We start from the raw sequence: 72,089 nt of genomic DNA, 5'->3' as shown, positions 1-72,089 counted from the left end.
TCGAACCATCAACTCAAAGAATGATTTTTTTGCCCTTTTTTTTGTCAGAACAAATCTTCCGTTCAGTCCAAATGGTTGGACCGTTTAACCCAGGAACCAGACGCAGAACGGTTCCTTGTCCGATCTGTTTTTAAAAACCTTGGTTATAACAGTCACACCATTACACCAGACCATAAAATTTAAACAGAAGTGAACAACCCATGCGACACGCTGCCTCCTGGAAAAATTACCCGTGAATTCACATGTTGGATTTCCTAATCAAATACTAGCATTGTCTCTTATAATTGAATTCGGATTTGAATGCTTCTAAAATGCTTCTCACCTACTTCTAACAATTCAAGATAAAAGAGATGCTGAACAGGTGGCAGTTTGATCCGAACCCACATTTCAAATCGGATTTAGGGTTATTCTTTTTTCGGATTTTGGGAGGAGAAATTGGTCAATGGGATTTTGATTTCCACTTATCAAAAAATTCATGTTCTTTTTTTCAGCAATGTTTTTGAATCATCGTTGACTCGGACGGTCGGACTGTTCAGGCCAGAAACCGTCCAGGCAACTGGTTCCATTTTACCCCAAACCCAGTCCGACCCGGGGAACAGTTTGTGGTTTATTACTTCTGACAAATTAGAACAAGAATGAAAAGAAAAGAAGATCTCTCAGATATGAGATCTATTGGAGAGTGAGATCAGTTGAGGGATGTATGAGACATTGAAAGAGATTTGAGAGATCTCACATTTAGAGATCTGGGAGAGCAGTCTAGGCGATAGATCTGCGAGAGAGAGAGAGAGTGCAATCTGAGACAGAGAGAAATCTCATATCTACTTTCATCACCAGTTTGCCACCATTACCGCTGCTGTTGCCACTGTAGTTTGCCATCGTCGTCGTCGCCGCCGCTGCAGCCTACAAGTGACCTCCTCCTCCTCCTCCTCTTCTTCTTCTTCTTCTTCTCTCTCTATCTTCTTTCTCTTCTAAACTCTCTCAACCATGGACAGTTTCTCAAATCTCTCTCATTCTCAAACGGTCAAACCTTGTTTCTCTGATATTTATATGCATTTTACCCTAATATTCTAATCTAATGGATAAAATGACATACCACTTGTTAAAATATTTAAACCGTTTGAATCACTGACCTGGAAACCGATGGTCAGAATGGTTCCGTTTTCATGTTCGTTTTTAAAATCTTTCTTTTCAGATTTATATGGGGACCAGAAAAATTTTATTTTCTTACATACCTATCTCCTAAGAGGATAAATAATTTTTCCACCAAACAAAAAAGTTACCAATACTTGAATATAACAAAAATACTCTTTTTAATAATAAATTTTTATACCTAAAATAATCATTTCTTATTTATATGGAAAACACTTACCAAAAAATAAACGAAGGCCTTAACATTAATAATATTCCAGCAGCTCACTTGTTTTGCAGTTTGGATCAGGATTAGTGTTTCATATTTTTCAGGAACAATCCAATCCGACCCAGAAGTAGAATATTGTGGGGATTAATTAATAAGTAATAATTAATGAAATTAGTCTTGCTTAAAAGTTGAAATAACTGGTCGAGTTAGGTACAACGCACATTTCTCTTTGAGCGAGTCTTATCAATCTAGGCTCGCCTCCTTTCCTAGGTTAGGAAGATCAAAATCCATCTTCAAATAGGCATTACCTTAACGATTAACTGGGCCAAAAATCAATTTGAAGTCTTATCCAAATTGGACGATGGCCAAAACTTTTGTTTTTGACCTATATGAAAGCTCTTAAAAATGGACCATGAATCAGATGGTCCAAAGACGTCTGACCACCAAGATTTGCGGTGTAGATTTTCTTTTAATTTTAAATGGGACCCATCAAACTGTTGTTAATAGGGCCCCTGTTTTCCCACATTGAAAACGAAATCCTGAAAATATACTAGACATGATTTTGACACTGAAATTTGGTGGAAAGGGGCAATATGAAGCTAATTGTCAAAGAACGGGGCATCACTTGGTGATAGAGAGATAGAGAGATAGAGATAGCATTGAATTTTAGAGGGCAGAGTGTAGAATAATCGACACCATCCCACACAGCTACCTTCTGTGTTATGTCTGTGAGCTTAGCCAACTTTATTGATGTAATATGTTGCCTACCACAGGAGGGACGCGTTCTACCAGTCAATTTGTGTTTATTAGGGTGATGGGACAAATAATATGGGAAAATTTTGTATTTAGTTTGATCTGAAGGATACAAATTGATCTATATAACGCTTTGTGTGAATAAATTCGCTGAGAATACATTTAGTTCAATACAATGTGGGACAGAAGGGGTGAAGGGTAATAGCTGGTATAGTAGTGATAGTGATATCGGATGCTTAAAGGAATTGAGGAGAAGGATAAAGACACATCAACGTACAATTGGCAAAACTACGGGCAGAAGAGATGACGGTTCAAGGGAAGAATCTCGAGATGGAGATGCAACCATGTGCAGAAAGGGAGGCTGTCGTTCAACATTTGATGATGAAGGGCCAAAGGCAATCTGGAATGTTAAACATGCGACGAGTATTAACAAATTCAAATGTATGGATGGAGGGTTCAGGATTTGTCAGGCCATTAATCAATTCAATTGTAGTAAATCCGGTAAATCCGGGATTCGGGTGGTGCTCATAGTGACTCTGGATCTCCTGCCCACGCCTACTCACAATACACCACTCCCACGTGATTTGGGAATATCTCCCCCTACATAATACTATGTAGAGGATGAGATGTTCTTCATGTATGGCTGCAATAAACGTGGGCAGGAGATCCAGGCTCGCTCATAGGTGGCCTAATGTCTTCGGACAAAGTAAGCATACTTTATTGCGACCATGTCATGATAAGGCACTTCGAGGAAGTAGAGTCCTATACACATTACAAGACGTGCCTTGTCGAGGGAAGGGGGACCTTTGGAGAACCTTGACAAGCAATCTCATCCCGATAACTCCGCAGACCTCATTTGACTACAAGATGTTCGCCTACATAAAGGCATCTCCCCTTTGAGGTAAAGGTCTTTTGGCTCTCAACCCACTTCTCATGAAGGGATGGGATATCCATCATATGGATGGCTGAACCCTATAGGAAGGTTGGGCGAAATTTCAAAAATTTCTTACCCCTATACAGGAATCCTATTCTCAGTTTACAAAACTGCATTTTCAAAGTTTGTTATTGTAACCTAACCGGACCAAATCCGAAACCAAGATTAGGGAGGGATATACCTGATACAAAATTGAGTTGTCTTCTATGTTGTGTGTATTTCAGATCCACCCTACTCTCTATTTATAGCCTTAAAGAGATGACCTCCTAATCTGATTAGGAGTCTCTTAATCCAAATCTTTATTTGGATCTGGACTCTTTAAGTGATAAAGATAATCTCTTATCTTATCTATAGATAAAGATCAGCCATTCCTAATCAAATTAAGAGTTCCCTAATCCAAATCTTTATTTAGATCTGGACTCTTCAAGTGGATAGGAGTTATCCTCTTATCCACATCTGTTGATCCATACCCAGATTTGCCCCCTATTTAATTAATCCAATTAACCTAGTTTGAAATGGACTTTAGGCCAATTAAGCTTTCATGCTCATTTCCTTTTAATGCTAGCTAACTTGGCTCTCTTTGTATGGCGTGGGACCCTATCATTGATCTACACATCAGCCACATGGGTTCAGCCTATCGTCTATTACAAGGCTTGGCTGAATTCATTGCTGAATACAGTGAACCCCTGAATCTATCACTATGGTCTCTTAGTGGGCCCAACATTTATACTAAATAGTTCTTGGATCCAGCCACCTTATGAAAACCCAAGAACTGTGGGCAGATGTAAGATTAGCCCATCAGGTATTACCCAGGTTTTGACTTCGTCTAAGGATCTCACTGATTGGCACATCAAAGACAACCCAATTCAATACCTAGTGCAATATCATAATCGAGTCTAGGGGTTAGGTGTAACATTCTAGTTTTGCCCATCTGTCTCCAAGGTTCAGGGCAATATTGGAATTTGGTATGGTTCAGAGTTTCAAGAAAACCCATACTGCATGCATCTTAGGTCTCACCCTGGCAGCTGAGACAAGCCACCCCAACCAACTTGGTGGTACATTAGTGTCAGCCTTGGCAGGATAAATCTCCCCAGATCTATCCCACGGCTGTGAAGATTGGAAACTAACATGAGTCTCATATGTGTCTAGTTTAAGGTATTACATAGAAACATACCACAAGAACATAAATCAAATATGCACTTTATTCATTTACAATAAATGTCATAATATACATCATGCTGATTGTAGCTAAGGGCATACACTGTCTAATAGCTCAACCACAAGACCAGGTCAGCCTTATCCAGTTTAACGCTCTGCAACAGAAGTAACCTACCTAGATTGGCTCGCAAACGTGGTGATGGTGAATAAAGCCAATAGAAAGTGGAGAATTTGAATCGACTTCACTAACCTTAACCAAGATTGTCTAAAAGATAGATTTTCCCTACTGAAAATAGATCAACTCGTTGACATAACAACAAGGCATAAGCTCTGAATCTTCATGGATGCTTTCTCTGACAATAACAAAATCTAGATGCACCCTAACAACAAGGAGAAGACTCCCTTCACCACCAACTAAGGTCTCTATTGCTACAAAAGATGCCTTTTAGGCTCAAGAATTCTAGCACCACTTACCTAAGGCTAGTGAACCATATCTTCAGAGAACAACTCGACCAGAATGCAAAGGCGTTCGTCAATGACATGTTGGTGAAGAGAAAAAAAATGGAGCAACACTTGGCCAACCTAGAAGAGGTCTTCGGTCTCCTTAGGCAATACCGCTTTAAGCAAGTTCATGTCAAAGTCCACGGACTGCTACATCCCTTTCTTCAAAGCCCTCAAGCAAGTGAAAGATTTCTAGTGGACCGAGTAGTGCAAACAGTCCCTTTAGGAACTAAAATGGTAACTGAGCTCGCCACCCTTACTGATGGAGTCGAACCCTAGCAATCAGCTCCTGCTCAACCTCTTCGCCGAAGACAAGGTGGTCAACTCGGTCCTTGTAAAGGAGGAAGGCCAGACTCAGAAACCGATCTACTACACCAGTAAAGTCACCAGGGATGCAAAGACACGGTACTCAAATGTGGGAAAGGTCTCCTTGGCTCGTGTCACCTCGGCAAGGAAGCTCAAGCCCTATTTTCAAGCACACATTATCCGGTACTCAATGATCAATTTCTAAAGTAGATACTACAAAAGCTAGAGACATCAAATTGACTAATCAAATGGAGCATGGAGCTTAATGAGTTTGACATTGACTAAGCCCCTTGGCCCACTCTCAAGGCCTAAGCCTTGACCAACTTTTTGGTTGAATGCACCTTCTTAGTCCAAGACCCAACCAAGAGGCTCCCATCTTGGACACTCCACGTCAATAGTTCATCCAACCAACAAGGGAGCGGTGTTGGTTTTATACTCTTTGAACTAGATGACATCGCTCTCAAGCATGCACTTCGATTTAAGTTCCAGGCCACAAACCACAAAGTTGAGTATGAAGCCCTAATAGCTGGACTCCATCTTACACGGGAAGTCAGAGAAAAGTGAGTCAAAATCTTCAATGACTCTTAGCTAGTGGTGAACCAAGTGAACGGGCAATTCATGGCATGAGAACTTGCCATGGCGAGCTATTTACAAAAGGTACAGGAGCTCACTAAGCAGTTTGAGGACTTCACTATACAACAAATAATGAGAATCGAAAACGTCTGAGCCGATGCTCTATCTAAGCTTGCGAGCTCACTACGGACAGGCCTTAGAGGTATAGTTTAGATGGACACTCTAACTCACCCCAACATCTCTGAAGTGATCTTGATAGTTCTCTTGATGTAGTAGGAGCCATCCTAGATGGATCCCATTGTGCAATATCTATAGAATGACACCCTACCCAAAGACCAGATAGAGGTAAAGAAGCTCACTCACAAAGCGGCGTGGTACTGCCTCATCTGAGGTCAACTCTACCATAGATCACACGCTCTGTCGTACCTAAGGTGCCTCCCTTCGATCGAAGCTGACTATGTCCTTAAGGAAATACAAGAAGGCATCTAGGGAGATCACCTCGATGCTCCAACCTTAGTGTACAAAACCCTCTAACAGGGCTACTACGACGCCAAGGTCCATCGAAGAGAGTTCAAGACAAGGGGACTCGTCCTTTGCAAGGTCATCGTACCCGAACCTGGTGAAGGAAAGCTCATACCCAATTGGGAGGGACCATATATAGTGACCAGAGTTCTCGGACCGAGCTCCTACAAATTGGAAGACCTTAACTATAGGCTGGTACCAAGGAGCTAGAACATTGGGAACTTAAGAATGTATTACTAGTAGGCAGTGCCAATCTCTAATGGCAACCGATTAACCTCTAACGGTCGAGGTTAATCAATTGAGTAGGCACTATCACGCGCCCCACACACACAGGCTCGATTAACCTCTAACGGTCGAGGCTCAATAATCACCACAAATAGAGGCCTAGTCGACCTTTAAACAGACAAGGCCCAACGATTACAACACACACAAAGGGCTGGTCAACCAATGGTGGCTAAGGCCCGATGATCACATGGTAGACAAAGACCCTATTGACCATAAATGACTGTGGCCCAATAACCAACCTGCCCTGACTGGGTACAATGGGAATGACACCTTGCCACCTTTGGCTAGAGGGCGGCCATTGAACTCCATATACAGTTGACCCAGCTAGAGAGTGTGAGATCTATGAGACCAGACACCATCAAGTTCCCTACCAACATCAAGAGCTCAAAAGCACCTCAACCACTATGACCCAAAGTGGTCTAACAGTAGGATTTTTGCCAAGGATAGAAGCCCTAGACCACCAAAGGACCGAGGTGTACCTTTGCTCCGCAATCATAGTGCAATAAATAGACGTACAAACTAGAACCACAAAACTCATTCTTCATTAAAATTATGAATGTTTTAGTACAAGTATGAAAAGCTTGACATATCAAGCTATACATAGTAGCACACAAAAAAAGGGGCTAGGAAATGAACATTCATTCATCGACAAGACAATCTTCAACCCAGGATTAACTATTGGTGACCAAGGCAGATTCAACAGCCTCGATGCCTTGCTCCTAGGGTGATCCCTCGAGCTTGAAAGGGCCAAATTCTTGCTCCATGTTTACCACCTCGGGAAATAGGCACATCATCGACCTTTGGCGTAGAGCAAAACCTTCCTACTAGGAGTTAGTGGCATAGTCATCCAACTCGTTCTGATAGGGCACCGTGCTACCTTCACCTTGCCCTCTTCCAACACCTTCTTTAGCTACTCGCGACCCTCCTTGAGATTGTTGACCCAGCTCTGCAACTTCCAGATGGTCTCGTCCTTCTCATATGTCGCCTTCCTCAACTTAAACAATTTGACCTTTAGATGAACAATCTCGACCTCCCCTGCCTCGGACAAGAGACAAAGACCACACAGATAGTTGACTAGATTGTTGACCGAATGCACCAACTGTAGCAAAGCATGAGTTATCTAATACATAGGAAACCAAGAACAAGAAGGCCAAGGAGGAAATTACTACCATGATTTAAAGCATATTTAAGCTCTCCAAAAAGCTGCTGGTAAGGTTGTCGGCCTCCCATATGATCTTTGGGAGCATGATGCCTTGGGCCAACTGTTCGACCACCACCAGGATGGCACGTAAACACCGGCCTCCTTGCCACCCTCAGCCAAGACCTGCCCCAAAGCATCTTCCCTTGGAGTGGAAGACTGACAACCGTTCTTCTAGGGAGCCTCCTTTGAATCCACGATGACAACTTCCTTGGACAACCTCAACCTTTTTGATTATCAAGGGATAACCTCTACAAAACATCATTGGGAGTCTGTGACATCCGACATTGTAGTTGAGGCCCATGCCGCTTGAGCCATCCTTGTGGACAGAACCAGCATATGCCTAGCACAATCCTTGCCACCAACCATGTCTGAATTTGCACAGGACAACAATGTCAGTCAAGAAATAGAATAAGGAAATGGGAGTAGGTCACGAGTTGGTTACACAACAATCACACTACCCTTCTAATGGCTACTATTTCCTCCCTCGACAACTTGTATTCGATAGGAGCCTTGTACTTTGTTCGAGAGGCCACTAGCTTGGGAGAGAACAGCCAACCATCTTAGTGCTTGACAAAGCAAAAGCCCTCCTTCTAGTGCTTGGTCAAGGAGGGGGCTCCAATGATCACCTTGGTGTTCAGCTAGGAAAATAAATAATAATGACCCTACTAGTTCTTCTTCAGGTGTAGAAAGTACCTAAACATTAGCAGAGTGATTTGTATGTCCTAGAGGGTGTAGTAGTGGAGCATCCCAACTAGGTACCTAAACGAGTTTAGCATCAACTAGACAGGTTGGACGAGGTACCACCTCAGCACAGTTACAACACCTTGGTCTAAAGGGAACCTAAGACCGGTGATCAGGTTGTGCTCATACACACAGATCTCGCTAGGACGGGCCGAAGTGGCCCTTTCACCTTTCCCAAGGCACCTCAACTCAAACTCATCAGGAATGTTATATGCCTCATAAATGCAGACAATGTCGGCCAACAAAAGACTACAGGGAACCAAGGCGAAGCACTACCTGAACCTCCTCTCAAGGACTTGTTCTTCCTCTAACTCTATCTCAAGCTCAGCCTCATTGGCCTCTCTGATGTCGATCTCTCTACAGACCTCAGTTCCTATGACCTTGGTTGCACCCCTGGGAGTTATCTCATCCTCCTCATCGATCTTGGCCACATTGGCGTCAGTCTTGGGCACCCTAACCTCGAAAGCCTTAAGCCGAGCACTACGCTCACTCTCACCCCAGAAAAAAAAAAAAAAAAAAAAAAAAAAAAAAAAAAAGAAAAAAACCGCTAAATAGTAAGAAAGCAAAGAGGATGAGGTCAAAGACATCTTACCGAAGAAAGAAAGAGCTTGGGTCACCTGAAGCACCAATCATGGAATAATCCGAGACGTTAGCCAAACTCCAAGGTACACTCCCTTTCAAAATGACAAAGTAAGATGGCTCACCCCACTTCCTCCTTATATAGAGAAAGCCAATGGCCAAAGTTGAACGAAACAGATAGTCCAGATGCACCACCACACTTTGCACGCATGTAACCTCGAGAAGACAAAACAACGTGACCGTTAAACCCGTACTTGTGATAGTAAAAATCTTGAACCAGCTGGTTGACCCACCCGCGTTAACCCGTACATCAATGAATCATTGATGTACAAATTGTAAACATGGTATTTGGGAATTCGATTTTGTAAATACATTCTTGAAAATTTAAAAAATAAATTGAATAATTGGAGAGCTTTTGATCTTTCTCAAGCGGGTAAGTTGGTGGTATTGAATTTTGTGTTACAAGCTATTTCTAATTATCTGATGCCTATTGTTAAATTTTCTTTAAAGATTAACGAGGAAATTGATAAAAGTTCAATGAATTTTTTGGTGAAAGTTTGATAAGAATGAAATTGATAAATTGAATAAATTGGAACCAATATTGGATAAATTGGAACCATTATTGGATGATCAGTAACTAATCATCTCCCTGACTTGGGTGGAGGATCACTCCATTTTGGAGCTGCTTGTGCATGTTCCAGATGAGGAGTATTTGTTCCCATGCCAAACGTAACTGCAACAACAACATCACGGATAAATTAGGAATCACATAGAAATGGAGATAAATGATAAATTAGGAAGAAAAGTAACTACCAAGATCATGAAATGCATTTTTTTTTGTTACTAGTAGAAATCTATGGAAATAAAAAACCGTAGAAAAAGATGAGAAAAAGAAGAGGATTTGTGAAATGAGAAAGAATAGCGAAAAGAATGAGAGAGAAATCAATTCTGGCTGCCCCTTCTCATTATTATTTAAAGCAAAAAACATGTACAAAGGCAAGTACATCCTTATTTGGCAACTGAATACAAAAACTCAATAAAGAACTTGAAAAAGATATTCCAAAACACTTCAAAGGGTCTCAACAAGTATACTGCGGTCCTCACTACCTATCTAAACAAATAATCAACAAAATTAACTCATAAATCTACACAAAAATCCTAACACACCCCCTCAAGTTGGGAATAAATTTCAGACATTCCCAACTTGCATAGGTCAAGTTCAAGTTTATTCTTTGCAACTCCTTTGGTGAATACATTGGCCAATTGTAATTTAGAAGGAAACATGTGATAGGTAGACTTTTCCGACTGCCACCCTTTCTCTTATGAAGTGCCTGTCAACTTCAATGTGCTTTGTCCTATCCTGATCAAACTTAGTAAGGATATAACCCAAAGTAATTCTGAAACACAATGGGCCATAGATCTATATTCAACTTTTCCATGAAACTAAATTTCCTTCCACAAAAGTGCATATGATTTAAAGTTTTGGAAATGCTAAGTGTATTGGAAAGACAATTTTAAAAGACATATCAGAATACACCTTGGATACGCATGTGTATTGAAGAAAAATTAAAATGCACAGATACACATGTAAACACTATAAATACTTCAATAAATCATAAAAATACATCCATAACAATAAATATATGGCCTCAATGTGGTATACATATATTAAATTAATATATTTTAGTGGTTTTATAAAGAAATACATTGTAGTTAATTATAATTTCATTAAAAAAACCCTATGCGTAACTATAATTTATAAATTTTAATTCTTAAGTTTTAAGGATAGAAAAACCCAACTATCCTATCCAACCATAAAACATGCATTGACATAACTTCTAAGAGAAAATATTGTTAATATTTATTTATTATTTATTTAAATAATTACTATTTTATTTTTTATTAATAAACATTGTACAATATATTCAAAAAAATAATTACTAAAGAAATTTCAATTGCTCTTAGGATATGATAGATTATCCATAGATCTATGATATATTCAATCATTGTGATTAGATCATAAAATATAATTAATTATTATTTATTTTTTAATTCTAAAAAATATTAAAGAAGAAATTTCAATTGATCTATAGATATTATTGATAATCCATTGATCTTAAACATATTAAGTCTTTATCAGCAAATAAAAAATTACATTTTCTATTTTTTTGTTATTTTATATTTTTCCCAAATCTGTTCATAAAATTTCCATAAATGCACTCAAAATACAAAAAAATTGTGATTTTTTTAATATAAGAAATATAAATCAATATAAATTTAAACATTTTTAAGCATTCAAGAAAAAAAAGAAATCACAAAGTATTATGAAAAATTTAAAAACTATCTTCATAAATCATGAATGATTCACACTTGTTTCTTGCATTTTTTTTGTGTATCTAGCACTCTAGGAATGAGGTTTGAAGTTTTAGAATCATTTGGGGTGAAAAAAGGCTTTCTTTCCCCTTTTATGTTTTTTTTTTCATTTTTTGTCCGTATCTTTTCTATAGCATATCCATCGACTCTATCAATACACCACCAATATGATTTGATCTGGTTTCGAAACAATGGAAAAAAGATGAAATCATCGATTTCCCACTATCACGTATTGGGTTTTAAAAGATACAATACAATACACCCCATATCAAGCATATTGTGTTGAAATTTAAAACCTTGAAGGTGCATACCCATGATGTGGATCTCCTGTCATTTAGAAACCTCTACATGGATGTTTCTTTGGGTATGCAAGTATCCTATCAATGGATTTGTAGTGCTGAACTCGATGAGCAAGCACATATGACTCACAACATTTACAACATAGGAAATGTCTGGGAATGTCATACATGGATATAGTAGTAGACCCATAATCCTCTGATATGTTGCCACATTCTTAACCAACTCACCATCCAAAGCATTAATCTTGTTGTTCAGATCAATAGGTGTATCAGTTGGTTTAACTCCTACCTTCCTAGTTTCCTATAGTAGGTCTAATACATACTTCCTTTGAAATATAAATACCCCATGCTTGGATATTGCAACCTCAATCCCCAGAAAATGTTTCAGTTCATTTAGATCCATAATCTCAAATTCTTGATATAATGACTTCTTGAGTGCAAAAATCTCCCTTTAATCATTTAATGTAACAACTATGTTATCCACATATACAATCAGTATTGACACCAATGATTCTCTCCTCTTCAAAAAGATGGTGTGATCTTATCGGATCAATGTGTATAAAAAATGAATAAATTCTCCCCTAAACCTATCAAACCATGCTCTAAGTGACTATTTCAGACTATATAATGATTTCTTCATCCTACAGGCTTTTCCCTCACTAGCATTCTCATAGAAACCATCTAGAAAGTCCTCCTCCTACAAATCACTTGAAGGGATGAAAGATCCATCATATGGATGGCCGAACCCTGTAGTAAGTTTGGGCAAACTATCAAAAATTTCTCTCTCATCTGCGAATCGCATTTCTTATTTTAGAAAACTGCATTTTCAATGATCATTCTTGAAAAAAAACTGAACCAAATCTAAAACCAATAGAAAGTGAGGGATATACCTGATACGAAGTAGAAATAACTCCCAATGCAGGTGTTCACGCCCAAAGAGAAGACCAAAACCTGCTTCCATTGAAGATGACACAGTGTGTAGTGAAGCAAGATCAGTAGGATGGTTCTTCAAAAAGAACCTGAATTCTTCAGCAAAAATTGGGTAAGGGCTGGTGAGCACGACTTCAGATTGCTTCTTCTACCAAGTAGCAATATCAAGAATGCTTCTTGATTAGTTCCACAAGGCTAGAACTCTGTATATCGCTGTTGTGTTAAAACTGAGGAATTCGCCCCCTATTTAAAGACTTCTTCGAATTAGCCTCCTAATCCAATTAAGAGAGAGTTTCTTGATCCAAATCTGATATTTGGGTCTGGACTCCTAGATGGATAAGACTTATCTTATCCTTTAGCTAATCCTCATTAGATTATAAATCAGATCTTGCCCCTTTTTTAATTAACTAACTTAAGCCTAGTTCGAATTGGGTCGTAAGCCCATTAAGCTTATGTGCTCACTTACTCCTTAACCTGTTGCACATTTGGCTTTCTTTGTATGGTGTGGGACCCTAACATTGATCTACACATCAGCCACATGGGTTCAGCCCAGCCTTTGTTACAAGGCCTGCTTGAATTCACTGTACGAGACAATAAACCCCTAAGTCCATCACCATGGGCTCTTAATGGGCCCAACATTTACACTAAATAGTTCTTGGATCCAGCCACTTTTTGAAAACCCAAGAACTGTGGGCAGATGCAAGATTAGACCATTAGGTATTACCCTCAATGGTCTTACACTTAACCTCTCATCCCATAATGATCAAACACTGTCCGACAACAAAGGACCTCTCCCTTGGTTGCAAGGTACAGTGATGCACTATCTACTCACATGGATGCCGGGAATTAAAACATTTTGGAAACATTTTCAAACCATAATATATATATATATATGTATATCTTTCTATAAATATATTTTTCAAAACCAAATTTCAACGTTTGAAATCAACTATCGACAGTTTAGGTTTCTATCAGAGAGAGTGCATTCCTTGATCATTCACTTTGTCCAACAAGGGGGCTGATCCTGCTACTATGATCACCCACTCAGTTGAATTCTCAAACTGTCCCAACATACCCAGGTTTTGACCCCCTTTAAGGATCTCACTGATTGGCATATCAAAAACAGTCCAATCCGACACCTAGTGCAGTACCATAATCGAGTCTAGGGGTCAGGTGTAACATTCCAGTTTTGCCCATCTATCTCCAAGGTCCATAGCAATACTGGAATTTGGTCCAGTTCAAGGTTTCAGGAAAACTAACATTGTATGCACCTCAAGTCTCACCCTGGCAATTGAGACAAGCCACCCCAACCAACTTGGCGGTACATCAGTGTCAGCCCTGGCAAGTAGCCCTAGATCTATCCAACGACTGTGAAGATTCTATACTAACACGAGTCTCATAAGTATCCAGTTTAAGGGTATTACACAGAAAAACACCAAATGACATGAATAAATTATGCACTTTATTCATTTACAATAAATGACATAATGTACATCAATCTGATTGGAGCTAAGAGCATACACTATCTAACATCACCATATATACATCGAGCTGGAAGACTAACTATGAGTAAGTAGTTGTTAGATATAAGAGAATCTAAACTGAGTTCATCATAGCCACTAGTGAAAAAGTCTCCAAATAATCCATACCATGGGTCTAAGTATACTCTTTTGCAACCAACCTTTCCTTGTACCTCCCAATACTATCATCAGCCTTGTACTTCATAATGAACATACATTTACATCCAACTATCTCCTTTTTTATAGGAAGATCAATTATTTACCATGTCTAATTCTTGGTCAAAGCTTCTATCTCTTCTATCATAGCAGTTCACTACTCAAGTTTAGAGATGGCCTCACTAACATTCCTAAGTATAGACAAAATATAGAGAACAAAGGAAGGCACGATAGGAAGGTGAGAGAGTACTGTAGGAGAGATGGTATTGAATGTAATGGAATGTACACTTTTTCTTTCCCTTTCGAATGCAATGGGAAGATCAATCAGCTATAACATCAATGTTATATATAAAAACATCATCAATGGGATTAGAGGCAATAACATGTTCAAGGGAAATACCTAAAATTATATCAGCCAAACTTGAAATATCAGATGGACCAATGAAGAATCGTGCAAGTTCATCTACAAGAGCATGTGTAGAGTCAACCCTCTTGCGTTGGCATGGAAAGAAATATATGGCAAGTCATAGTGGGTTAAGCAATGGGACTGGAGCTGATGGTTGAGCAAAAGGTGGAACTCATGGACCAAATGGAGGAATAGGAAGAGGAGTGCTCCCCCCCCCCCCCCCCCCCACACACACAAAAAAAAAATCCCTTCCCCTAAGGAGAACTACTAGAGAAAAAGAATGTAGACTCAAAATAGATAACTTCAATAATGACAAACTTGCTCCCCCTACACTGGATCATAACAATAATACCCCTTCTGCTTTTGAGCATGTCCAATAACAAATGCAGTTTGTGGCATTAGAATCCAACTACCTATAATAACGACCAAGAATGTGAACAAAAAAGACACACCCAAAAACTCTTAAAGGTATATGAAAAATCTCCTCATCTGGAAATAAAAGGCTAAATGACACCTTGAACTCTAGGATGCATGAAGAAACATGGTTGATCAAATACATAATTGTGAGAACTACATCCCCCAAAACTGAATAGGAACTAAAAAACACACCATAAGACTTCTTACCGCCACCACAATGTGTATTTTTTTCTCTACTACATTTTGTTATGGTGTATAAGCATAACTATTCTAATGAATCACCCCATGCTCTAAAAAATACATAGCCAAATCCTTCTCAAAATATTCTTTGGCATTATTTGATCTTAAAATCCTAGTTTTCCCTCTAAATTGTGTGAGAACCATCTGGTAGAACTACAATACCAAAATGGGTATCTCACCACTAGATCTTATCAAATATATCCAAGAATACTGGGAATAATCATAAGCAAATAAAAGAAAATACGGTTAACCACCTATGGATGATATATGATAAGGTTTCCATTCATCAATGTGAATAATATCAAAAATGGAAGAACTTTTATTAATTAATTTAAAAAAATATCTACAATGCTTTCCTAGCTAATAGCTTACACACTCCAGATTAGATGACTAAATAGACTCAAACAATTTTGGAAACAAACATCTCAAAGAACTGAAAGAAAGATGACCTAACCAATTATGCCAGAGAATAATCTGACTCACTAACTCTGACCTACTACTACTATTGCTAATATGGTGGCTCTAATATCTTGGAAGCTCATCTAGAAGGTAGACTCACATCACTACCCCCAATCATCCTCTTTGACTCCAAATCCTACAAAACACAATTACTAGGAAAAAAAGTCACTGAGCAATTCAAATTCTTTGTTAGACTATTCACTGAATCATGCAAAATGCAATTACCAAGAACAAGTCACTGGGCAATTCAAATTCTTTGTTAGACTACTCACAAAAAGAAGGTTAATATGAAATCTACGAACACATAAGACAAAGGACAAAGTAATCCCATTAGTAACCCTAACTATCCCTTTTTCCAACAATGAGAATATGAGAACCATCTACTATAGAGAATTTATCTCTACCAGAACACAATTGATAAGAACTAAAAAGAGTAGACATATTGATCATGTGCTCAAATGCTCCTGAGTCTATAATCCATGGAGATCTCTCCTTATCTGAGGTGGAGGCATAATGTGCAACCGAACTACTTATATGAGCAAAAGAAATAGTGTGACTAACACCTGCACTCAGCTACCCACTTGAAGAACCAGAACCAATTAAATCCTATTACTCATAAATTATCCAAACTTTTTCAATTTTGACTGTTTCCATTGCAATGGAATCTAAATCGACTTCGGTAAGATGTCCTAAAGACTTTCTAGTAACTACTACATTTGCATTTTCCTTTTTTTTCTTGATCTAAGCTGGTATGAAATGTGGGCAAAGCTTCCAACAGGTGTCTTTGGTATGCTTAGACTTCTTGCAGTAGTCACACACCAAATACCTCCTGATCTCACTACTCCCCATCTCTATATGGCTTAAGTTTGACTATACTAACCATAATTGTTTGGTAAACTCCAAACTATTTCAACATGACATTCCTCCAACTCTCCTCTTCAAACACAAAGGCATATAAGCTTGAGAAATAATTGCACTTTCTCTAGAAAGGATGTGTTGCCTAGAAATATTAAATTCTAAGTTTAGTCCAACCAAGAAATCAAAGACCATATTCTTCTATACCAACTTCTAATAGGTTGTTGTATCCTTCATACTCTTCCAAACCATAATTTCTAAGTGATCTATCTCCTATCAAAGTGCTTTTAGCATGAGAAAATACATAGCAAGAGGCTTATTTCCATGTTTCATATTATTCACCTAATTCCTCAACTGATAGACCCTAGTTATTTTATGTTTGTAGGAATAAATCTTAGCCACTCCATCACAAATCTCCCATTAGTTGTATTTGCCCACAAAAAAATTATCAATATGTGGTAACACTGAATTATACAACCAAAACATCATCATGTAATTCTTCTATACCCACCAGGAGGAATCTATATCCGGTTTCTTCTCATCCCCGATAAGATATCTTAGTTTCCCACGAGCTCCAATAACCATCTTACTTGATTATGCCCACTCTAAATAGTTTGTACCATCTAACTTAATTGTGGTAATTCCCCAAGTTCAAAAGATTATTCAAAGCCTACTCCACCCAGTCCCATGTCATTGGTTGAACTCTACTTAGTGCTCCAACCCTCCACAGTTCTCATAATAGATTAGAAAAGCAACTGTAGGTGAGAAAGAATGAACTTATCATATTGAGAGGCCTCAACCACTTAAAAATCCCCTTTCACCAAGATTCATATATCCATGAGGACCAATAAAAATAAGATAAAAGGAAGCCACTCCCTCCTGAGACCTCAGAAATCACTAGAGCTTGTCTTGCATTACTAGTCCCAAAGTCAAAAAAGGAGGCTTGTGTCAAGTTTGCAACTGGCATTGAAACTTCTACCAAACTCTTACATGTGTCCTAAATTGTCATTTCACGCTTATGCTAAGGCTTTCTACAAAAGCGACATGCCACAACAATGCCCAGTTGTAGTGAGAAATAGGCAAAGGATTCTTGTATCATTTCAGACAAGGGTGAATAAAGTAGTCAAAAAATGTGAAATCAATTAGCTACTTAGAATTTTAAAGCATCAACGGGAAAAGTTATAGAATTAGTAGACATAATGAAGGTGCGAAAGATTAATATGTCATGCTTAGAAGAAACTAAATGGAAGAGAAAAGAACAAAGAAATTGATTGCTATAAACCATTGTACATGGGAGAAACAAATAATAGAAGTGAAGTAATAGCAACACTAGATAAGAACTTAAAAAAATGAAATTGTAAATGTTAAAAGAGGTGGGATAGAATAATAGAAAGGGGCTCTAATAGAACATAGAGTTGCTCGGACCCACAAGACCAAGCCAAGGCCCATAAGTCTTCTTAGGCCGAAGTCAAATGGAAACACAATGTCACTCAAAGCCCACAATGACCCATCTAATTTGTATATTCCCCTCAACCAATGAGTGTAGTTCAAGTCCCCCCCCCCTCTCTTTCTCTCTCTTAAGAGAGAACGGTTCCCTCAAAGAAACCCCTCAAGTGGCAGAATTCCATCAATAGGTATCAGAGTTCACAATCACCATGACCGCTACCAGATTTTCTACAATGGAAGAACACATGGAGAAGATCAAGGTAGAATTATATAGAGTAGCTGGAGATCTATGTATGATCAAGGAAGCTGTTTTTTTTTATCAATAACAAAACAAGAGAAAAGGGGAGAGGGATAAGCTCTCTTAACCCTCCCCAACAAGAAACACAAGCTTACAGTACAGGAGTTACCCCTTCCCATCCCTTGTTTAGTAAGAGCATTAGTAAAGAAGTTTGCACTTCTCTTCACCCACAAAAGTCTCACTTGCATACAATGTTGTAAAATGCAGAGAAATAAGCCTCTCATACACAAGGAGGTGTAAGCCTCCTTAAGAGGAAGAAGGAAGGGGGGATCTCATTTTTCTTTCTTTTTAATAAAAATATTTTATATTAAGAAGAATAAAGATGCATAACATTAATTGAAAGGGGGGGGGGGGGAGCAAGCCACTTTCTTTCCCCTTAACTTTTCTTCCCTTGTCTTTCATTTTCTCTTTTTTTCTTCTCTTTCTTTTTCTTTCCCATCCCTTTCTTTTCCTTTCCTTTCCTTTTTTTTTGTCTTTTTATATAAGATGTGCATGAGGCGCTTGAGGTGTTTGCCTCTAGTGTACTTCATGAAAAAAGCACATTAGGCATATGCCTCAGAGGTGTCAGTGCCTCTAGCATATGGCTCAGGGCGTTTTGGGAGTGCCTCGCCTAGAGGTGGACCTCCAAGCGTACACCTCCCACACCTTTTGAAACACTGCTTCCATATTCTAGGTGTGCCATTTAAACCTTCTTTTTTCATTTACATAAAGCCAAAACCCAGATTCATCTTTTCCTATAGCCAATGAATCACCAATATAGAATCGTCTTAAACAACCAGTCTACTAATATTTAGCTCTTTTCCCTTGGCAATCCTTCCATAACAACCATAATCTTAGCTCTAAGAGAGTCACCTGTGCCAATTGGTCCTGAGAATAATGCAACAACTTTTCCTTCTTCATCTCCGAAGACACCTCCAATACTTAAAGGACTCAGGTTACCTTCATTACTCCCATCAAAATTCAGCTTAATAAATCGATCAAATGGCGGGGACCAAAGAGGCCTATTTTAACCTTAGAAGGGGCTGAGTCAGCCACTCCCTTCCAATTGCAAAGAATCTATAGAAATATCCTCAAAAATTTTAAGGATTTCACCCATTGCAGCACTGATAATAATAACTTCAATTAATGGTCCTCTACTTCTCACTTTTTTAGAGAATATTCTTAGATTTCTTTCTTCCTATATTGTTTAACAGACATCACTAGTGCATCTCCACAGAATACAACCCCTCTTCTTTGGTCACCTTAGAGAAAAGGAAACAAACAAGCTTTTCCAGTAGAGAAGTCCACATGCAACCAAACAACAAAAGAAACCAAACCTAAATAGAAAGAACAAAAGGGGCAGGAGATTAATAAATGATAGCAAGTCTCACTCCTAGCCTTATAAAGAATGCAAGGAGGCATAGTTGGCCATAGTGTATTCCTTCCTTAACAGACAAAGAATGCAAGGCGGGCGCCTAGGCGTCGCCTAGGCGATGGAGTTTTTCAAGTAAAAATATGTATCCTAGGGTAATTCCCTAGGTTCCATAATCATATTTCCTTAATAATTATCCATAATTTTCTTGATAGAAGTATAAACTTCATGTTAAAGTATAGAAAGTCAACATATTCCAACATATTCATGAGAAGAAAAGAAGAAAGAAAATAAATTTTAAAAAATATATGGGCTGAACCCCTATTTTTGATATAAGAAAAGAAGAAAAGAAAAGGTAGAAGAAGAAAATCGATATATAGTATAGACACATTTTAAGTTCTTCCTTAGTTAATGGTTCAGGTTTTAAAGTCTTTCAGGGTTCAATTCAGCATTTAGCAATGTTTGTGTTGATTAAACCCTAATAAATATGAAAATAATAAAATGAAATTAGTATATAGACAAAAAAATGAATATTTCAGTTTAAAAATGTCTATTTTAAAATTATAGCTTCAAAAAATTAAGAATATAAGAGTTTTGCCTAATACACTATAGAAAACTGTTAGGCGATTAGGCGAGGCGAGCCTCCAAGGGCGCCTTGTTGCCTAGACGTCGCCTTAACAACTATGGCATTTTGGTGCATTTCTTTACTTCACCTTAGCTTAGGCCATAAGGAATTTCCTTGTTATGATCCACAATCTCATCAAATTTGGATTTCTTGTAAGGTCATTTTTCTTAAAAACTTGTCCTTTTTTGAGTGCATTGCAAAATTGCACGCTCCATCCCTATTTATCTTGCAAAACTCTGACCTTGCAAGTTCCTCTCTCAGAAGCCTCTTCTTCTCTACCATAGACACAAATTTCATGTATTTGATTGACACAAAATATGGAGACAAATTACAAATGAATTTGTCATAAAGAAAAATACAAGGGATTTAACTCTCTTCAATTCTACTCGATGATGCGACCAACCTTTGATTAACGGTCGGAAATGATTAAGATGAGGGCCATTGGTATGTTTATCGTACTTCTTGAAATGCCAACATCGATTTCTTTGATTTTGGGGTTTTTTGAAAAGTTGATGTAGATCTTTTCACTCTGGGTTTCATTTGGTTCTAAAGAAGTACAAGAAACATGCCAATGACCATTGTCTTCATCATTTTTTACTGTTAATCAGAGGTTGTTCACGTCAATGAGAAGAATCAAAGAGAGTTCAAATCCCTTGTATTTTTTTCATTACAAATTCATTTCATAATTTGTCTCCATATTTAGTGTTAATCAAATATACAATTTTTTTATCACGAGGATAATTGCACTATCGGCCTAATTATGGCATTTGTAGATATGTGAATTTCAATTGCTAATAAGTGGACTAACTTACATAGTAGCTCTTCCATGTTAATATTGACTTCCATGGGCCCAAGGCCCAAGTTTACATAAACATGACCCATGGCCCAAGGATCCAAGTGTACTAAGTCCAATTATGCCCATGTCCTATTGAAATAGGGTGGTCTCATTGGCATGACTACTAACTCCACATAATGGAGAACGTATGGGAGTTAACTCAAATCCACCACCCTACTTACATGAGATTGGTTACCAAGGTGGGCTGAGGTGGTAGCCCCAATCCTAGGCTATAAATAGCCTTGCCTAGGATGAAAGATTCACTTTACAAAAGCTCTCATTCTCTCACACCGAAACTTGAGAATTGCAAGGAACCACAAATTCTTGCAAACTCCAATTACATCAAGATCTAGAGAGAAGAAAGAAGAAAAAAAAAGCTTCTTACTTTTCTACTCCACACTAATTCAAGCACTCCCAAGAAGATCAATGCACTACAAAACAGCCCTCGTTTTCATCGAATTCGACCGTTAATTAGAGGTTTCCCACGTCATTGAGTAGAAACAAAAGTTTCATCCCTTTTATTTTCATTATTACAAGTTTATTTTTGTAATTTGTATCCATATTTTGTGCTAACTACACGAAATTTGGGTTGACAAATTACTAGAACGCCCACTAGAACACTCTCTTCTTCTCATCTTTCGAATCGACAACATTCATCCAATAGCTACCAAGAAGACTACAACTTCCTTAAATAAGTTCTCTAGCGCTTTTCGTTCTTCCTACGACCGACCTATCACAAGTGCCATGGCGAAATCCAACAAGGTTCAACTATCATCACCAATGGAGTTTCCACCCATGAAAATCACCAAAGTGACAAATCCAACCCTTTATAGTCCGATTTGAGCAAAAAGAAGAAATTTGTCCCAAATGACCAATCCAACACCAGGCCAAGAATGGGATCTTACTCCTCTCTATCATATAACCACTCCTACTCAGCCACTAGTAGGAATAATTCCATTAGATGGTTGAAGCCATTGACAAATTTTAGAACTCTAATGTTGAGAAAGATCTCCAAATTGCCAACCTAATGAACAAATTGGAGATATAGACCCACCAAGCATAATCCAACCAATGACCTCACCATCTTGGATTTTGTCCTCCAATGACTCCTAACCTCCAAGAGTAGCAAAAGCAACAGCAAAAGAAGCACGGTCATGCCACCGTGCAAAACGCGATGCAAGACAGCGCTAAAGTCTTTGTCACCTCTCTAACTATGATCAACTCTAGTGTAGGAAGAGTCCCACAAACAACTCTACTGTATGCTAAACCATACACTTGTCACATTGATGAGATGTGAATGTCAATCGGCTACCGACCTCCCAAGTTCCAACAATTTAACGAGAAGGGCAACCCGAAGTAGCACATAGCCCACTTCATCGAAACTTAAAACAATGCAAGAACTTATAGCCATCAAATGGTGAAGCAATTTGGTCGCTCCCTCTCAAGTCTACAATATTCGATTAGTACACTAACCTCAACTAGGTTCCATCGACAATTATGACCAACTTGAGAGAGTTCTTCACCTACTTCTACTGCACACACTAACTAGTCAGACATCCAGAACTACCTATTTCAAGGAAAAAGAAGGATTGACTTGCCATTGACTACATTGAGCGATGGAGAAATCTCGACCCTAAGGTTGTGTTTGGTTTGAAGGAAAAGGTAGGGAAAGGAAGGGAAAGGTGGGGAAACCTTTACAAACTTGTATAGGTTTCCTTGTCTTTCCCTTCCTTTCCCTACTGTTTCCTTCAAACCAAACATAGCCCAAATGTAAAGAGAAAATTAGTCAGTCCTCTGTTGTAGACACATGTCCATTAGGGGCTAATCAGCACCATCCAAAGACATACCTACCTCCTTCAACGAACTGGCTAATCAAGCTCATGACTTGGAGATCCAGATAGACAAACACAGAAATCCTCAACTAACTAATCCCCATGAAAAGAAGTCAGGTAAAAAGGAATTCAAGAAAGATCCAAAGGTTGTTGCCCACCACCTCTCTATTAGACACAGGGTACAACTAGTCAATCAAACACAACGTTAATTAGCTGAGCTCCCTTAGAGAGATAGATGAACTCCGTAAGGATGGCTATCTAGGAGATTACAGAAAAAGAAAATGCAAGGTTACGGTTGGCTAAGCTTGAGGCGTTAGATGAGAAATGGTTAAAAGCTCAACAAGGTATAGAGTGCTACCAAGTTCATCTTGCATGTGCATTCAACAAGAAGGTTCAACTTCGCACCTTTCAAAAAGGAGATCCAATCCTAGTTGTTCGACAACTTACCATTCTCTTGCACAATCTAGGGAGGAAATTTTACCTTAAATGGATGAGCCCCATGTGGTTGAAGTCTAAATTAATGGTTTGTATCTCCTTGTTACACTAGAGGGTCTTCGTCTTCAGCCCATTAATGGAAAGTACTTAAAGAGGTATTACCCTAATCTTTTACATTGTAAAGCTCCTACACACATGAGCCAAAATTGTGAACAGAAAAACAAGTCTTTTACATTGTAATGCTCTTGGCCCGCATGAGCCTAAATTGTGAATGGCAAAAGAAAACAAACAAACAAATAAACAAACAAGTCTTTTGCACTGTAATGCTCCTGGCTTGCGTGAGCTTAAACTGTTAATGACAAAACAAAACAAAAAAAAAAAGCCTTTTCATTGTAATGTCCTCGGCCTACATGAGCATAAATTGTAAACAACTTAAAATAAATGTCGAACATATTCCAAAGGCAAAAAAGGGAACTCCAACTTTATTGCTCAAGTATATCATTTACAATCCAAAAACGATTTTCTCTTAAACATTATATTTGCTTGGGACCTTGGTGAAATCAATCTGCTTTGGAGAGGGCCTTGAATGCATCCAGAAGTTCATCTCCCATCCTGTCTATGCCTTGCACTTCTTCTTTGCTTGTGACCTTTGCTTGCTTTAGTTCATCATATTGAAATTTTATAGTTGCAAATGCCACCTCTACCTCCTACTAGTCTTGGGCGAGAGTACTATCTCAAGACTATTAGACAGTGTATGCCCTTATCTTCAATCAGCATGACGTACATTATGACATTTATTGTAAATAAATAAAGTACATATTTGGTTCATGTTATTGTGGTGTGTTTCTGTGTAAACCCTTAAACGGGACACATATGAGACTCGTGTTAGTTTAGAATTTTCACAGCCGTTGGATGGATCTGAGGAGATTTATCTTGTCAAGGCTAATACTGATGTGCCACCAAGTTGGTTGGGTGGCTTGTCTCAGTTGCCAGAGTGAGACCTGAGGTACATGTAGTGTGGGTTTTCTTGAAACCCTAAACTAGACCAGAATTCCAGTATTGCCCTAGACCTCGGAGATAGATGGGAAAAACTAGAATGCTACACCTGACCCCAAGACTCAATTATGATATTGCACTAGGTGTCAGATTGGGATGTCTTTGATGTGCCAATCAGTGAGATCCTTAGAGGGGGTCAAAACCTGGGTATGTTGGGACAGTCCGAGAATTCATCTGAATGGGTAATCATAGTGATAGGATCAGCCCCTTTGTCGGACAAAGTGAATGATCGGGAAAATGCACTCTCTCTGATGGAAACCTAAACTGTCAGCAGTGGATTTCAAATGTGCATGAAATTTGGCTTTGCAAAATATATTTATATAGAGATATACTTATATATTATGTTTTCACAAATTGTTTGCGAAATATTTTAATTCTCAAGATCCATGTGAGTAGAGAGTTCAACACTGTACCTTGTTGCCGAGGGAGAGGTCCTCTCTTGTCGGGTAGTGTTTGATCATTAAGGGCTAAGAGGTTAAGTGTAAGACCATTGAGGGTTATACATGATGGGATAATCTTGCATATGCCCACAGTCCTTGGGCCTTCATAAGATGACTGGACCCAATGACCATTTAGTGTAAATGTTGGGCCCATTAAGAGCCCATGGTGATGGACTTAGGGGTTCACTGTGTTCAGAAATGAATTCGGCTAGGCCTTATAATAGAGGCTAGGCTGAACCCATGTGGCTGATGTGTAGATCAATGTTAGGGTCTCACGCCATACAAAGAGAACCAAGCTAGCCAACATTAAAAGGAAGTGAGCCTGAAAGCTTAATGGGCCTAAAATCCCATTTCAAACTGGGTTAATTGAATTAATTAAATAGGGGCGGATATGGGTTTGGATCAGTAGATAAGGATAAGAGGATAAGTCTTATCCACTTAAAGAGTCCAGATCCAAATAAAGATTTGGATCAAGAAACTCCTAATTTGATTAAGAATAAGTTGATCTTTAACTACAGATAAGATAAGGGATTATCCTTATCACTTAAAGATTTTATATCCAAAAAAAGATTTGGATCAGAAGACTCCTAATCAGATTAGGATGTTGTCTCTTTAAGGTTATAAAAAGAGAGCAGGGCGGACATGAAAAATAGACCAGACACAACACAGAGATAAGACAACTCAGTTAGACTGATCTTGCCTTCAGTTCTTTTTCTTCCTGCTCTTACTGCCCTACCCTGTTCGATCTCCAGTTCTTGGATTTGATCAAGATTTGATCTTGATATTGTTTCTTGCTAGAAGAAACAATTCTAAAACTGTGCTTACTACCCCATTCGATTCTTGCTAAAGAATCACAAGTTCTTGGTGAAGAACTACCTGTTGATCCTGTCTCATCCTAAGTTGTGTCATCTTCAGTGGAGGGAGGATTTGGTACCCTCTTTGGGCGTGAACACCTACGTTGGGAGGAGAATTCTTATGTGGATTCCATATCAGGTATATCCCTCCCTATTCTTGGTTTCATATTTGGTCCAGTTTGGTTACAAGAACAAACATTGAAAATGTAGTTTTCTAAATTGGGAATAAGATTCCCGGATGGGAATAAAGAAATTTTGAAATTTCGCCCAACCTTCCCGGCCATCCATAAGATGGATCTTCCATTCCCTTCAAAGACATCAAGGAAGAATGTCGCTTTACTTGCTCCTATCCTCTCACCCTAAAGTGCTTGTATCATTGTCTTGATTTGATGTTGCTCATCTTCAACAATGGCAATGTTTACTTTGACCTAATTCCTCTGATTACTAATGGAAGATGTATTCAACTTACCTGCAATCATCTTCATGGATAAAATTGATAATTCTTTCTTCTTTTGCCTTTTAGTCGAAACACTCATACTTCTATCTCTATGAGCAAGATACCCCTTTGCACATGATAACAATGAATCAACCTCTTGGATCAAGGGAAAAGTATCAAGGTGGAAGACATCTTCAAGCGCCTTTGTCACCAAAGGCAAATTGATTGTCTACAAACTCATGTAGTTGAAACCTTTTTGGGTCACAAGCTCCAACTTAGCTTTTAAGAAGCTTCTTACCCCTTCCATATTAAGCAAGTGTACACATGCCACATAATCTCCAATAGGACTAATGGACCTCTTGAAATAGGTCGAACACTCTTGCATTGCTTGATCTATTAAAGACCCTCTTGAACAAGGAGAGGGAGATTATGAGTGTTATAAGATGTGGCACTACAAGAATGGTTGGTTGGAATAGAATGTACTTCCTCGGTTTGATGTTTACCTTGTAGGTTAGATGATGCATGACCAAGTGCCTCATCATCAGAAAGAGAAAAGTCATCAATGTCATCTTAGTGCATCCACCATGTTTTCAATGACATTTGTTCCTATAGTGTCGTTATGAGGAATCTTTGTGAATGGCTTTAAATTATGATTTTCTGGCACAGGCAAAAAGTTGCAAGAAAGAGAGGCTATAATTGTAAGAAAACTAAGTCAATGAAAGCAAAATCAAAATATAAAGTGCGAATCTTACCACTAGCAATGGCACATGGTGATATAACTAAAAAATTAGGTAAAATAGGAAATGGTGGACTAATCACAAATGACTGATTAGTTATTGCGTCAATAGGCTCCATACACTTTTCATGGGATCTCCCTCAAAAATACTAGAAAGAGCACACTCCAATGACTTAACTCATTGACGAGATCATTCAACACTTGCATGAGTCTCCTTATCACAAGACTAGTAGAGGAAGATCTTTTCCACTTCCTAGATTTTGAGGCATCAACATCCATCACCAGACTTTGTTCAGATGTCCCTATAATTGGTACTTTTATAGGATCATCATCCAATTGAATTATTTCTCAAGATTATGAAGTTGGTGCCTTAGGACCATATATCTTCACCAACTTCCGACAATGTTACTTATTGTTAGGAGGGTGAGCAATTGTAAGGTCATTGCTTTTCCTTGCCCTAGGGTGTTTTTAGGCACATGTACAATTCTATTGTGTACTATTGTACAACTTAAATTGCTCAAATATAAGGTCTTCACAACAATTTTCTCTAAATTTTTTCCTACACCTTGCATCCACCATTTTCGATAAGTCGAGTCACATTGGTTATCAATATGTTGAAGAAGTTTTAGAATATGAAATGTAGCTCTGATATTCACTTGAGTAAGGGATAACTCTATAAAGCTAGGTGGGCAGGCCTTGTAAAACAAGTGCTATATTTGGTGGAAACACAATTCATTCTGAGTATCATGAGATCCATTTATCTCTATAGAACACAATGGGTTGGAGATTCACCACTTAACACATTTGTATGGCTTCATCAACATCAAACCCTCACATACCTTCAATGGTCTAAGGTCCCTAGGTCCAAAGTTTTGTAGACTTTTGGGTCCAAGGTCTCTTGGGTTTAGGGATTAATCTGCATAGAGTTTCTTGACTAAAGTCACAGCATGCGGAACTTCATCAACAATGGGCCCTCATAGACCTTCAAGAAAGTCACAGCATGCGGAACTTCATCAACAATGAGCCCTCACAGACCTTCACTAATCCGGGGTCCCTAGGTCTAGAGCATCATAAACCTTTGAGTCCGAAGTCCCTTGGATTTAGGGATTAGTCTACATAGAGCTTCTTCACCAAAGAGCACAACATGCAAAGCTTTATAGCAACAAGCCCTCATAGACCTTCATTGGTTTGGGGTCCCTAGGTCCAAAGCATTGTACACTTTCATGTCTAAAGTTTTTTGGATTTGGGGATTAGTCTACATAGAGTTTCTTGACCAAAGAGTCACAGCATGCAAAGCTTCATTAGTAGTAAGCGCTCGTAGACCTTCACTGGTCTAGGGTCCCTAGGTCTAGAGCTTCATAAATCTTCGAGTCCGATGTCTCTTGGGTTTAGGGATTAGCCTACATAGAGCTTCTTCACCAAAGAGAAACAACATGCAGACCTTCATCAATAGTAGGTCCTCGTAGACTTTCATTGGTCCAGTGTCCTTAAGTCCAAAGCTTTGTAGAACTTTGAGTCTGAGGTCTCTTGGATTTAGGGATTATTATACATAAAGCTTCACTAGCGAGTATGATGCACGGAGCTTCCTTCTTCACTCTAAGGTAAAATATATTTTTATGGTATTGACATTCCTATTTTGTTTATGTAGGTGATTCCTTTGGTTCACCTGGTCATGATGTCCCTTCATTATTTCCTATATCTTCTCTATCAAGGAATTTTCCTCAAGAAGGGTGGATGATGAAGCATGAGGGTCCCTCTTTAAAGGGACAATTCTTTCCTTTGCTTTCCTAATGTATTGGTAAAGAACTATGGATCGAGGAGTGCTCATCACATTGAGCTCATGCTTTCCGTTGATGAGTCCATGACAAGTCCTTATGGTCAAGATGGAGTTGAGCCAGAACCGCTTCTAAGTATGATAGAGGTCAGCTGGTACCCTGAGATCCATGAAATGCACCAAGGGGATCATATTATTATACCTAGGCAATCATGCTTAAGACATCCCTTCCACCATACCATTACTCATAATCGTCTATTTCCCTATATTGCAAAAAAAGATGCAACAAGGATCTGAGAAATAAGGAATCAACCTTAGCCCAAGTGGGGAGATTCAATATTTGAGCAGGTTCTAGGATTGGGGTCATAAAGTATACAACCATCTTCGAGTCATAGGGAGCAATGAAAGAACTAAATTGAACAATTTATGCAATCACTCATGTGTATAGTCAACTAGACAATATTTATAGAGCTCTATATCAGGTTTGGTGCCCTGACACAAACACCCTTGTGACTAGTCAAGCTAAGATCGGAATCTCTTTGGGACAATCGACAGATTTCAGGCCTTTCTATTGGTGGAGAATATTATGAAGTAATCCCCAAGTTAGAGGAGTTGATGTCTTCTAGTCTAGATAGTTTGCCTCGTTCTTGCCAATATCAGTTTAAAGCCTATGCTCAACTTGCCTCCAAAAAAGGATCTGGCCGAGTTACTCTTGTAGATTTGCCCGAGTTCTAGCACACGATGAATGAAAGGATTTCAAACCCTCACTTTCTCCAAGATTACAAAGAGGCTAAGAATGGATATGATTTTAACATGACCAAGGAACATTATGCTATTAGGAAAATTAATAAGCATGTGCATATAAAAGGAAAACAAGTCAGTTCCAAGAGGTGTGGAGAGGATCCACTTGTTAGGTTGGGCTTTCCTAAGGGTCAGGTGATTGAGAATGAAGACTGGATAGCAGCCTACTTAGCCTTGTGGTTATGTCGCTTTGTCTTGCCCTTAAAACGACCTCAGCGTTCTTCATCTTGGGACATTCAAGGTAGAATCATGAATGGCTCATGGCATTATTGGTTTCCCCTATATTAGCAAGCACTTACCGAGGCCTTTCACACACCTACTTATAAGTGAAAGGGTCTTCTACCCTTCTCGGGGCATCAACGCTTGCATTTCCTAGACATTACTTGTATGCATGGGCTGGACTATACTTTTCTAGAAGTGTCTTCGCTGATGTTTTGTTGACTTACAAGCAACCTCTTATTGATATGTTTCAAGGGCACTAGAATGCCTATTTCTATAAGGTAGAAAGCTAAGTCAGCTCAAAACCTCCTTCGTGGAGCCATGTTAGAGAAGGATTTTAATAGAAGACCCAAAAAACTTCATAGTGTTCAGAATCCTGTAAAATGTTTGGACAATGATTCCTACTCCACAGAATTTAGAGAATTTATGTTCAGCACTCGGCTAGGCTATGTATGTCACGTCAAGGGTCTCGGTGTTGCTTGGAGATGTATAGTCCACATAGGTTTGCTCACCAGCAAGGCTTCCATCAAAGGGTTCCAAAGACTCCAAAGCACTTGTTTTACAAGGACAATCACACTCAACTTTTATAGCATGTGGTTAAGCCTTACTCAAGTGAATATTGGCAAGGTTCAAAGTATCAATACGCCCCTATTTATCGGTAGATATGTATCGGTTGTAAAAAGCATGTGGTTTTAGATTTTTTTCAAAATTTGGTTTTTGGGGAGGTTTTTATGCATATTATTTATTTAAAAAAAAAAAGAGGGTTTCCAAAATACCTATAAACAGGTGTATCAGGACCCCAAAGATATGATACGATACACCCGTATCAAAATTTTGATCCATAATAACAGGGCTACATTTCAAATTCCAAAACTTCTTAGAAATATTGATAGACAATGTGACCCAAATTATCTAAAATGGTGGATACAAGGTGTAAGGAAAGTTTTATAGGAAATTGTTGTGAAGACCTTATATTTGAGAAATTTAAGTTGTACAATAGAACACGGTAGAGTTGTACATGCGCATAAAAACACCCCAGGGAAAGTAAAAGCAATGAATCCAGCAAACAGCCTCTAGAACTACCCTTAAAAAGAGGACATGATAATGACCTTACAATCGCTCCCTCTCCCTCCTAACAATAAGCAACATTGTCAGAAGTTGGTGAAGATACATGATCCCGATCCTAAGGCACCGACTTCATAATCCTGAGAAGTAATTCAATTGGATAATGATCCTACAGAAGTAGCAACTCCAAGGGCATCTCAACAATGTTTGGTGATGGATGTTGATGCCTCTCAAAATCTAGGAAGTGGAAAAGATCTTCCTCTACCAAAGCCTTGTGACAAGGAGACTCATGTAATTGTTGAACAATCCCGCCAACGAGCTAAGCCATTGGAGTGTGCTCTATCCAACATTCTTGAAGGAGAGCTCATTAGAAGGCTAAGGAGCCTTTCGATGCAATAACTAATCAGTCATCTATTTTACCTGCTCTCTTAGTTCCATCACCCTATGCCATTGTAGTCTCTTTCTTGCAGCCTTTCTACCTGCGCCAGAAAATCATCACTTAGAGCCATTCATAGAGATTCCTCATAACAACACTACAAGAACAGATGCCATAGAGAACATGATGGATGCACTAAGAGATAGCATTGACAACTTTTCTCTTCCTGATGTTGAAGCACTTGGTCATGCATCTTCTAACAAGCAAGGTAAATATCAAACCAAGGAAGTACAGTTTATTCCAACCAATCATTCTCGTAGTGCCACCTCTTCTAACTCATAATCTCCCTCTCCTTGTTCAAGAGGGACTTTCACAGATCAAGCAATGCTAGAGTCTTCGCCCTATTTCAAGGGGTCCACTAGTCCTATTGGAAATTATGTGGCATGTGCACGCTTCCTTAATATGGAAGAGGTAAGAAGCTTCGTAAAAACTAAGTTGGAGACTATGACCCAGAAAGATTTCAACTACATGAAGACTTAGTAGACAACCAAGTTGCCTTTGGTGATAAAGGCCCTTAAATACGTCTTCCACCTTGATAATTCTCCCTTGATCCAAGAGGTTGATTCATTATTATCATGTGCAAAGGGGTACCTTGCTTAAAGAGATAGAATTATGAGTGTTTCAACTAAAAGGAAAAAGGCAATAGAGTTATCAATTTTTTCCATGAAGATAACTACAAATAAGTTGAATACATCTTCCATTAGTAATCAAAGGAATCAGGTCAAACCAGACTTTGCCACTGTTGAAGATGAGCAATGTCAAATCAAGATAAAGATACAAGCACTTGAGGATGAGAGAGTAAGGCTAGAGGATCAAGGATAGGAGCTCGTAAAGCGACGTTTTTCCTTGATGTCTTGAAATAATACTCTCATCCAAAACCAATAAGAGGCAAAGGTGACACTTGCAACTATAAAAGCTCAATATGATGAGCTAAAGCAAGCTAAGGTCAGAAGCAAAGAAGTGCAAGGCATAGATAAGATGAGAGTTGAACTTCTAGATGCATTCAAGGCCCTCTCCAGAATAGATTGAGTTCACCAAGGCCCTAAGCAAATAGAATGTTGTTTGAGAGAAAATTTGTTTCTGCATTGTAAATGATATACTTGAGCAATGAAGTTGGAGTTCCCTTTTTTGTCTTTGGAATATGTTTTGACATTTATTTTAAGTTGTTCACACTTTATGCTCACGTAGGCCAAAAGCATTACAATGAAAAGAAATTTTTTGTTTTGTTTTGTCATTAACAATTTAAGCTCATATGATCCAAGAGCATTATAATGCAAAAGACTTGTTTTTTTTCATTTTGTTTTTCCACTCACAGTTTGGGCTCATGCAGGCCAAGAGAATTACAATGTAAAAATCATTTTTTTTTTGTTTTGCTTTTCCATTCATAGTTTAAGTTCATGCGAATAGGAACATTACAATGTAAAAGACAAGGGGTAGTACCTCTTAAGGTACTTTCCATTAATAGACCCAAAATGAAAACCCTCTAGTGTAACAAGGAGATAGGCACCATTAGTTTATACTTGTCCCACCACATGAGGCTCATCCCATTTAAGGTGAAATTAACTCCCTAAACGATGCAAGAGAACAATAGGTCGTTCAACAACAAGGACTAGATCTCCTTTTTGAAAGGAGTGAAGTTGAACCTTATTGAATGCAACGAACTTGGTAGAACTCTATTACTTGTTGAGCTTTTAACCTTTTCTCATTTAATGCCTCAAACTTAGGGAGTTCATTTGTCTCTCTAAGGGAGCTCAACCAATCAACATTGTGCTTGCTTGACTAGTTGTACCCCGTGTCTAATAGAGCGGTGGTGGGCTACAAATTTTGGGTCTAATCCAAGCATTTCTTTGTTTGTCCAAGCAAATATATCTTTGTGGTCTTGAAGTAGTTTGAAGTATTTGGCCTCCTCTTCTAGACTTAGGAGTGTACTCACATAAACTAATCTAGGTTTCTCAACAGTTCTGAGGTTCAACTCCTTCAAGTCATCAACTGTTTATTGGCCTCCCTCTTCAATGGTTGGTGGGACAGGCTTAAGTTGTTCACTCTGAAGAAAAGTTTGATGGGTCTTTATCATCTTCTTCAATGGTGATGTGATTAACTAAGACAATATCTTCATCCTTAGTTATATATTTACTTTTCTCTTTCATGCTTTACTCTAATAGAAAGTTAATCTTTGATTAAGAGGATGATGGAGACGTGATAACAATAGTTGTTGTTTAACTACCAAGGTCTTGCTAGAGGAAACTTCCACGTTTTCCACCAATTTCATCCAAGAAGGAACAATACTACAAGGCCCTGATTTTTCCTTTGTAGCAATGTTGCATTATAGGCCATGGCTTTGTTGTTGGATTTTCTTTTTTATATTAGCACCCTTAGGCCCAATGTAAGAGAATAGTGAAGTCCTTTGTGCTTGAGTAGATGATGTTGGAGTAGCAACCTATTCTCCAAGCCTATCGAACATTGGTTAATTTTTGCTTGGTTCTCCTAGTCGATCCAAGACTGAAGTTTGTTGTTTATACTTCTTTTTCTTCTTGTCAGTCACCACTTCTGTAGTAATGTGGTTGGATGATTCCTTCTTTAGTGAAATTCAAATTGATGGGCTTTGATGATATCCCAAGCCAATGTTCTACTGAGGGCTATAGGAGCCTCCACTTTGTAAACTTCTTTGCATCTCCATCAACTCGTATACTTGTCTAGTTGCAAGGATTGGCTCAAAGTCCCCTAATTGGCGATTGGCACCCTCTTCATACCCTACCTTCTTGAGGAGACCCTTCTAGTTACTTTGCTTTACAACTTGATGAAGCTTTGACAAAGCCCTTTTAGTGGTGGTTTAGAGACTGAAGACTTAGATGCTAAGGAGATTGGAAGAACAAGCTACTTCTTAAGAACTTGAATGTCACCCCTTAATATTGATGTGGTGCTTGATGTAGACACTACTTCAAAAAGTAGTTTCCCTTCCCTTTGCCTTGACTTTGGTATGTAACGAAGCATGAGGGCTAGTTAGTTAATAGGAGAGAATGCCAAAGGTTGAGTTATTGCCAGAGTAGCAGATGTGTGTTGACTTTGTAGGGGCTTCTTGTCACAGCTTGATGATGGATTTTCTTCTTTGTGCATTGTGTCTTCACCTTTCTTCCAAATTTTCACTATGAAAAACTTGGGTACAAAGACTAGAAGAGCTTTTAATATAACTTTGTCAATGTAGAACTTGGCATTAGAAAAATGTGTTTTAGCTTTCCTAAAAGGTTCTAACTTGGCAACCACCTTCCTTTAAGCTCTATTTTTGTAATATTTAAAGCATTGGTGTCATGTTGAAGCACTACACCTATTTCATGCAACCAATGACATCCCAAAAGTAGTTGGTAGGATGCCTTGACATCGATGACATGTAGAAGGGCAAAAGATGTCAATTCCCTGATTTTTATCTCGAAGCGCACAATGCCCATAGTATGTTGCCCCCTATAATTAAAGCTTTGGATTGTCAACTTGTTCTCTAACAACTCAATATTGTCAATCTCAACTTTCATTATAGAAACTGACATGATGTTAACGGAAAATCCACAATCAATGAGAATGTGTGACATATTCTGTTCACAAACATATCCAGTAGCATACAAGGGTCTATTATGTGGATGGGACCCAAGTTGTAAATCCTCATCTAAAACAACATACAAGTCTCATTATAAAGACTGGCATGATGTTGACAGCAGATCCACAATCAATGAAGATTTGTGACATCTTTTGTTCACAAACATATCCAGCAACATACAAGGGTTTATTATATGGATGGGACCCAAATTGTAAATCCTTGATTGTAAATGTCATTGTTGCGATGCAGTCCACGCAAACGTCTCTTTCTGGTACTTTGCATTAGTACTTGTTGGGGAGTATTAGGGTTCTTATCATTTCAAGAACCTTTTGTGGTAGTCGAAGTGCTTGAGTGAGGCTTAAGTAGGATGAAAGTTCCTTCGACTGCTCTATCACTTCATCAATCATATGGTGCTCTTGAAGAACCCTTATCATGTCTTCTTCCTTGTCGGATGAAGCTTTTTCTATTGATGGTGATGTATTTTCTTCATCAATTGTCACCATGTACACCGCTATACACTCCTCTTGGAAGAGTTCTTTGGGCATGAACTCTCGAAAGGTTATTTGAGTTGGATGAGGCCTTGCTAATAGGTGGTACTCAAGGTGCTTTCTTATTTGCCACCTTCTTCCTAAAACCATTATGTACTCACCTCTTGGTACTCCGCTTTGGTTTGGTCGATCTGACCTCATCTTGAGATGTTTCAGAGTCAATAGAGTACATAGAGATAGTCTTGCCCTCATTCAAAATGACCCCTTCAGGTTGGTGTCATACTTTCTCCCTAGGTTTCTTGCTAGTGAAGGTGGGCCACCAATCTTCAATCTCATCTTCTAAAATGCACGACACTTCCTAGTAGTCCAAATCATCAGTAATTAGCTCATAGAGAATCGGGATGTTAGGATTCCCAAATCTTTGCATGTCAGGATGGGCATAGACCATAATCACCTCTTACTCAAAATGGAATTGGATAGAAATTACCCCTCATGGGAAAGACACAATAGGAAGACATTGTTAGGGGTTTAACTACCTTGCCCCCAGTCTGCCTAACTTGAGGAGAAACCAATAGGTCGTGTTGCAGTATTGAATTGCCTTTTATAGGTGTAGAGTTCCTTGAGGTCAGGATGGTCACTATAGCTTGAGTAGAGGAGGAACTTATGGAGAGTTGCAATGGCACTAGATCAAGAGACCAAAAGTCACCATGGTGACATTAGTAGCAGCGAGATTCTCACCAAGATCAAACTCAAATTTTCCTTGTTCTACAAGATTAAATATATTGTCCTTAAACACAAAACACTTTTCAATTGGATGACTTTTTTTGAAAACAAATAGAAGATAAACTTTATTAAGGAAATTGATTAAAGATGATACATCAAGGTATAAGACATCTTACATCTATCCCATCAAAGAATAGACCCATAGTCCCATACTTACATCTAAGCCCCTTACGCATAATGTGATCAATCCTTCAAACAAACATGACATCTTGAAAAATCCCATCCTAACTACCATTACCAAAAACCCAAATCAAATATAGCAAAAACCCTAACACATATCAAACAAAAACACAAATCCATCCAACCCACCCATCCCTTACCTTCATACAATGAAAAAACACCCTGATCCCAAAAGCCATTTCCAGTGAGAGGCGGATCTCCTGCTTTATCCATTTTCTAAGTACATCCATTGTCTAATACAGAGCTCTCACTTCTTATCTGGTATACTTTCTTTAACTTCTTCACCTTCTTCTTTAGCCTTGTCCCAAATACTCCCAACTTTAATCTAGCAAAAACTTTTGAAACGTGCACTATTGGGTTCATTTTCTGTCTTCTAAATCTTTTACTACATTAGGAATTTTCTCCATCGTTGAAGATGTCTCCCTTCTAGATCTGATGGTATTAACAATACTTGGGGTTGGTCGCATGTCCTTGTTCCTCAAGTTGCTTACACGGTGGAAGCTCAATCAGCTTTTCTTGGAGTAATTGGTTAAGAATTTCTAGAAAGTTGTCAAAGAATTTCCTTTAGAGGAGGTCTTAGGATCTTTCTTGAGTTCCTTCTTACCTTCCTTCTTATCACAAGGAGCAATTAGTTAAGGATTTTTGTGTATGGCTATCTAGATCTCCAAGTCATGAGCTCGAATAGCCAATTCTTCGAAGGAGGTAGGCATGTTCCCTTTGAGGCTATAGATAGTTGTTAGTGCATCCCTTGGACCCATGTGTCTATGGCAAAGGACCAACTAATTTGCTCTTTAAATTGAAAGGCAAGGTTTCTTCGCTACTAGATGTAGTTGATAACAGGTTCATCCTTCCTTTTCCTTGTAGAAAGTCCTAGAAGTCCAATTGTTCGATATGTGCAATAGAAGCGGGTAAGGAACTCTCTCAAGTTGGTCCCAACTATCAATAGATTCTGGTGGAGGTCAGTGTACCAATCGAAGGCTATAGACTTGAGGGAGCAAACAAACTACTTCACCATTTAGTCATCATAGGTTCCCGCATTGTTGCAAGTTTCGATGAAGTGGGTTATATGCTACTCTAAATTGCCATCCCCATCAACAGCTAGAACTTCATGTATATCTCATCAATGTAACAAGTGTATGGTTTGGCATACACTAGAGAGGTTTGTGGTACTCCTCCATATTGAGGCCTTACGGCGTCGATGAACATATACTAGAGAGGCGACGAAAACTTGAGTGGTGTCCTACATCACGTTCTGCAATGTGACAAGATCATGCACCTCTTGTTGCCTTTGTTGCTCTTGGAGGTTGGGAATCACTAGAGGAGTGAATCCAGGAGGGTGAGAAGGTCATTGGTGGCTCTGTATCTCCAGTTAGTTCATCTAGTAGGCAATTTAGAGTTCTTTCTCACCATTGGAGTTCTTAAGGTTGATAATGACTTATTGATCGAAAAAAGGTTGTCAATGGCTTTAGCCATCTTCTGGAGTCATTGCTTCGTCATCATGGATAATGTCATCATCACTGATACATCTCTAGAGGTTGAGTAGGAGTAGTTGTATGATGGAGAGGAGTAAGACCCCATTCTTAATCTAGTGCTGGATTGGTCATCTAGGACAAAGTGCTTCTTTTCCTTCAAATCAGAGTGTGGCCAGAGAAGCCTCGCTTCTGTAGAATGGTTGCTTTAGTGATTTTCCTGGATAGAGACTCCACTGAAGATGATAATTGAACCTTATTGGATTTTGCCACGACATGTGTGATAGGTCGGTCATAGAGGACTTGTTGAAGGAAGCTATAGTATTCTTGGTAGCCATTGGATGACCCTTCTAGTTGTCAACTTGAAAGATGAGAGGAAGAAAGGGTCCCACCGCATGCCATAAATTTGTCAACACAAATTTCATGTAATTGATTAACACAAAATATGGAAACAAATTACAAAATGAATTTGTAATATAAAAAAAATACAAGGGATTCGAAATCTCTTTGATTCTACTAGATGATGTAAACAACCTCTGATTAACGGTTGAAAATGATAAAGACGAGGGTCGTTGGTGTGTCTCTCGTGTTTCTTCAAATGCTGAAGTAGATTTCTTTGATTTTGGTGCTTTTTGAAAAGTTGGTGTAGATCCAGACTTTGTGCTTCATTGGTTATGAAAAATGCATCCCTAAGAAGGGCCTTTTTTGCAATGGCTTGATCTTCTTGAAAGAGCTTGAATTCAAGTGTATAGTATAGAGCTAAGAAACTTCTTTTCGTGTTTCTACTCTCTTGATTTTGAAGTAGTTGGAGTTTGCAAGAGCTTATGGTCTTAGTCCCCCCAACTACTAAGGAAGAAATCAAGCTATTCCTTTTCCCACCATCTGCTAAAGCATGGAAGAATTTTGCATTACCATCACCCTCCTTGATCCAATTTTCCATCGATTTTTGCTTCCAACGGATCTCCTCTCTCAACAATGTGTCCTCTAACTCCTTTAGTGACCATCTCCTTTCTCTGGCATGGCCTTCTAGCACCCCTTGCAATTCCTTCCTATCAATCTCCTCAATTTGTGCAATTAGACTTCCTTTCTTCTCTTCCAATCTCCCAAACTTCACTTTGTTCCATTCTTTTTTAATTCTTTGTAGTTTTCTCAAAAACTTTTGCCCTTCCCAAATAGGTTATGGACTTTGGGACTCCCACCACTCCGTAAGTTTTTTCTTGAAGTCTGGATGGGTAAGCCGCAAATTTTCAAACCTAAAGGGTGTAGGGTCTCCATCAAAAGACCTCTGAAATAAACAAATTGGCCAATGATCTGAAGTGATTCTGGGTAGATGCCTTCCCTGCAAACCCATTCAGTGTTCTACCCAATCAAGAGACATTAGGAATATATCCAGTCTGAAGCACAAGGGGTTGGCCTGGAGATTGGACCAAGTAAAGCAGGAATGACCTAGTGGGAAGTCTCTTAATTCAAAAGTCTCAATAAAGCTATTAAGTTTCCTCATACTTGAGGTAACCCTTTGCCTTCCTCTAACTGATTTATCCACAAATCTGATCACATTGAAGTCACCTCCTAAGCACCATGGGCCTTCCCACAATCCTCTAATATCTATAAATTCTTCCCACAGTGCATTCCTTTCTCTAAAAGAGTTTGGACCATAAACATTGGTTAAGATCCAATCAAATCCATCCAGGTTATTCTTCAGCTTTATCGAGACTGAGAATCTACCTACCAACTCTTCGCTACAATTAAACACATCTTCATTCCAAACTATTATTATTACCCATGCTGGTGCATAACTCCATTGACAATATCTTTCTCCCCAAAAACTCCCAATCCACTTCCTATCAACCTCCTAAACTTTAGTTTCCTGTATCAAGACTATGTCTGGCTTTTGTAGCACTTCTGAGACCCCTAACGTTCCAGCTGATGATCTTCGTTGGACTTACTGGAAAAACCCTCTAGTCCCTCTTCGCTGCAATTAAACACATCTTCATTCCAAACAATTATTATTCCCCCTCAAGCAGCCCATGCTGGTGCATAACTCCATTAACAATTTCTTTCTCCCTAAAAACTCCCAATCCACTTCCTATCAACCTCCTGAACATTAGTTTCCTGTATCTTCGTTGGACTTACTGGAAAAACCCTCTAGTCCCTCTACCTAAAGACCTCCTTTTCTTCTCCCCCCCCCCAGCACTAAATTCTTTGTCCCCTTCAACATCATTGATAAGATTCTCCACTTCATTCATTTTTTTCTTTCTTTTCCACCCCCTGTCCTTCCTTTCTTTTTCCGAATATTCTCCTCCTTAGATTTCTCTAATTTCAGCCCCATCCTATTAGCTACGTTCTTTACTTGATCCCCTTTCCTCCTCTATCTTCTCTCCTATAGGGTCTACTCCAATCCCACAAATCTTCCCCCATTCTTCCAGTGAAACATTGTCATCCTACCCCATTTCTGTTTTTCCTTCATCAACCTTCACCGCCTCCTTATTGTTTTCAATGTCCCTCCTACTTTCCCCCCAATCATCTACCTCCCTCCCACAATATGATTTCAGACCTTCCTCTAGAGGTTACCCCACCACTATTTCACCACAGTTAATCAAGTCCAAGGGTCTATTCATCACGGGAACAGGGATTGGGCCATCTGCAAGAGAACTAAGAAAGGAATCAGAAACTTGAAGGTTTCCGGGTTGATAGAGGATTACACTACCATAACAACTTTTTTATAGAAATCTATATAACAGTTTTTTTATCAAACCAGTATGTTAGTGGTATAGTAGTGGCAATATGACTCCTCAAAAAGAAACCCTAAACCAAAATACATCCATCGCATATAAAATGTGTCATAATGTGGGTTTTTATAGTCCGTCTTTGTTTCTCTTAGGAAATTTTGTGGGCGTTTAAAAAATTAAAAGTATCATGTATAAATGAAATATGACAGACAACTAATGGAAGGGTAATACAAGTTAAAACTTCAAGATACTCTAAAGTAATTTGTCAGATAGTTTAGAGGTACTTTAAGTAATTAACCCTTTTAGCAACATAGGAGAAAAACATGTGATAGTATCTACTGTTTGAATTGAAGGTAACAGAAACAAACTCATTATAATTTTTTATCAGTAAAATTTTCATTAAGAATTCATGAATTTAGTACAATCACTAAAGGAATTTCTCAATTTCCCCACCCCACATTACATCATACTACAACTTTGCCCAAAACAATAGTGCCCTGTCAACTTCCTGTTTTGCCAATACACCTGCCATCCCATTGGCAATCCTTACTCAGCTGAGAGTAGAATTAAATCTCTTTGCTAGAGTGTCGATTTCTCTGAAGGCATGTCTGTATTTCCAAGGGGCTGAACTGATTTTCTAGGTCCAATTGAAGACTAGTTGTGCGTCTCCTCCAATTTCCAATTCTCTAATTTCAAGTTGCACTGCATGGCTGCAGCTTTCAATCCTTGAAAAAGAGCCAACAAACTCATTATAATTTACAAGATTGAAATTATCATACCCAACTGAACCAACATATTCAGAAAATCCATTACCTATTGCAGGATTTGTGGTGTTTGAATCGAATCATATTGTAAATCATGAGACTTTTTCTGATTTTTCTGAAAGTTGTCAAAAACCTATAAAAATACCTAAACATTATAAAAAATAGAAGAAAAATGATTCTGCACTAACTTTCAGCTTATACACAGTATATAAGTAGGTAATATTAGTGACAATTACACTACTTTCGTATCATAGCAGTAGTCAAAATTCAATTGATCCTAGGTATAATTAAGGAACATTTCGCTTTGGTTATCATTATCCCCCAAGGCTTTTAAACAAAAAAACAATAATGTTCTCTAGTTTCTATTGCTAAAATTGTTAAAATCAAACATGCATCATAAAAAATCATAAAATAAGAGACTACTAGGTTACATAGAGCCTACAAAGATCCAAGAGCAAAATAATTCAAATTTTAAACTACACATTTCAGTACAATACTACAAATAAATATTATATACAATTAAAGAATCTAAAGTCTAAACTAAGATATCATGATTCATGTACACATTTTAATTTTAAAGTCTAAAATCTAAATACATATTAGGTGTTCTGTTTTCATGGAAGATAAATACAAAAACAAGGAAGAGTGAAAGGAAAATTAATATGGGGCAGAGGCCCTGTTTTGTGTCAAAGACAATGGAAAAAATGGGGAGGAGCACTTGTTTCACGTCAAGAGAAAAAGAAGAGGAAAATGGTTGTGCAAAGCCCCTGTTTTTGTATCAAAAAGAATAGGAAAATGTGGGAAAGAGATCTAGCTTTACAGTAAAAAAAGTGGGAAAAAAAATAGGGTGGAGCCCTGTTTTGTGTCAAAAGTGATAGAAAAAAATTGGGAAAAACCTCCATTTTGCATCAAAACAAGAGAGTGAAAATAGCTGGGCAGAGACCCTGTTTTTTGTGTTAAAAACAATTGAGAAAAATGGTATCAAAAAATAGGATTTTTTTTTGAGAAAAAAGTAAAGAAAGAGGGGAAAATGAAGGGTGGAGCCCTCTTTTGTGTAAAAAAAAAAGTAGAAAAAAATGGGCAAATCGCCCATTCTTGCACTAAAAGAAGAGGGTTTCAGGTATTAGGAGGAGGAGGAAGAAGAAGAAAAAACAACTTACCTTGAACAGATTATCGGCAATCAAAACAACTTAGCTTTGGAGCTTTCATGCAGCTCAGTAACAGTCATGGAGGGGGGTTTTAGCCTTGAGCTTTCATGCAACAGTCATGGAGGAGGGTTTTTCCTCCCGCCCAAACTTTTCTTTCGTAATAAACTAATAAAGAGCTTTCATTCCATGGAATATTGAATTATATCTACTGTTTATATAAAATGAGATAACTGCCCCTCCCCATATAAATGAAAGTTTAAAAAATTGAGGCCTATAACAGTCTTCTCAATTTTAAGCCACTCTTTAAATTATCGTATAAATCGCAATTTGCGATTCAAATCTACGATTCATACATAAGCCGTACAATTTTTTTCAAAAAAACAATTTGTATGTACGACTCGTATCATTTTATGAACGATTCGATATGAATCATATGATTTGAATCACAAATCGTACGATTTTAATGACATTGCTTCCAAGAATAAAAACATAAATCCTAAGTTTCACTATCCTTAATCAAAATAGCACCTAAATACTAATTTAAAAGGTTTACAAAGAATTCACCAACCTTGATCAAAATAGTACCTAAGTACTGATTCACTATCCTTCTTAGTAATTACAAGGTTCACAAAATAGCACCTAAATATACTAACTCTTATGTATATATAATACAAAAAACACAACCATGAATGCAATGGTTAAGACCCTTATGGTCTTCATCCCTTAAACAAGTAACTTCCGGGAAAACCTCACATAGTCCATTTGTCTACTCCACTCAGCTACTAATTTCTCCAACTTTTCAACACATTTTTCAAGATTTTCCTGAATGTTCCTTGTTGAAGTATCTTCATCTGAATTACTTATGGAAGCCACCCATTGAAAATTTTTGCTAACTTACCTTCATTGGACTGGTTTTCCTACCTACATGGCAATGCAAATTAGTATTCCCCCGCCCTCAACCTCCCAAGCAACAAAAAAATGTCTGCAATGAATTAGAGTCTACAATGATTTTTTTTTCATATATTTACTCTTACAATGATATTGCTGAAATTATCTATGCAATGAAATGAGAGCTGAAAATAACACTAATGTCAGATGTTCTCCTCAAACCAAACTGGAGACTAGAGACCAAAATGTAGCCTTACCATCATAACTAGAATGCAATTGCTTATACATATTTCTGGACCTATCCAACTGAATAACTAAATTGATTTAACGATAGTTTCAATTGTATTTGCCTCAAATTATCTTCTCATGTTACATTGATTTCCAGCAGTTAAAGGGATGAAAAACCAGCAGTCTAGGTGATTTTCAGACATTCAATTCCAAACAGTATAAATAGATTCTATTACTTGTTCTCCTATATTGCTAAAACCACAAAATTCATGCTAGTACAAATAAGGTGAAGTGCCGGGAAGAAGAAGAAAAGGAGACAAAGAAGAAATACCTACAGCTGGTTTCCTGTTGCCGCCGGTCTTCGATGATCTGGTCACATGATGCAGTTGAGTGGTTAGGGTTTTTGATGGAGAGAGAGAGAGAGAGAGAGAGAGAGAGAGAGAGAAAGTGGGAAGGGGATTTGAACAAGAGAGTAATTTTGGGGTTTCGATTTCGGGAACGTTCCCGTTAGTTTGGCCTTCAACCCTCCTAGAACGACATGGTTATTAGGAATGGGCAATAACAAAGTTTACTCAAGAAAGCAGGTCAAATTCTTTGAATCCTAGACAGGAAAGTCTTCAGTCAATGGTTGAACCTCCTGAAGAGAACAAAGCGATAGAGAGTCAACTTATTCTGAGCTGAAGGATTCAGATTTTAATTTTGGAGCACGAGCTTTTTCAGGTAGGTTGTGGCAGAGAGGTAGGGTCTGCTTCCCCCTTTCTTTGGTGGAGGAAGATGTAGCATTGCTTGCTCATGTTTTTGGAAGCAAAGCTAGTTTGATTAAGTGTGACAAGAACTCTTGTTAACATGTCTGAGGAGTTGGTGGTTTCAGCTTTTCTCTTATTGTTTTATCTTTTGGTGTCATTGACCTTCTTGAGGCTTTTTTTTCTTTTTGGTTGGTTGGCTCTAATTCTCAGTTTTAGAATAGTTGGTGCTTATTTTCTCTTGCCATTTTGATCCTTAACAAGTTATTGTTATTGATAAACAAGAAAAGTTGTTTATAATGTACAAGTGCATCTGATGTTGGATCAATAAACATATCACAAAAAAATCTTCTCTAGAACCTAAAATGGGGTTTATAATAATATCTAAGAAAAACAAAAGCTTTTAGTTATATTTAAGATGGTTTAAAAGATCTCAAAGAGTGTATGATCCTCCATCCCAGCTGTGGTATTAAGTACTATTTAGGCCGAAAGGAATAACAGAATTTTCCAAAACAAACGAAGTGAAGTGGATCAACTTATTTCCTATACATTTGGAAAGCTAATATCCTGGACTACTGCGGTGAAAGGACTTCAACCAAGGTCTTTAGGAGCCCAGCTGCTGGCTGGAGAGGTCTAACTATCTTTGTACTCTTGGTATTGGGCTTTAGTGGAAAGGCCCTTTGTAATTTGTATGCTGTTTTCTTCTTCAATAAAAGTTAAAAAAAGGATGGTTTAAAAGATAAAATTGCAAAAATAAAGTATTGTAAACAAACCTGTCTAAATGAGCAAGAGGAAGAGGAGAAACAATGAGTTGAGAAGTATCTATATCAAACCTGTCTAAAGTTACCTTGCTTGTTTTTAATACTTAGCTTATGTATAACCAACAAAAGAGGGTATATGAAATTTAAGTGTTTTCAAAAACTAAGAAACAACATAAAAACATGCTTGGGTTATATTGTTTAAGGACTAAAAACTGTTAATAACAAGAATGACTACTGGATAAGAGGAGAAAATGAGAAACTAAGAGAAATAAGATCCAAGGGAATGACTTGGCAATGAAAAGAGAAAGATCGATAAGAAAAGCAAATCTGAGAATAGTCATAGAGATTTAATAAACAAACATGAAATTTGATTTAATACCCAGATAGAAATTGCAATAATAGATCCTCAAAGGAGGTTATATAATTTACCCAGTGTAAAATGAAAGTTTGATTTACTTAGACAATATTACAACTACATTGAGATTTAGGAGATAGTAAAAGAAATTATCAAAAAAATAAACAAAACTAGATTTGAAATCAGTGGTGCAGTTAAAAAACTCAAATACTAGCCACAATCATTCTACGAATCTTATTTGAAACATATCCATATCCATATCCAAACAAAGCAAAACTAAATTTCAGTAATGCAGTAAAAGATTCAAATACTCACCGTAATCAATTTCTATAATTTGAATTTCCATATTAATATTCAACCCCACATAAAAGCTTTCTGTAAGCATGCCCATCCACAAGATACTTTTGTGATTTCCTCAACAACATCATGGCTTTACCAATCCTTCCTTGCCTGCAGATCTCATTCAATACCATTTCACCATGACCAATATGATTTCAATTTCTAAATGCATCTTCAACCCCACATAAAAGCTTTCTGTAAGCATGCCCATCCACAAGATCCTTCTCTTGCAATTCCTTTAACAACAACATGGCTTTACCAATCCTTCCTTGCCTGCATATCTCATTCAAAACTGTCTCACCACAATCAATTTCTACAATTTGAAATTCGAAATTCATCTTCAACCCCACATAAAAGCTTTCTGTAAGCATGCCCATCCACAAGATCCTTCTCTTGCAATTCATTCAACAACAACATGGCTTTACCGATCATTCCTTGCCTGCAGATCTCATTCAAGACCGTCTGGTAAGTAATAAAATCAATTACCACCCGTTTTTCTGCCACCTCCCACAGAATCTTCTCAGCTTCCTCAATCTCACCATTAATAGCGAAACAATTCACAAGGGAATTATATGCCTTACTGCTTGGCACAAATCCTTTGTTCTTCATTTCCTCATACAACTCCTTAGCATTGACTGTCCGGCCTTGGACACAAAGCCCATGAATCAGATAATTATAAGTATGTGAATTGGGAAGGCAGTTGTATACCACACCCATTTGATGGAATACTCTAAGAGCATCATTGACATGAAGAGATTGAGCATACCCTTTGATCATAAAATTCAATGAGAAAATGTCAGGTTCAATGCCATCATTTACCATTTGCTTGAAGAGGCAGCTGATAGTATCCATGTACATGTAATTTATATATGTATTGCTTCCCCGGCCCAAAAGTGCTGCAAAGAGAATATTGTATGTCCTAACAGAAGGCTTACAACTGGAATCTTTGCTCCTCCTCATGTACTTGTACACATTGATTGCTCTTGACAATTTCCTAGCTTCTGTGAAAAAGTATATGATTGTATTAAAAAGAGCTTCTGATCCACAACTTGGAACAGCAAGCACTTGGTTAACAACATCATCCATCTCTTGGAAAAATTTTGCAGAACCAAGTTTTTTTATTGTGATGTGGTAAGTTGAGACATCATGCCTGAATCTGGGTTGTTGTGAGGCCCAATTAAAGATCTCCAGACATACTTGAGGATCATCCTGGAGGGTTATGACTTTATAGAGGTCTTCTGGAGTGAATCTATGTGGGAGTTGGGATATTGCATTTTGAAACTGAGCTTGATTAAAAGTAGATTTGCTGATGGCTCTCAAATTTTTAGATGGCCCTTTCTTCAAATATCTTCTGGGAGTGGTATTTTTGGCATGAGAAGAATAGAATGAAACATGAAAGCATTCTGAAAAATGGGATGTATTTGGAGGCGGTCTTCTAGTAACTGTGTTAAGTTGAATTTGAGTAAAATTCTGCACCACATTGTCATTGAACTTTGAAGAACAGCAAGTGGAAAGGTATTTATCGTAAGTAGAGACTATGGAGGATAAACAAGAAGCATAACACTGTTGATTAATATAACCATTACAACTGCAGCAAAGAGGCCTGGAACAAACCCTAAGAACCGAAACCATACTTATCAAATATAGAAGATAATGAATTAATTATAGAAACCCAATCTAAATCAGAAATAAAATCAGCTGCTGCATTAGTATGCAATCTTCAGAACCCAACAACTGAATCATCTCAAGCTGTTCAATTGGTCAAAGCTGCATAAATAATAGAAAAGATTAAGGCAATGATCACTTGTGAAGCTACTAAATGATATTAGCATGAGCAAGAACCGAAAAACATACACAACCAACTCAACAAGTATCTGAAACATAAATGTTAGAATCAATATGGATACATGAGCACAAAGAGAAAATAAACAAAACTAGAATCATTGGTAAGACAATTGCAGATATGAATCCTATCAATGTAAGCATTAGAATTAAAATTTTCATCAGAGCCTGACAACTGAATCCAATTAAACCAAATTACCAATTTTCAGATCCTTTGGCTCATCATGATTGACTACAAAATCATGCCAAACTTCTGCAAGTTTCCAGCAATGCTTGAAAACATTGTCACCTTTTACTACATCTAGTCAATATTCAATTTTCATATATTCTAGGGTGATCCATTACCTTGACACCCAGATTCAATGGAACAATTGCAATAGTATCATTATTCAATGTTCTTTTGTCATCCATCCTCAAGAAAAAATAAAGATTATACTGCTCACTTTGTGCAGCTGCTGACATCTGTGTTCGAAAAGGGCTTTATTTCATAATTCATAAGTCCAAAGATGGTGATGGCACAAGCAGCCCTTTCTGCCCCAAATAATGCTGCCACATGGAAGACTAATGAGTTATTTAGACTTGACAAAACTAACCAACTAGGGGGAATAAACCAAAATTATATAAGTTGGAATGGTAACAGGTAGGGGAATGAACCAAAATTCAAGGGAGGATAGTGAATCATAAGTGGAGTTGTTGGTAAAAACCCAAAAACATAATAAAAGAAGAGGAAGAATCATGGTAACAGTTTCTTTGCTTCTTTCCTTGTCATCAAAAATCCTTAGGTTTCTATCTTCCCAAATTGTCCAGACCACTGCTTCTCTAGTGCAACTTCCCATGATGTCACCAGACCTCCTTGACTTTAGGAGGGATGGGCTGACACCAGACCTCCTTGACAGGGAAAGGAGAGGAGGAGGTAGCAAGTTAGCAACAAGGAAATTTAGAAAGGATTTGCAAGAGAAGGACCCTGACTGGTTGAGAACCCAAACTCTAGAATCTGAACCACTGTCCCCCAAAATCACTGAACTCACCAAGTTAATCAAAGCAGACACATCAGAGATTTCATATTCTCTCAAATTTCTATTAAGGCCAAGATTCCAACTCAAGTTAGAAAATGAAGAGGATGAAGTGATGAAGTCACCTATAGGTTTTCCCTTGAGACTGGAAAGAGCAAAGAGGGAAGGGAAAACCTCAGAAAGGGGGGAATCCCCAACCCAAATGTCATCCCAGAACCTGATTTTCTGACCCAAAGCCAAATCAGCTGCCTAACCTTTTCCCACCTAACCAAATGGTCTTTTTTCCTTTCCCCAGGCTCCCACAAAAAGTCCCTCGTGATTTTCTCATTTCTTTTTATCACAGCTTGGGGCATCTTAAAAACCAACATGTAATTGACTGGAAGATTATCTAGGGTGCATTTAATCAAAGTGATTCTTCCACCCAATGAGATATAATTCCTTTTCCAACTTGCCAGCCTTTTCTCAAACCTTTCCACTACTGGATTCCAAAAGCTCGCCGATCTAGGACTTCCATCAAGGGGCAAACCCAAATAACACAAAGGCCACTCCCCTTTTTCACGACCCAACAAATCAGCCATTGCTCTCAATTCAGCCTCTTCCAAATTGATGCCAGCCACTAGACTTTTGGACCAATTGATTCTCAAATTGGAGATCCTTTCAAAAAGATTCACAAGCATCTTCAAGTTTTCCACACCTTCTTGACCCTCCCCATCACAGAAAACAAGAATATCATCTTCAAACTGCAAGTGTGAGACTAAAACACTCCCTCCCAATTGTCCAACCTTTAACCAATTGCAAAGAGTTAGCCTTTGAAATTAACTTACTCAAGACCTCAGCCACCAGAGTAAAGAGAAAGGGAGAGAGAGGATCTCCTTGTCTTAGAGCTTGGATCCCATCAATGTTGTCAATTGCTGATCCATTAACCAGAACAGAAAAATGACTAGTTTGCAAACAACCTTTGATCCATTTACACCACAAGTGCCCAAACCCACTCTTACTCGTAATGTTTACCAAAAAGTCCTAGTCCACAAGGCCATAATCTTTCTCCAGGTCCAATTTAATTGCCACACCCTTTCTTTTTAACCTTTTTTGAGCCTCCACACATTCACTTGCAATTAGGATTTGATCAATAATTTGCCTATCTTGGACAAAGGCCCCCTGGTATTGGGAAATGAGGGGGGAGCACCTTTTTAAACCTTAGAGAAAGCACCTTAGCAATTACCTTATAGATGTTGGTCACTAAGCTTATCGGTCTAAAATCTCCTGGCTAGATGACATTTTGTTTCTTTGGGATCAAGGCTAAGAAGGTTGAATTCATCCCTGGGCTGATTACTCCCCTTCTATGGAATTCCCTAAACACTTTCATCAAGTCATTCTTAATTATCTCCCAACAATCTTGATAAAAAGCCATTGTGAATCCATTAGACCTAAGAGCCTTAGATCTATCCATAGAGAAAATGGCTTCCTTAATTTCATTTTCCTCAAACTGTTTCTCCAACAATTCCACTTGATTCTCTTCCAAGGACTCCCAATCTAGTCCATCCATAGCCCACCTCTCAGTAATTGGCCTACAATTAAATGACCTGAAATGATCAGCAAAGGCCTTAGCGATTTCTCCTTGATCTATGATCTCAGTCCCCCCAACTACTAAGGAAGAAATCAAGCTCTTCCTTTTCCAACCATCTGCTAAAGCATGGAAGAATTTTGCATTACCATCACCTTGCTTGATCCATTTTTCCCTCAATTTTTGCTTCCAACAGATCTCCTCTCTCAACAATGTGTCCTCTAACTCCTTCTATAGTGACCATCTCCTTTCTCTAGCATGGCCTTCTAGCACCCCTTGCAATTCCTTCCTATCAATCTCCTCAATTTGTGCAATTAGACTTCCTTTCTTCTCTTCCAATCTCCCAAACTTCACTCTGTTCCGTTCTTTTTTAATTCTTTGTAGTTTTCTCAAAAACTTTTGCCCTTCCCAAATAGGTTGTGGACTTTGGGACTCCCACCACTCCGTAACTTTTTTCTTGAAGTCCGGATGGGTAAGCCACATATTTTCAAACCTAAAGGGAGTAGGGCCTCCATGAAAAGACCTCTGAAATAAACAAATTAGCTAATGATCTGAAGTGATCCTGGTTAGATGCTTTCCCCGCAAACCCATCCAGTGTTCTTCCCAATCAAGAGATTGGACCAAGCATATGGGGTTGACCTAGAGATTGGACCAAGCAAAGCAGGAATGACCTAGTGGGAAGTCTCTTAATTCAGAAGTCTCAATAAAGCTATTAAGTTTCCTCATACTTGAGGTAACCCTTTGCCTTCCTCCAACTGATTCATCCACAAATCTGATCACATTGAAGTCACCTCCTAAGCACCATGGGCCTTCCCACAATCCTCTAATATCTGTTAATTCTTCCCACATTGCATTCCTTTCTCTATAAGAGTTTGGACCATAAACATTGGTTAAGACCCAATCAAATCCATCCTGGTTATTCTTCAGCTTTACCGAGACTGAGAATCTACCTACCAACTCTTCACTACAAGTAAACACATCTTCATTCCAAACTATTATTATTCCCCCCTGAAGCACCCCATGCTGGTACATAACTCCATTGACAATTTCTTTCTCCCTAAAAACTCCCAATACACTTCCTATCAACCTCCTGAACTTTAGTTTCCTGTATCAAGACTATGTCTGGCTTTTGTAGCACTTCTGAGACCCCTAACGTTCCAGCTGATGATCTTCGTTGGACTTACTGGAAAAACCCTGTAGTCCCTCTACCTAAAGACCTCCTTTTCTTCTCCCCCCCCCCAAGCACTAAATTCTTTGTCCCCTTCTACATCATTGATAAGATTCTCCACTTCATTCATTTTTTTCTTTCTTTTTCCACCCCCTGTCCTTCCTTTCTTTTTCTGAATATTCTCCTCCTTAGATTTCTCTAATTTCAGCCCCATCCTATTAGCTACGCTCTTTACTTGATCCCCTTCCTCCTCTATCTTCTCTCCTATAGGGTCTACTCCAGTCCTACAAATCTTCCCCCATTCTTCCAGTGAAACATTGTCATCCTTCTCCGTTTCTGTTTTTCCTTCTTCAACCTTCTCCCCCTCCTTATTGTTTTCAATGTCCCTCCTACTTTCCCCCCAATCATCTACCTCCCTCCCACAATCTGATTTCAGACCTTCCTCTAGAGGTTCCCCCACCACTATTTCACCACAGTTAATCAAGTCCATGGGTCTATTCATCGCGGGAACAGGGATTGGGCCATCTGCAAGAGAACTAAGAAAGGAATCAGTAACTTGAAGGTTTCCGGGTTGATAGAGGATTACACTACCATAACAACTTTTTTATAGAAATCTACATAACAATTTTTTTTATCAAATCAGTATGTTAGTGGTATATTAGTGGCAATATGACTCCTCAAAAAGAAACCCCAAACCAAAATACATCCATCGCATATAAAATGTGTCGAAATGTGGGTTTGTACAGTCTGTCTTTGTTTCTCTTAGGAAATTTTGAGGGTTTTTAAAAAATTAAAGGTATCATGTATAAATGAAATATGACGGACAACTAATGGAAGGGTAATACAAGTTAAAACTTCAAGATACTCTAAGTAATTTGTAAAATAGTTTAGAGGTACTTTAAGTAATTAACCCTTTTAGCAACATAGGAGAAAAACATGTGATAGTATCTACTGTTTGAATTGAATGTAACAGAAACAAACTCATTATAATTTTTTATCAGTAAAATTTTCATTAAGAATTCATGAATTTAGTACAGTCACTAAAGGAATTTCTCAATTTCCCCACCCCACATTACATCATACTACAACTTTGCCCAAAACAATAGTGTCCTGTCAACTTCCTGTTTTGCCAATACATCTGCCATTCCATTGGCAATCCTTACTCAGCTGAGAGTAGAATTAAATCTCTTTGCTAGGGTGTCAATTTCTCTGAAGGCATGTCTGTATTTCCAAGGGGCTGAACTGATTTTCTTGGTCCAAATATTGACTAGTTGTGCGTCTCCTCCAATTTCCAATTCCCTAATTTCAAGTTGCACTGCATGACTGCAACTTTCAATCCTTGAAAAAGAGCCAACAAACTCATTATAATTTACAAGATTGAAATTATCATACCTCAACTGAACCAACATATTCAGAAAATCCGTTAGCTATTGCAGGATTTCTGATGTACTTTGCAATGTATCATTTGATTTGGAGATTTTTTTTTTTTGGAGTTGGTCCTAAAGCTGAACAATTCAGGTCAATCAGATTTTCCTGCAAATCAGACTTGGAATCCAATTAGCCCCTCCAAGGCTAACTTCCTTGCTTGGACAACGGGGGGTAGCTCATCCCCCAACCCAGGTGCAGGCAGGGATCCTAAGCCTCCACTACAACCAGCAGGAGACCTTTCCACCCATCTAGTTGGCACCTTGTGATTTGGAGGTTGTTATTCAGTATATCACTTTGATCAATTGATTCTCTTTGCACCTTCATTTCGTCAGTGGTTTTCCATGGCCTTTTTTTTTTTGAAGGATAAAGAAAAATTTATTAAAGAAAAAGAGATTACATGAGAAAGGTGACAAGAAATCACCCAAGAGGAAAACAGACACTAACCAACTTACACCCAGAACAACCTAAAAAAAACATAAAACAATCAAAACAAAATAACGACTCCAAATTCACCACCTTCATTCAACTTCAGACTCAAAGACCCTAATCAGAACCCAGACGCCCGATCTCCCTACATCTCCTGGGTACAAAGAACATTGATCTGACTTAAAGACCAAAGAATTCCAAAACAAGCATGGTTGTCAAGGTGACACCTAGGCAAGCACCTATGTGTCACCTAGGCCATTAGGCAATTTTTAGAGGTCACCTCTCCCAATGCCAAGATGGTTTTCATATTAGGCACTCACCCATATTATATCATTTTTGCAGCAAAAAAATATATATTATATATCATTTTATTGGTTGGTTTTAGTTTATTAGATTGCACCCTATATGTTACAATTTTTTTATTAAGATAATTCCCTTTTTATTAAAACTACGAAAGTTTCTTTGGGTTTGATGTCTGAACCGAGACTGGGAACTGAAGAGTGCAGACTAACAAGTTTCCATTGTCTCAATCCAAGTTGTCCAGGACCTCCAGGTAAGTTTCCATTGTGTATCAGTATAATTGCAGCATAGGTTCAAGAAAAGAACCCTTCACTTTGAATCTAGGTTTCGTCGGTTTTATTTTATTAGATTGCACCCTATTGTATGTTACAGTTTTCTTATTAAGATAATTCTCTTTTTATTAAAACTATGAAAGTTTCTTTGGGTTTGATTTCTGAACCGAGACTGAGAACAGAAGACCGAGGACTAACAAGTTTCCATTCTCTCAATCCAAGTTGTCAAGGACCTCCAGGTACGTTTCCATTGTGCTCCTGTATAATTGCAGCATAGGTTCAAGAAAAGAACCCTTCACTTTGAATCTAGGTTTCCCATTCAGATCACGTGGGCAACTTGCTAGTTGCTACACCTACAAGATTTGATCATCTGGTTGGTGATTCCACTGTGTATTTTCTCCAAGTCCCAAATCCAAATAAGAATGGCAGCCTTGGCAGCTGAAGATTTATAACTTATTCAAATTGAATTGGAAGTTGGAACCCTTTCTGCCCAAATGCCAGCCAAATAAACTGTCAGTGTATCCAAGTGTAGCTTACCAGCTCACATGGTCACACCTCAATCATCTAAATCCAATCTCTTGTCTGCAGTAAAGATTGATTACAGCCTTGACAGAAAGCTAATACTTATTTTATTAAATCAGGATTTACAATTGATTATTCCATAATCTAAATGTAATTGATCAAAACACCCCCTATATGGAATTTGCACAAATAGTGTTTGCTATTCTTCCACAAAACCACCCTTTTTCTAAGGCTGCACATGATCAGAACTGGATCCATTTACGAGAAAAGGCATAACTTTAACATTACTAGCAAGTATTCCACAATTAATCTGGTAGCTCATTCATCACTTTCTATGTATCATAACTTAGTGAGGACTTGAAAGAAAATTTAGTGTCCAAATACGTACAGGCAATCTGAGAGCATATGAGGCTTATACATAAACTCTAGCATTCCATGTTAGGTTTGGTGAGATGCCATTCGCAAGGTGGCTAAGTTGTCATTTCAGCACTTAAATACAAACATAAGATATAAACAAGAAAGTGACTACACTTTTAATCCTAAGATGCCTCCAAGCAATGCTTTGAAAATCGTAATTGCATCGTAAATCGTAAAGGGGTTTGAATCGAATCATATTGTGAATCATATTGTAAACCGTGAGACTTTTTCTGATTTTTCTGAAAGTTGTCAAAATCCTATAAAAATACCTAAACATTTTAAAAAATAGAAGAAAAATGATTCTGCACTAACTTTCAGCTTATACACAGTATATAAGTAGGTAATATTAGTGACAATTACACTACTTTCGTATCATAGCAGTAGTCAAAATTCAATTGATCCTAGGTATAATTAAGGAACATTTTGCTTTGGTTATCCTTATCTCCCAAGGCTTTTAAGCAAAAAAACAATAATGTTCTCTAGTTTCTATTGCTAAAATTGTTAAAATCAAACATGCATCATAAAAAATCTTAAAATAAGAGACTACTAGGTTACATAGAGCCTACAAAGATCCAAGAGCAAAATAATTCAAATTTTAAACTACACATTTCAGTACAATACTACAAATAAATATTATATACAATTAAAGAATCTAAAGTCTAAACTAAGATATCATGATTCATGTACACATTTTAATTTTAAAGTCTAAAATCTAAATACATATTAGGTGTTCTGTTTTCATGGAAGAAAAATACAAAAACAAGGAAGAGTGAAAGGAAAATTAATATGGGGTGGAGGCCCTGTTTTGTGTCAAAGACAATGGAAAAAATGGGGAGGAGCACTTGTTTTACGTCAAGAGAAAAAGAAGAGGAAAATGGTTGTGCAAAGCCCCTGTTTTTGTATCAAAAAGAATAGGAAAATGTGGGAAAGAGATCTTGCTTTACATTAAAAAAAGTGGGGAAAATAATAGGGTGGAGCCCTGTTTTGTGTCAAAAGTGATGGAAAAAAATGGGGAAAAACCTCCATTTTGCATCAAAACAAGAGAGTGAAAATAGCTGGGCAGAGCCCCTGTTTTTTGTGTTAAAAACAATTGAGAAAAATGGTATCAAAAAATAGGATTTTTTTTTTGAGAAAAAAGTAAAGAAAGAGGGGAAAATGAAGGGTGGAGCCCTCTTTTGTGTAAAAAAAAAAGGTAGAAAAAAATGGGCAAATCGCCCATTCTTGCACTAAAAGAAGAGGGTTTCAGGTATTAGGAGGAGGAGGAAGAAGAAGAAGAAGAAGAAGAAGAAGAAGAAGAAACAACTTACCTTGAACAGATTATCAGCAATCAAAACAACTTAGCTTTGGAGCTTTCATGCAGCTCAGTAACAGTCATGGAGGGGGGTTTTAGCCTTGCTTTCATGCAACAGTCATGGAGGAGGGTTTTTCCTCCCGCCCAAACTTTTCTTTCGTAATAAACTAATAAAGAGCTTTCATTCCATGGAATATTGAATTTTATCTACTGTTTATATAAAATGAGATAATTGCCCCTCCCCATATAAATGAAAGTTTAAAAAATTGAGGCCTATAACAGTCTTCTCAATTTTAAGCCACTCTTTAAATTATCGTATAAATCGCAATTTGCGATTCAAATCTACGATTCATACATAAGCCGTACAATTTTTTTCAAAAAAACAATTTGTATGTACGACTCATATCATTTTATGGACGATTAGATATGAATCATATGATTTGAATCACAAATCGTACGATTTTAATGACATTGCTTCCAAGAATAAAAACATAAATCCTAAGTTTCACTATCCTTAATCAAAATAGCACCTAAATACTAATTTAAAAGGTTTACAAAGAATTCACCAACCTTGATCAAAATAGTACCTAAGTACTGATTCACTATCCTTCTTAGTAATTACAAGGTTCACAAAATAGCACCTAAATATACTAACTCTTATGTATATATAATACAAAAAACACAACCATGAATGCAATGGTTAAGACCCTTATGGTCTTCATTCCTTAAACAAGTAACTTCCGGGAAAACCTCACATAGTCCATTTGTCTACTCCACTCAGCTACTAATTTCTCCAACTTTTCAACACATTTTTCAAGATTTTCCTGAATGTTCCTTGTTGAAGTATCTTCATCTGAATTACTTATGGGAGCCACCCATTGAAAATTTTTGCAAACTTACCTTCATTGGACTGGTTTTCCTACCTACAAAGCAATGCAAATTAGTACTCCCCCGCCCTCAACCTCCGAAGCAACAAAAAAATGTCTGCAATGAATTAGAGTCTACAATGATTTTTTTTTCATGTATTTACTCTTACGATGATATTGCTGAAATTATCTATGCAATGAAATGAGAGCTGAAAATAACACTAATGTCAGACATTCTCCTCAAACCAAACCGGAGACTAGAGGACCAAAATGTAGCCTTACCATCATAACTAGAATGCAATTGCTTATACATATTTCTGGACCTATCCAACTGAATAACTAATTTGATTTAACGATAGTTTCAATTGCATTTGCCTCAAATTATCTTCTCATGTTACATTGATTTCCAGCAGTTAAAGGATGAAAAACCAGAAGTCTAGGTGATTTTCAGACATTCAATTCCAAACAGTATAAATAGATTCTATTACTTGTTATTCTCCTATATTGCTAAAACCACAAAATTCATGCTAGTACAAATAACCACAGCATTCATTCTTGAACACGTTAGAACTTATAACACTAATTTACCTCTCCTCTATAGATTCCGGTCCTAATAAGGTGAAGTGCCGCCAACTGCGGTTCTGGAATCATTAAAAACAAAATAAAAATCAGTTTGCAGGGAAGAAGATGAAAAGGAGACAAAGAAGAAATACCTACAGCTGGGTTCCCTGTTGCCGCCGGTCTCCGATGATCTGGTCACATGATGCAGTTGAGTGGTTAGGGTTTTTGATGGAGAGAGAGAGAGAGAAAGTAGGAAGGGGATTCGAAGAAGAGAGTATTTTTGGGGTTTCGATTTTGGGAACGTTCCCGTTAGTTTGATCGGAAGGCTCAATTTTGAAAGAGTACAAATGCAAATACGTTAGAAATACATACAAAATGATATAAAATACGAGGTTTTGCATTCTATCTATTTGTATTTGTACTCCTTCCAAACTGAGCCGAAAGGAACACCCTTCTCGCGTGTGACCGATGGTCCACAGGATGCGACTCGTTGGGGAACCCATCTTACATCCGTTTCGAGTTTACTTACACCTGATTAATAATTGAATCGTATGTCGATTTAACCCCATTCATTCCATCCAATTAAAATTCGAATCCAAATTATTTTATTGTATATTAATTTAATATTTATATATTATATAAATACAAAAATATAATTTTGTATTATACTATGTATAAATTTATGGGAAAATTCTTAATTAGTACCATATACTTTAGAGTTGTCTTAAGTTAGGGCCCATTTGGCACATCTTTTTGCTCGGTCTTTTGGCTATTTATAAGCCAAGAAGACCGAAAATCGATCTATTCCCGTTTGGCACGGGGAAGATCTAGCCGCTAAAAGACAAGACGCCGCATCTTTTGCGTTTTAATCTCGCACGGAAAGACCCGAAACAATGCACGGAAAGATGCGCGTTTGTCGAACGGTCTTCGGGCTGCCCAGATCTTATGTCAAAAGCTCAATGCGTCTTTTGACTGCCAGAGCTACAAGAAGATCTTCTCAACAAGATTTTCCATACAGGCCCTCAGTCTTCAAACTTCAAAACGTATCTCTACAATACCTGAATTTTCAAAAACTATCTAATAGGTCCCTACCGTTAACAATCAATTAGTTAGTTTGAAAATATCAAAACTACCCCTCGAAAGAAGACACTATTCATTCTCTTCTACCTTGAATACAACAACATAATCGTTAGGGGAGGCATCGTTGACTGCCCCTTGGTGGTCGTCTTGTCTGAAAGGTACAATGTCTTGTTACTAAAAAGAAGGCATAGCTATGGAGCCCCAAACCTCATGACCCAATAAGGGTTCTTGTCCATGCTTACCTAGGTTGACGCCCACAAATCCCCTATTCAGACTTTCACTTCACAAGGCAGCATGCCTAATGCAAGAGGCAGAGTTCTTTGGGGGAGCAGTGCCATTAACACCGGTTTCTATAGCCAAGCAAATTGGCATCATTTATCAAGGTAAAATTATGCAGACCCACCGTGCCATGATATGTAGTAGAGGGGAGGTAATACTCTCCGATGGAGCCATCAAAAGTCTGTAGTTTCTACTACTCAACGACATTGGTCCTTGTCCCTACCTCTCATCATGGAACATCCTTGTCGCTCACCACCTACATTATGTGGGTCAATTCATGTATGACAACCCTCGCAACAGTGTCTCCATTGTGCCACCAACCCCACTCAATCATTCCCACATATAGGTTTTTGGTATCACCAACTCAGGTACCAACATCGAAGCAGCATCGAATGTCATCCCTTTCACCTCAATCCAATGGACTTGGCGCGGTGTATGCAGGGGATGAGGACAATAAGAGAGGTGTTAAGGGGGCAATCAATGGAAGAATTTAAGTTCAGAGAGTGGTTCAATGGGTAGAATTTTAGGTTTGTAGGGCCATCACTGCCATTGAACTTGTTGTTTGGTTCAAGGAGTGGTTTTGCATGAAAACAATGTTTGTTTTGGTTCAATCTCAAGGTAGAAGACAATAAACAATGATTTCTTTCAAAAGGGTAGTTTTGAAGTTTAAGGACTGACTTGAGACAACCCCTAAAGTATAGGGTATTGATAAGGAATTTTCCCTAAATTTATATATATGATAAATTTAATATTTCAAATTTTTAATAATTTTTTTGTATAAGTTAAAAGGTAGTAACTTTTATTTTTAAATTTTTCTATATTTAAAAGAAATGAAGCAGATCTAGATTAAATTTGAATCCGATCTGAATCCAATAGGATTCAAATCCAATCCTAAATCTCAAAATTTGATTAGATTTGAATTTGGCTTTCATTAGTCAAATCCAATCCAACCCAATTCAGTTCTACTTGCCTAGTTTGCACAATCAAATGCTCATCTTTTAGATAAATTTAATTGTAACTTGCCTAACCTACACATTTGGTCCTCTCCCCCCTCTTTTCTTAATGACTAAGTGTGAAAAACTGGCTATTCACTTCACGGCTGAGCAAATGGAGTCGCCACCCATCAGAATAAATAACTGGGAGTGATGGGCCTCCCAAGATTGGATTTTGTAAAACATTTAGAATTAATAGTGACTCCACACCATTCAGCCATGACAAGGCTAATCTAGGTAAGTTGAGAGAGAGGGGGAAGGGTCTAGGCACCCCTCTCTTCGGTCAGTGTGAAAGCTAGTTCTCTTCTCTAATGTTTTTAATTTAATTTTCTTCTAAAAACAATGAAAATTTGCAGCTCATCAAATTGAGAATCCATATTCTTTGGCAGCTTGGAAGGGTGTTGTTGAGATCACATCTTCGCCCTCTTTCAGACCAACCACTTCTTGGATGCAGGTGCCTGAGCAAAAGGGTGAGAATCCCACCCCTTTTCTATTAGAATCCCCACCTTCGAACTCAGTTGGTAGGTCTAAAGAATTGAGAGAGCGAGACAACCACCCCAAATGTCGGAGAACACACCATTCTCACACCCAAAATCATAAGTTAAAAAAAAAAAAGGGATAGGTTATCAAGACAAGAAGCAACTAAAAAATGAAATCAAGAATAAACTATTTACCTCTTGTAGCCTTTGAACGATTGAGAGATGCTTCTTTGGCGGTTTCGATCGACCTAGGTTGGTACAGGAATGATTCAGACACTCGACTAAAATGAATAGAAACGAACTAGAGCTTAGATGGCAATGGTATGCTAACAACCACAGTGACAAAGAGAGAGCAGGGATATTTCAATGGTTAGGAAGAGAGTGAGCTCTCTTATTCTGCAATATCTCTCAAACTCTCTATCCCTTCATCCATTCTCGACCAACCTTCAGACCTCTCTTCTCCTACCGCTCTTTATCAACACTAGCCTCAAATTTGAGAGATTCCTCTCTTTCTCTTCAAAAAGAACGAGAGACCCTTAAAGGCCCCTCTCATCGGTTCGATTCGGGTCCTCTCCCTTGGGAATGGTGCTTCCCATTTATAATGGAAAGGAAGGGGATTTTTGCAAACTTTCAGAATTAAAGGGGAGTATTTTTGGTAAGTTAGGATTTGGAGGGGTATCTTGATAGGTTGGGATTTCAAGGATCAAAAGGGTAATTTGATAATTTGGAATGAGGGATGTTCATAATTTGGCGACTAGTGTTATGTTGGAGATTTAGGGAGCAAAGGGTATTGGTGATTTGTATGGAGGGTATTTTGGTCCTTTGGCATGAAAAGTTTTGGTTATTTGGAATTGAGGAAATTTTGGTCATTTGGCATGAGGGGTAGTTTTGAACTTTAAGGGTATTAGGTGGATGCAACGGGGAGCCGAGTAAAAATCAGAAATGTTTCGGTGGATTTTGAGGATTTGGGGTTGAAATTCAGGTTCTTTGGATTTTTTGGGATTGAAATTCAGGTTCTTTGGGTTTTTTGGTATTTCAAAAAGATCAAAAATGTTTGATCGGGTGTTAAAGGATGAATTGGGGGTTCAAATGGAAGACCTAGCAAAAATCGGGTGCTAACACTAAGGTTGTTCATGAGAGTGACTAAACCAACCAACCTGACCCAACTCAACCCGAATTGGTTGATTTTCAAGTAATGCTATCAGTTTTGGTTCCTAAATTATGATAACCTGAGAATTTGGATCGATTTTCAGTTTAGTGTGTATAAACTGACTTGATGATAGCCATGTATATAACTTTTTAATATAAGCATATGTTTTATATATTGTATAATATATGAACTAGGAAGTTCCTAGAGGGATGTTTCCACTTCCTTATAAAGACCATAAACCAATCATCAAGTTGTTGTTTTGTTGAAACAAACATTAGTTTAGGGATTGTTTTGAATCGAGTCGATCAAAACAAGAAACCGACCTAAACCAAGTCTTCATGTTTGGTTCAATTTTCATTCATTGTTGATCTATTTCGATTGACCGAATAGCTTGCAACCAACTCAATCCAACCGATGTACACCCTTATAAATGACACTATTGTAAAAGGAGATGTATTTATTTTGTTTAATAGAATTTGCTTTCTTCCATTCAATTATTAATTATTTCAGCATAAAAATTGCACAAATAATAAAATTGACATTTATAAAATTATTATAAAAAAATATTACTTTTAAGCTCTTTATTTTACAAATAATTGTTGAGCACACTTTAGATATACATTTTCATTCTTTTGTCATGTCTGGGCTAGAATGTGTCCCTAGGTTAAGATGTGTCTAGGCTAGTACATGTGTCATTGTGTCTGAGAAATGGGGGGTATTTATAATGCTTTGGGGAGAATTCTAGAAGGGATTGGAGGGTTGGGATTTAAGATTGGGAAGATCAATGGATGAGATCTAAAGTATTTTTGGAAGGATATTGATTGAGGGAAAGGGCTATCAAGATAACTTTGGGAGAAATTTTCTCAATCAATCAAGACAATAAGTGGAAAATTTCACCAATTTACCTAAATTGAACATTCCAAGTTTAGGTGATTGGCTTGATTAATTAGAGGGTCTTTAATTAGCTAAATTTTAAATTTTAAGATGCTTTTGGAGGCTGGGAGAAGAATATGGTCGTGATGACCCATAGGTTTGAAGTTGTAGTGAAGAGGATTCCAAATGGAGGGTCCAGATCAAGTCTAGCTTCGGGTCTCAAGATGGAGGGATTAATGGTGTTGGAATTAGATAATCTTAATACCATTGGACTCAGAATTTTGAGCATATGGTTCAAGATAAAAAATGATCTCGACCAAACGATCATAATTAGTTCTATTTTTAAGTATTGAGATAAAGGGATAAACAGTGTCTGATTTGGATGATATTGATGTTGTCAGATTTAGATTTTTGGGCTCTATGTACCTATGGTATTGGATTTTTTATTTGTCATGAGATAAGTTTCAAGATCAAAATGGTCCTAATTGGACAATCGGAATTGGTTCTAGGTTTGGGTCTTGAGATGAAGGGGTAAACGGTATAGATCTCCAAACCAACGCTACAGGCAAGGCAAAGGCGGTTGTACCATTGCTGTGCTACCTCCTCACTAAGAACTTGATGAGGAAATTCTTCCATGGATTGGAGAGTGGAATACAAGTAGTAGAAGCCATGACTAAGGGATTCCCTTAAAGCACTACTGCGAGACACAGTGTAAGATTGAAGGATGTGCATTAAGATGGACCGAAGGAAGTAAGGGATGCGAATGCCTTCCATTATGATGCCATCGTCAAAGGGCTCCACAAGGGGGACATCGAGGGGATTGGAGTCGAACCTTAGTAGCATGTCTCTACGCAAGAAAGGTTCATTCTTGTAAGGTGACCTATTGTCAAGGGAGTAGTTCTACAGCGGAAGAAACCTATGCAGCGTCCTAGCCAAGGCAGGCCAGGACAAGCCTTTATGCGCTTAGAGGCTAGGAGTTGCCCGATGGGATGGCTCCACCAAAGTCAGTAGCACTGGATCATGACCTCAAGTCCAATGGCCGAGGCACTCTCCTGGCTTAGACCGGTCCATGGGAGGTGCCGCTTACGTGCTAAAGGGGGACAACCATAATGGAAGGCGACCATGCGCCGATGAGGTGACTTGGCACCGATGTGAAGGGTCTTCTGTATGCCGATGATGGCAGGCACCTGTGTGCCATGATGATAGGCAACCGCTTGGGCTGGAACACACCCGTGCGCTAGGGGCAACGGGATAGCTCAACAGCTTGGGCAAGGGGCTGGCGAGGTGAAGGGACATGCTTGAGCCAGGCCCGCATGCCAAGCCTCCCTTGAGTATCGGTAGCGCAGTGCCGGTCCAACACTGTCCCCATGAGCAAGTGTGCGCCCATGAGGAACCCTGGTAGCCATGCTAGCCATTAACCAGGGCCGCCCCGCAAGGGGATGAAGGTCTAGGAGTGCCAAGGTTAGGCACCCAAGGAGGTCGACCACCCCTCTTCAAAGAGTACGTTAAGCTTTTGGTGGTCTGCCTGAAGATGACATCAGTTCTCCCAAAAATCTTACAGGCGAAAATGATGGGCATGTCCCTAACGTAAGCCTGCCAAGCGTAGACAAGGCTAAGCCTGTGCTGAACCGTCACACTATGGCGATGGTCTACAGAAGTTAAAAAAAGAGGGGAATGAGTAATTGTGAAGTAGAAACTAAAGAAAAAGCAGGAAGCGATGAAAAAACCACTAAAGGATGAAGGGGCAACATAATGAGGCCCTAAGGACGGGGGCGTCCCCCTACTAGACTGGCCTAGGGAAACATTCTTGTCTTTTCGGGGCCTATTGCGGCTGCAATCACCTCCTAACAAACGGTTTGCAGTGCTAGGGACAGTGAAAAGGAAAGCGATGATGGCAAGCAAAAGCATTCTTGACAGGAAAAGTGAGGAAGAAGAAAGTCTTTTAGGAAGAGAACAATAGTTGATATTGGGGTACCCTTTTGGGAATCTTTGAGTTATCCTATTTATAATGGGCCGATAGAAGAAAGAAAAGGAGTAGTAATGAAGAGCTGAAATGAAATCTTTGAAAAGATGGCAACGGCTAGGGAGGTGGTGCCTCAAAAAACGCACAAAAAGCCCCTCCCTAAAGAAAATGAGCAAGTGAAGGAATTGGGCATGGGCTAACCACCCCCAATTGGTCAATTCAGGCATAAGCTAATCACCCCCAGATGGTCAATTCGAGCATGGGCTAACTATTCCTAGAAGATTAACTTGGCATGGGCTAACCACTAGGGGTGTCAATGGACCGGTTTCGGATTGGACCCGTCCAATCTGAAGTTGTTATGGACGGATTGGACAGTCCAAATGGTTGTATTAACTCAGACCGATCCAAATATAAATGGTCCATATATACTACGGACCCGTTTGGAGATTGCAAAAATTTCTTTGAAGACTCAGGCTTCCACTGCTCCCTCCAGCGATTGAACGAACGACTAAACAAAATTTTCTCTCCGGTGATATTTCCAATAGCGACGAAATTGAATCCAACCAACAACGACCAAACCTCTTTCTCTCATTCCCATCTCCTTTCCCAACTTTTCTTATCAAATTCCTCTTTCTTAACATTTATTGTCCTCCCTGTATTTCCTAGACATCCAATTGGTCCCTTGTTCTATTTTCATCGCCGATTGAGTAGAGACCTCAGTTGTAGCGGCATCTTAGCCATACCACCCTTCTCTTGGATCCGAAGGGATATGCATCTGTAGCATCACCATCTCTCTTTAAATATTCTGGTTGCGAGACACCTAGTCATCACTGCTGTTCAAAGGGAATGGTCCTGAGCGAGGATACCTTTGGTTCTCTCTGTTGCATCGTTTGAACTAACGCCAAAATACAATTCAGGTCAGTTACATCCTTGTCGTAGCTTCCTCAGTTTTCTATTTCCTCTTTTATTCTTGACTTTTGTTTTTCTTTTTTATTTATTTTGATATGGGAAGGAAGAGGTCTGGGTGGTTGCAGAATCAATAATACTATTGAATCGATCTCCTTAAAATCTTTAAAACTGACCCAGACTCGCCGAAATGCATTGTGCTATGAATGTTCAATATTTCTACAAATGGGATAGTCCTTTTTAATTGTTCTTATGCATTTGTTTCTCTGCAACTTTCTTTTCTATCATAACTTACTCACTTTGGTAATTTCTTGGCATGATTTCTCTGTGGATTAAATTAAATTTCAGCTCAGTACAAAGGGAGACGTTTCTATAAGAGAAATACTTAATTTTCTTGTTTTGTAAGAATCTGGTTCTCAAATATGATTTATGTACCTTGGTACCTCCACTTGATTCCATTGTTGTTATTTTGATCTTTTGATCCATCTTGATTCTGGTTCTCAATCTTTTGGTCAATCTTCTAGGGTAGAGGTGTAAATTGGGTCATGCTATCCACAGCCCGACACCCACATGAACAATTATATACATCAAAAATTCATATAAAATAAAACTTTAAGATATTTTTAAATTTTTGTCTATTTTTTAATTTATTTTAAAATTTTCATTATTTTTTCATTTTTTTTTAAAAAATGGCTTGGCTCAGTTTGTGGCTCGACTTGGCCCAAGGCTTATCCTGTGGTCCAGCCGGGCCCACACAAGCTCGAGTAGAGGGCCATGTCATGCCAATCCCCCAAAGTATCCCAAGGGAGGGAAGCACGACTTGACTCGGTTCGCGGGCCAACACAGTACGGCACGCACCTTGCACGGGCCATGCCATGTCGGCCTAGCATGACCCAATTTACACCTCTATTTAGATTCAACATCTAATAGTTATGACAAGCTGCAGAATTTGGCAGCAGCTTGGAACACTTACAAAAGTTAGGACAAAGTTGTCTTATTAATCATTTTTTTTGTTAGTAAGGATGATTTGGACTTGGATTAGATTGGCCTTAATCCAGTTCATTTGCATTTTAATTGGATTGCAACAGATGTTTTTGTATTTTTTTAATATTTTTTGGGTTTTTTCATGTATTTTTGTTTTTTCAATCACTTTCAATTGCATTGGACCCAATCCAGCTCATTTGCATTTTAATTGGATTGGATTGGATTGTAGTAGGTGTTGTAGTTTTTTTATACATTTACTAGATTCCTCATGTGATTTTGGTGATGTATTCACTTTGAATTGGATTGGATTCAATTTGGTTCATTTGCATTTTAATTGGATATCAGTAGGTATTGTAGTTTTTTTATATATTCTTATGGATTTCTTATATTATTTTGGTCTTTGATTCAATTTGGATTGGATTGAACTGAATCCAGTTTATTTGCATTTTAATTGGACTAGATTGGATTGCAACAAGTGCTGTAGTTTTTATATTTTTGTTTGCATTTATCAAGTTATTTTGGTGTTTTATTAAATTTGGATTGGATTGGACCCAATCCGGTCTATTTGCATTTTATTTGAACCGGATTAGACTTGGTTTGTAGGGATTTAGACTAGATTTGGTCCAATCTATTTATAAACGGACCAATATTGGATTGGACCAAATATGGTCCAATTGACATCCCTACTAACCACCACCCCCAGATAGTCAACTTGGGCATGAGCCAACCACCCCTTAGATGATTAACTTGAATCACGGAAAAACCGTCTCGAGTGGGCCAGATAATCCTGGAGAGAAATAAATATATTGTTCCCAAGAAGTACGAGAGATAATCTAGGCAAAATCTAGGGGTGCAAGGTGCCTAAAAGAAAGGGCCTACCTATAAAAGTATCTAAGGAAGCACCCCAGAAGTGAGCAAAGACTGATGTGATAATTGGAGTGCCCTCACGAATGGCCCCGTTAGGGGATAATGTTGTGATTATAAAATCCAAGGGACCATAGTGCACCACGTGTCATGAGAAAATTGCCGAACCAAGCTAGGGAAGCAACCACTACAAAAGAGCATGATGTGCATGAAACCTCCAAAAATGTGAATGAGACAAAGGTTTGGTAGGATGGAGAGACATTAGGATGGTGCCAACAACAACGCATAGGTAGATGGATGGACAGGTCGGTGAGCGGGCATTTATAGCCAACATGGCAGTGCCAGGGTCAGGTACCCTAGTAAAGACAAATGATAGGATGACAAAAGATACTAGGAGAGTGATCTCTAGAGCAAGTAGGTCCTTAGGAGACTAAGTGTAACAAGTGTTTTCTTCGCAGTGCCAACCACCGTGCCTACAGCCGCCACTCCAGCGTCCAAGTGTGTGTCTTGAGTGGGCTATGCTTGTACTTTTGTATGGGGGATTGCCAATGGTATTATTGTAATATTGTAGAATGCTTTTTCACCTTTTTGATGTTTCTTATTGTCACTCCCCCAAAAGCTTAACGTACTCTTTGAGGGGAGGTAGGTAGTCGAGTGAGCTCATAAGCGTGTAAAGGTTAAGCACGAGCGACACTGTACTGTGTGCTTGTGCTTACCACTGATTAATGCAATACAAATAACCTTTTGCTAATTCGTGTGCCATCTTGTTGCCTTTGTGTGTGTGTTTGCTTTGTTTCGTAGGCTTATTCGCCCGTTTCAAATACCGCACGGGACTCCAACGATTACCCATGTGACATAAGAGCAATGAAGAGGCTAGGGCCTTGTCTTGTCAAAAGGACAATCCTTATAAAAGGGTCTAGGATGGAAGAAACAGAGGCAGAGAGAGCGGGGCGGGGGGGAGGCAAAGGGGACTTTCAGTCGTCTCTCTCGACGGGCACATTAGCATTCTGTTGTAGATGAACCCGACTAGGCCACTCGTAGGCAACCAGGTTCAAATTTTCCTCTTAGATCTTGACATATCACACAACATTAAATTCGAACCCCAACAGAAATCAGCCTTAGAAAGATCATAAGACTTATACACCTTGGTGAAATGGAAGCTTCAAAGTAGTAATAACATCAAAATCAATTTCAATATGTCTTGTAAACTAATGACCATTGACTCATAGTGTCGTTTGCTGTCTTGCTTGAGTTCGAATCAGGTCCAACTGCCTTTGTAGGCGTACATTTGGGAACATCTCAATGGCTGTTGGGACCGGTTTTGGAACCCTTATTAGGGCTAGATCAGGAAAGGTTCTCTTTGTTTATTATAGATCGCTGGGTGTGTTGTCCATCATTGTAGCTGAAGTATGGGTGCTTCTGAAGCTCATCGTATTGTGTCTCCCTTCAGTTCCGGAATATCAATTAAAGAAAGCTTGTCATTGTCTGTCTAAAATGCTTCTACAACCGTCCGTGGTGCATTAGAGACACCATTGAAGATTGCTTTGAAGCATGTAGACTTATCAATCTAAATGTTTAATTCTCCCTTTTTAGGAAAGCCAATGGTTCTGTTGATCGGTTAGCTAACATAAGCCAGTGTAGATCTATTTATAGTAATTCCATGTTAGATTGGTTATTTAGGTTTATTTGCTTTGATGATTTCTAGGGGAGGGCTACCCCTGTCTTACGTAGCCTGTTCTTATCTAAAAAATACAACTTCGATATGTCTATGGTGCATGCAAAGAGATCCGAGTCTCCATGATGAGGGTCCATTTGATCTTGTTCTTCAATAACTAACCAACCTAGTTTCTTATCTTGTTGGTTATTAATAGAATTATTGGCCTATGGAGAGAAAGAGAGAGAGATTGACAAATGAAGAATTTGAAATGAATCCCCTCTTGCGAGTTATTACACGACCACATGTTGCAATTGATCCCCTATTATGATGTAGTACATGCCTTAGAGTTCATCTGCTTGGACTTCATCATGAGCTTTCTAGCAAAGGATACCAAAATCCTCTATAAGGTACACCTTATTATGGGTTAAAATGAAGGGTAAATAACATTCATTAGGGGATTATGATATTTAAGCTCCTTGGTACATATCAATCTATTTTTAGTATCATCAATATGCTAAGTTCTTAGAATTAGAGCCTATCAATGACTTATCCATTTTATATAAAGCAAGGTTTTAAAAATCGACCCGAAAATGAAATTGCTTTGGCTGAGTGGGTCAAACCAGTAAGATTTAAAATATAATGTACCTTTGCATTTTGACCATCATATTATGATATTGGTTAAAGTTGACCATATATATATATATATTATTATGAGAGGGCCAATGTGAGACTTTGAGGAGGCAACTGATTAAAGTTGAGAAAGAAGAAGAAGAAGAAGAAGAGAATGAATTAATGCAAGAAACTATTGCCATGTTCATCATCATCACCGCTGCAGCACCGTTTACCTTCTTCTTACATCTCTCTAAATCTCTCAAATCCCATATCATACTTGCTTAATTGGTGTATCTCAGATTTCAAATATTAGATCGGTGTCTCATTTCTCATCTCTTGCATCAGTTTTTTTTTTTTTTTTTTTCATTAGACTTGCAATGTTTTTCTATTACAACTTAAAAAAGTATAATAAACTCAAAATCAAAATGGAAAAATCAAAAACCTTGACTAATTTTGGTCATTAGTAATAATCGAACAAGGTTATGAAATATGAAAATTTTATTTATTTTTTAATTTTTTATTTTGTATTTTAAAATAAATAAAAAAATTGGAATTACTTTTAAAGCAACCCGGGAATCATTAACCGGGTCAAATGGTTTAACGGTTAAACCGTTGTTTTTTTTTGTTTTTGCAAAAAAGAGTTTCAAGGCCAAAATGGAACTAGTGACCAGTCCAATTCCTGGGCCAAACGGTTTGACCGTCTGATGTAGCCCGGTTTTTAAAATAGTGATATAAGGGCATTCCATTTGGGAGGTAAGTACTTCTTAATACTTGTGAGCATTTGCAAAAGAAATACTTTCTGATGCCTTTCACCACATATGTTACAAATCGGGATTTCCTCTTGACAGAATTTGTCCTCACACCCACCTCACATAGCATTTGCAGCCCAACCATGCATTGGGAATATTTTTCGTGACTGAGGACCAATTCCGTGAGGAAATCTGAATTCATATATGTCTTGTATGCTATGCAAATTGGGAAAGCACTTTTCACTTGCTAAATTTGTGTTGGCTATTTAGATATCCCTTCTTTCACAATTTGGTGACAATTGGTCAATGCGAAGGGATCTAAGGACATTTTTCTCTTATTCTCATTTCTCTCTATCAAGGAAGCGAGAGAAGATTCTTTGGATAAGTAGGAGAGGTGCTATTTTATAGTGAATTTGGGAAGAAAGGAATTTCCATCTTTCCAATAACAAGAGGAGGCTTGTTGAGGATATCATTGAGAACATCTCTATCAAAATCGCTCATTTTATAAGTTATTTTCTCACCTTTAAAAACATATGATATTATTAGAAAGGGCTAATTACTTAGTATACCCTTTGGTTTCAATAAACTACTAAAGATATCCTGCCTTTCCAGAATTACTTAAATATCGCTCGATAAATACAAATATATAGAGTGCAAAATCTTGTATTATTTTGTATGTATTTATATTGTATATATCCTAAATGCTGTGTTTGGTTGCAATGCAAATAAATTTGCACTGATGCAAAACCATGGCAGTGCAAATGGTTTGAGCCTAAATTCTGACCTAATTCTATTTCAAATGTTAGCTTATTTTGTTTGATTGCAGTATAAATAAACTAAATTAATACATGAAGCAGACTAAAGTAAAACCCAAAACAAAATTAAACAAGAATGTGCATTTTTTTCATTTGCATTCCCGTGCATTTGTAGTAATGCAAATAAAATTGCACGGCAACCAAACACAGCTTAAAGAAAAAAATGTCCTTCACTAGTTCACTGTTCATTAAATTTTGAAAACATGCTTCTCATCTTCTTTCCTTCATCTCTTTTATTATTATTACTAGATAAGAAGTGATGCATCAATTATTCACCAGCTCCTTTTATAGAAGCATCATAAAAGGTGTTTCTGTAATCACCTTTTTCGCATAGAAATCTAGAGAGAGACAGAGAGCTCGGTGTATTGGCGTTCATGTGGTAAATTAGTTATTTTGAATTTGAGCACAACTGTTAAAAAAATTGTGGGTATGGCATAATACAAACATGAAGCTCTTTTGCAGATTAGTCACTTTGGGTCTAGCTCAAAGATTAGCTTCATTTTAACGGTTTAAAATTGAAACTCTCTCTAATTCATACAAATACTCCAGCACAGAAACTTGGTTTTTCAAGATTAAGGACTTCAATCTGAAGGGATTTGGATAGAGTTGATGGATCTCCTAGTTTCCCACCTGACTTTAATTTTGAACTTGTCACTTCTCCGACAAAAGCTCAGTTTGCCCAATGTATAAGCTCGTCAGTCATTTCCTACAAAGATCATGGGTCCATTTTAATGAACTTAACGGAAGAAGGCCTATTTGTGTGTTATATGGAATCATCTTACAAGGTATATCCAAGTAGTTTTACAAACTAGGGTATACTTTTTAAGTATTTTGGTCAAACTATAGGGTATGTTTAAGCAAATAACCCTATTAGAAACTGGAAACAGGTAGTAGATTCTTCCTTGTCTTAAAAAGTTGACATCGCTTTGATGGCTTCAACCTAAAAAACCCAGGCTTGACTAAGTATGGGAAGAGTGTTAAGAAATGAAGATGGAAACATCACCGCATTATACTTGAAACTCATTGGGTTTGGAGATTCAATTAAGACAGAATTGTGGGCAATCCTTCATGGCATAAGAATGGCGAAATCCGTGAACTGTGCAGACCTAGTAATAGGCGATACAAGAGTTTTTACTGGGATGGTAAGCAGGTCCAAAGCAATTTCATGGAAACACAGAAAACACTGCTATAGAAATTATGTAAAAGATCTTGGAAATGAGAGGTGCAGTGAATTGGATACCTCGATCTACTAATGGGTCATCTAATGCTTTGGGGCCAAGTTATGTAAAAGATCTTGCAATGGAGAATTTGGGTTAGTGTTAGGAGTCCGGATCTGCTCCTCAGATAGTGT

The 72,089-nt window shown here is 38.1% G+C and overlaps 1 protein-coding gene across 25 annotated transcripts; it reads right to left on the bottom strand.

Annotated features, from left to right (window-relative positions):
* Positions 1-40,944: 40,944 nt before the first annotated feature.
* LOC104608085 (pentatricopeptide repeat-containing protein At2g27800, mitochondrial-like) lies at positions 40,945-60,733 on the bottom strand. Of its 25 annotated transcripts, none has more exons than XM_088891785.1 (7): positions 60,361-60,733; positions 57,492-57,526; positions 57,363-57,415; positions 45,642-47,432; positions 43,799-44,104; positions 41,253-41,336; positions 40,945-41,164 (listed from the first exon to the last, which is right to left on the bottom strand). In XM_088891785.1, the coding sequence occupies exon 4, from the start codon at positions 47,295-47,297 to the stop codon at positions 45,972-45,974; it is 1,326 nt and encodes a 441-aa protein (XP_088747911.1). In that variant the 5' UTR covers positions 47,298-47,432; positions 57,363-57,415; positions 57,492-57,526; positions 60,361-60,733; the 3' UTR covers positions 40,945-41,164; positions 41,253-41,336; positions 43,799-44,104; positions 45,642-45,971. The 25 variants fall into 25 exon arrangements, with proteins under 25 accessions (XP_088747911.1, XP_088747913.1, XP_088747930.1 ...); XM_088891787.1 differs by having other exon boundaries at positions 43,799-43,836; XM_088891804.1 differs by having other exon boundaries at positions 40,945-41,155; positions 43,799-43,836.
* Between the last annotated feature and the right edge of the window lie 11,356 nt (positions 60,734-72,089).

This window comes from Nelumbo nucifera, chromosome 7 (assembly GCF_055504915.1).
Source record: "Nelumbo nucifera cultivar China Antique chromosome 7, China Antique-T2T, whole genome shotgun sequence".
Taxonomy (NCBI): domain Eukaryota; kingdom Viridiplantae; phylum Streptophyta; class Magnoliopsida; order Proteales; family Nelumbonaceae; genus Nelumbo; species Nelumbo nucifera.
The sequence above is the reverse complement of the archived record's forward strand: the minus strand, read 5'-3'. Positions and strand labels throughout refer to the sequence as shown.

Bases quoted from the DNA above. Each gene is read 5' to 3' on its own strand.
- LOC104608085 (XM_088891786.1), bottom strand. From the start codon at position 47,297: ATGGTTTCGGTTCTTAGGGTTTGTTCCAGGCCTCTTTGCTGCAGTTGT.